At 38.0% G+C, this 71,427-nt stretch overlaps 5 protein-coding genes and 2 long non-coding RNA genes across 9 annotated transcripts; 4 read left to right on the top strand and 3 right to left on the bottom strand.

Annotated features, from left to right (window-relative positions):
- Positions 1-7,468: 7,468 nt before the first annotated feature.
- Positions 7,469-11,139, top strand: LOC114291958 (uncharacterized). 2 transcript variants are annotated; one of them, XM_082897987.1, is made up of 5 exons: positions 7,469-7,701; positions 9,396-9,599; positions 9,696-9,785; positions 9,861-9,965; positions 10,576-11,139. In XM_082897987.1, exons 1-5 carry the CDS (start codon positions 7,501-7,503, stop codon positions 11,020-11,022), a joined length of 1,047 nt encoding a protein of 348 aa, XP_082754113.1. In that variant the 5' UTR covers positions 7,469-7,500; the 3' UTR covers positions 11,023-11,139. The 2 variants fall into 2 exon arrangements, with proteins under 2 accessions (XP_082754113.1, XP_082754114.1); XM_082897988.1 differs by lacking the exon at positions 9,861-9,965.
- Positions 11,140-43,290: 32,151 nt separating this feature from the next.
- Positions 43,291-44,361, bottom strand: LOC114282242 (uncharacterized). The gene is made up of 2 exons (XR_003636174.2): positions 44,245-44,361; positions 43,291-43,539 (listed from the first exon to the last, which is right to left on the bottom strand). It is a non-coding gene; the product is annotated as an uncharacterized LOC114282242 (long non-coding RNA).
- A 303-nt stretch (positions 44,362-44,664) lies between these two features.
- On the bottom strand, positions 44,665-47,830 carry LOC145804289 (uncharacterized). Its single transcript, XR_014345920.1, has 4 exons — positions 47,741-47,830; positions 47,456-47,530; positions 46,212-46,244; positions 44,665-45,283 (listed from the first exon to the last, which is right to left on the bottom strand). It is a non-coding gene; the product is annotated as an uncharacterized LOC145804289 (long non-coding RNA).
- A 50-nt stretch (positions 47,831-47,880) lies between these two features.
- On the bottom strand, positions 47,881-50,525 carry LOC114282221 (uncharacterized). The gene is made up of 8 exons (XM_082897338.1): positions 50,450-50,525; positions 50,291-50,347; positions 50,118-50,179; positions 49,666-49,743; positions 48,622-48,703; positions 48,333-48,403; positions 47,980-48,071; positions 47,881-47,890 (listed from the first exon to the last, which is right to left on the bottom strand). Exons 1-8 carry the CDS (start codon positions 50,523-50,525, stop codon positions 47,881-47,883), a joined length of 528 nt encoding a protein of 175 aa, XP_082753464.1.
- Positions 50,526-52,685: 2,160 nt separating this feature from the next.
- Positions 52,686-54,719, top strand: LOC114282243 (RING-H2 finger protein ATL54). Its single transcript, XM_028224883.2, has one exon. It carries the CDS (start codon positions 52,808-52,810, stop codon positions 53,948-53,950), a length of 1,143 nt encoding a protein of 380 aa, XP_028080684.2. The 5' UTR covers positions 52,686-52,807; the 3' UTR covers positions 53,951-54,719.
- Positions 54,720-60,236: 5,517 nt separating this feature from the next.
- LOC114282259 (pentatricopeptide repeat-containing protein At5g09450, mitochondrial) lies at positions 60,237-63,494 on the top strand. Of its 2 annotated transcripts, none has more exons than XM_082900056.1 (3): positions 60,237-60,414; positions 60,501-60,789; positions 62,281-63,494. In XM_082900056.1, the coding sequence occupies exons 1-3, from the start codon at positions 60,380-60,382 to the stop codon at positions 63,166-63,168; spliced, it is 1,212 nt and encodes a 403-aa protein (XP_082756182.1). In that variant the 5' UTR covers positions 60,237-60,379; the 3' UTR covers positions 63,169-63,494. The 2 variants fall into 2 exon arrangements, with proteins under 2 accessions (XP_082756182.1, XP_082756181.1); XM_082900055.1 differs by having other exon boundaries at positions 60,290-60,414; positions 60,486-60,789.
- Positions 63,495-64,850: 1,356 nt separating this feature from the next.
- LOC114282260 (pentatricopeptide repeat-containing protein At5g09450, mitochondrial) lies at positions 64,851-69,086 on the top strand. The gene is made up of 3 exons (XM_082900057.1): positions 64,851-65,312; positions 65,410-65,707; positions 67,979-69,086. Exons 1-3 carry the CDS (start codon positions 65,278-65,280, stop codon positions 68,819-68,821), a joined length of 1,176 nt encoding a protein of 391 aa, XP_082756183.1. The 5' UTR covers positions 64,851-65,277; the 3' UTR covers positions 68,822-69,086.
- The last annotated feature ends 2,341 nt before the right edge of the window (positions 69,087-71,427 follow it).

The raw sequence follows: 71,427 nt of genomic DNA, 5'->3' as shown, positions 1-71,427 counted from the left end.
TGGTGAACTTGAGATCAAAACACGTCACACGCAAAAGGAGGAATTGTGAACTCGAGATCCAAACGCGACTCATGCGAGAGGAGGAAAATGAACTTGAGATCCAAACACGTCTCACGTGGGAGGAGTAATAATGAACTTGGGATCCAAAAAGTCTCATGTGAGAGGTGGAAATTGAACTTGAGATCCAAACGCGTCTCACTCGAGAGGAGGAATTGTGAACTTGAGATCCCAACGCTTCACGCGAGAGGAGGAATAGTGAACTTGAGATCCAAACGCGTCTCATGGGAGAGGAGGAATTGTGAACTTGAGATCCAAACGCGTCTCACGGGAGAGGAGGAATAGTGAACTTGAGATCCCCACGCGTCTCACACGAGAGGAGGAAAGTGAACCTGAGATCCAAACGCGTGTCACGGTAGAGGAGGAAAGTGAACTTGAGATCCAAACACGTCTCACGCGAGAGGAGGAAAGTGAACTTGAGATCCAAACGCGTCTCAAGCGCGAAGAGCAAAGTGAACTTGAGATCCAAACGCGTCTCACGCAAGAGAAGGAATAGTGAACTTGAGAGCCAAACGCGTCTCACACAAGAGGAGAAAAGTGAACTTTAGATCCAAACGCATCTCACGCGAGAGGAGGAATAGTGAACTTGAGATCCCAGCGCGTCTCACGCGAGAGGAGGAATAGTAAACTTGAGATCGAAACGCGTCTTACGCGAGAGGAAGAAATCAAACTTGAGATCCAAACGCGTCTCACGCGAGACGAGAAATATTCAACGTGAGATCTAAATGCATCTCATGCGAGAGGAGGAAAATGAACTTGAGATCCAAACGCGTCTCAGGCGACAGGAGGAAAGTGAAATGAAGATCCAAACACGTCTCACGCGGGAGGAGGAGAGTGTACTTGAGATCCAAACACGTCTCACGTGAGAGAAGCAAAGTGAAATTGAGATCCAAACGCGTCTCATGCGAGAAGAGAAAAGTGAACTTGAGATCCCAACGCGTCTCACGCAAGAGGAGGAAAAGTGAACTTGAGATCCAAACGTGTCTCACGGGAGAGGAGAAAAGTGAACTTGAGATGCAAACACGCCTCACATGAGAGGAGGAAAGTGAACTTGAGATCCAAACGCATCTCACGCGAGAGGAGGAAAGTGAACATGAGATCCAAACGGGTCTCATGCGAGAGGTGGAATAGTGATCTTGAGATGCAAACGGGTCTGACGCGAGAGGAAAAATAGTGAACAAATCCAAACGCGTCTCCCGCGAGAGGAAAAAGGTGAACTTGAGATCCAAATGCGTCTCACGCGAGAGAAGGAGAGTGAACTTGAGATCCAAAGACGTCTCACGCGAGAGGAGGAATAGTGAACTTGAGATCCAAAAGCGTCTCACGTGAGAGGAGGAATTGTGAACTTGAGTTCTAAAAGCGTCTCATGCGAGACAAGGAAAATGAACTTGAGATCCAAACACGTCTCACGAAAAAGGAGGAAATTGAACTTGAGATCCAAACGCGTCTCACGCGAGAGGAGGAATAGTGAACTTGAGATCCAAAAGCGTCTCACACGAGAGGAGGCATAGTGAACTTGAGATCCAAACTTGTCTCACGTAAGAGGAGGAATAGTGAACTTGAGATCCAAATGCGTCTCACGTTAGAAGAGGAAAGTGAACTTAAGATCCAAACGCGTCTCGCACGAGAGGAGGAATAGTGAACTTGAGATCCAAACACGTGTCATGCGAGAAGAGGAATAGTGAACTTGAGATCCAAACACGTCTCACGGGAGAGGAGGAAAGTTAAATTGATATCCGAACGCGTCTCACTCCAGAGGAAGAATAGTGAACTTGAGATCCTAACGCGTGTCACGCGAGAAGAGAAAAGTGAACTAGACACCCAAACGCATCTCACGCTGGAGGAGGAAAGTGAACTTGAGATCCAAACGCATCTCACGCGAGAGAAGGAATAGTGAACTTGAGATCCTAACACGTCTCACGGGAGAGGAGTAAAGTTAACATGAGATCTAATTGCGTCTCACGAGAGAGGAGAAAGAGTGAACAAATAGAAACGCGTCTCATGCGAGAGAAGAAATGTGAACTTGAGATCCAAAAGCGTCTCACACGAGAGGAGGAAAGTGAACTTGAGATCCAAACACATCTCACACGAGAGGAGGAATAGTGAACTTGAGATCAAAACGTGTCTCACGCGAGAGGAGGAATTGTGAACTTGACATCTAAACGCGTCTCACGCAAGAGGTGTAATAATGAACTTGAGCTCCAAACAAGTCACATGTGAGAGGAGGAAATTGAACTTGAGATCCAAACGTGTCTCATGCGAGAGGAGGAACAGTGAACTTAAGACTCAAACACGTGTCACGCGAGAGGAGGAATAGTGAACTTGAGATCCAAACACATCTCACGGGAGAGGAGGAAGGTTAACTTAATATCCAAACGCGTCTCAGTCTAGAAGAGGAATAGTGAACTTGAGATTCTAACGCGTCTCACGCTAGAGGAGGAAAGGGAATTAGAGACCCAAACACGTCTCATGCTAGAAAAAGAAAGTGAACTTGAGATCCAAACGCATCTCACGCGAGAGCAAGAATAGTGAACTTGAGATCCTAATGCGTTTCACGCAAGGGAAGGAAAGTTAACATGAGATCCAAATGCGTCTTATGCGAGAGGAGAAATACTGAACAAATCGAAACGCGTCTCATGCGAGAGAAGGAAGGTGAACTTGAGATCCAAACGTGTTTCACGCGAGAGGAGGAAAGTGAACTTGAGATCCAAACGCGTCTCACACAAGAGGAGAAATAGTGAACTTGAGATCCAAAAGTGTCTCACGCGAGAGGAGGAATTGTGAACTTGAGATCTAAACGCATCTCATGCGAGACGAGGAAAGTGAACTTGAGATCCAAACACGTCTCACTTAAAAGAAGGAAATTAAACTTTAGATCCAAACACGTCTCACTCGAGAGGAGGAATTGTGAACTTAAGATCCCAACGCTTAACGCGAGAGGAGGAATAGTAAACTCACTACAGGAAAAATGGGCTACAGCAACGTTTCTTTTATGGCGTTTTGGGAAACGCCGTTATAGATGGCTAAAAAATGGCGTTTGTTGCTCATTGATGGTCCTTCTTCACCTGGCAATAACATTGATGTCTACTTGCGCTTGTTAGTGGATGAACTGATTGAATTGTGGGAAAATGGTGTTCAGACGTACGATGCAGAAACTAATCAAATGTTCCAATTGCACGCGGTCTTACTGTGGACAATAAATGATTTTCTTGCATATGCAAATTTGTCTGGATGGAGCACGAAAGGTGCTTTAGCTTGTCCTTGTTGTAACATACGTACTCGACATCGGTATTTGAAGAATGGAAGGAAAATTTGTTACATGGGGCATCGCCGCTGGTTGAATGCGAGTCACAAATTTCGAAAAGATGGTGCGTCTTTTGATGGGAACTTCTAAATTTGAACCATGTCCAACTCGGTTATCAGGGGCTAATGTGTTACGACAGCTAGGGCCTAAGCATCAACCAATTAACAGACAAAAAAGAACTAGGAAAGGAAAGGAAAAAGAGGACAACGAGGAGGATCATAATTGGAGGAAGAGGAGTATTTTCTTTGAGCTTCCATATTGGGAGCATAATTTGATTCACCACAATCTTGATGTAATGCACATTGAGAAGAACGTGTGTGATAATGTATTGTGGACGATATTAAATGTTGATGGGAAAGGAAAGAATAATTTAAATGCTCGTCGAGACTTGCAAGATATGGGAATTCAAAAGACATTACATCCTAAAAAAGGGGTTGGGAACAGGTATTATTTGCCGCCTGCATGTTTTGCTATGAACAATAGAGAGAGAGGTTTGTTTTGTACACTCCTGAAGAATATCAAAGTTCCAGATGGGTATGCATCCAATATTTCTCGTCGTGTTAACCTCAAACAACATAGCATATCTGGACTGAAAAGTCATGACAACCATATATTGATGCAACAAATACTTCCAATAGCAGTGAGAAATTTGTTACCAAAAAAAGTTGTTGAACTATTGATTGAGTTAAGCAATTTCTTCAGGTAGTTGTGCTCCAAAACTCTAGAGCCAGATGGGTTAGATCGTCTTCAATCCCAAATTGCATTTACACTTTGTCATCTTGAGAGAATTTTTCCTCCATCCTTTTTCGATATAATGGAGCACTTGCCTATTCACCTAGCAGAGGAGGCCAAGATTGCTGGTCCAGTGTAATATCACTGGATGTACTTCATAGAAAGGTGTGCAATTCTACTCCAATTTAAGGTTGTAGTCATTTGTTTGTTTGTAATTGAAAGTCATGTGTGCATTTGTTTGTTTATAGGTATCTTATGACACTTAAGTCATATATGCGTAATCGAAGTCATCCAGAAGGTTTAATTGCAGAGGGATACTTAGTTGAAGAGTGTATGACCTTTTGCTCAAGGTACTTGGATGATGTCGAGTCAAAATTGAATCGACCAATAAGGAATTACGATGTTAGCGACAATCCTGGGATATTACTGGGTCATGCTTTAGGAAAAGGAAAAGGAAAAGGGTTTGCGCTTGATAACACATCATGGGTACAAGCTCATCGGTATGTGTTATTTAACACTACTGCGGTTGTCCCATATCGAGAGTAAGATACAATCTTTGTTCCAAATTTTATTGATACCATTAATAAGTATCTTGCATTTTATAAGTACTTTAAATGTATAGGGAGCATCATGATTTTATTAAGCGGTCACATCGTCGTCTCAAAGATTTTGATGTGGATCGCCGTCACAATGATGAGTTTCCCAGATGGTTTAATTCTCATGTAAGTACTAATAACTTACATGTTTTTTATTTTCAATTTTCATGTTTTCAATTTTTAATTCTCTGTTACTTGATGTTTAATTTTGTTGACTTTGTAAAAATAGGTTGAAGAGCTTCTAGCTATTGAAAATGTTGTGTTGTCAGATGAGATTAAAACTTTGGCATTGGGACCTAGTAAAAAGGCCACGAGATTCAATGGGTATATAATTACTGGTACTAGGAATCATACGAGAAGTCCTGAGTGGAGAAGAAAAACTCAAAATAGTGGGGTTATAATGAAAACAAAGACTTGTAGCTACGCAAGTACCAGAGACATGAATCCTGTGGAAGGTGAAGTAGCATACTATAGATATGTGACAGATATTATTGAATTGTATTACTCATACGACCGTAGATATGTGATATTCATGTGCGACTGGATTGACAACAACAAAGGACTGAAGCAGGATGGGTTTGGTTTCACACTTGTTAATTTCAATCATTTGTTATATACAAATAAACAAAATAGTGATGAGCCATTCATCCTAGCATCTTAGGCACAACAAGTTTTCTATGTTAATGATCCCGTTGAAGCTGATTGGGATGTTGTAGTCAAGATGAAACCTAGAGACTTGTATGAGGTATATGGAGAACAACCAATTAATGATGGAGAACATCACAATGAAGTGGAAGGATTTGGCGACCAAGAGTTAGATGCAACTTCGTTTGCTTGTGAAGAGGACATAAATTGGGTTAGACAAGGTGAAGTTGGAACAACTATTGATGAAACTATTGGACCTCTTGGGATATCAACACAGACACAATCTGAAAATGATGAAGAAATGATATGATATTGTAATTTTGTTTCATATTCGTTGTTACATTTGTGCTTTTAGCATGGATATTCATGTTAATGAAACCTTTGCTTTTAAAATGCGTCATTTGTTTTTTTACTATTTTGGAAAATCTTAATGTAGTAGATTCTTTTGTGCCAAAAATGGTGTTGAACTGGTTAAAATTACAATATCATATTCTGTTAGATATTAAAATTCTATTGTTTTTGTATTCACTATTGTATCTATTGTACTTTGTAGTCATTGCTAACCCATAAAATTCTACACGTATGCCTGTGGTCTTCTGTTAACTAGCATGACAAATTGACGATGCTCTAGGCAGAGGCAACATTCAGCCTCTGCAAATTCTGAAAGTTCTTATAGTGGGAGTGCAGATGAGAGTTCTTATAGTGGGAGTTCAGATGAGAGTTCAGAGGAGAGTACACGCATCATACCTGATCCACCCATGTCATGGTATCCTCCAGGTAGCTTGCCTAGTGCATCATCGAGTATTGGTTCAACACATGATACTACTGCTGGTATGAATTATTTTATTCAAATGAATTACTCCATTATATTTCTTTGTTAATGTTCTTTTTTCTTTTGATGTTTTACATTTCTTTTTTTTAAACTAAGTGACACTACTCCATTTGCAAAAGGGGAACTCTACCCCAAATATTTAATTACCAAGTATGTTAGGGGTCCTCTAGGGAAACCATAAAGGCTTCTATGTTATGAACTAACAGCAAGATATAGTCCAATCTAATTAGAGGTTGTAATGATCATTCTACAGAAAAAAAAGCTTAAAGATGGCAATATTAGATGAAAAATGATATATATAGTCCGACTAAAGTTCATTTCAAGATTGACATAACATTCTAACTAAAGTTCATTTCAGTATTTATTTATTTCTTTTGTTCTTTTTCTTTGAATGCATACCAAATTGCAATGGAAGCCCCCATACACATAAGAGTGTTAAACTACTACTACAAAAGAGCAGACATGCTATATTTAAAGGATAGGAAACATTTGCAGGAAGGGGGAAAAAAAAAACAACAGATGGCAGTGCACCATCTGATAGTCACAACCAACTTAATTAGTACATACTTGGCTGCCTCAGTTTGCCTCATTTTCCTCATCTGGCTACCAAAATATGAGAGAGACCCGTGTGTTTGTTTCAAGCCTCTCTTAATAACATGGTGAGAGAGATCTAGAATAAATTAGGGGTTACATATTTATATATTCTCACACAGCATCATTACTTCTTCTTTAGTGTAAAGTTGACATTAAAACTCAATATAGAAAAGGTAGAAAGAAAAGTAGCAAAATTGCAAGGAAAATATTGAATCATTAAAAATATGACCAATTAAAGTGTGTTAGAATGACTTTAGATTAATTATACCGGACAAGGGGTACCTGCTGTGCGGGCAAAACAGCATAGTTTTGATGCCTCAGTTTGCCTCATTTTTTTTTTTTTTTTTTTTGAGGAGTTGTAAAGTTTCTTTAACAGCCTAGTTTCGTGGTTTGAAACAAAAAAAAGATAAAACCTTACAAATCTTCAAGACCTCAGAGACTTTTTGTGTGTGTTTGTGATTGTGTAGGTGTGTGTTGTTCAAAAGACAAAAATTGTACTACTGTGTGCTGGAAGTAGTAGTTGTGACCGTTGGAGCATATTAATCTGTCACACTGTGACAATCCTCATCATGGCATATCAACAATGCTTCCATTGTCATGTGCATTATGCACAGATAGCAGAAAACTATAATTTTATTTATTTTCAATTACTTTGACAATTTTTATCATTCTTTCTAGTATCTTCTAACTTAATATTGATATTTGGATGAGTAGGTCATAGTTCGAGAGGCCCAACACTCATGCATGGTAGTGATTGGAACCCAAGTGGTGGCATTTTACATATTGTGCCTAATGAGTTGAACCAAGTGGTTGACGGGTATACACCCTTAGCTTCTCGTTTGGGTGTTTTAGCTCGAGATGGGAACCTTATGCCCCTCACTTATAGAACTTGGAGCCATGTACCGAAGGAAAACAAAGAGAGAATTTGGAGAGAAGTAAAGGTAAAAGAATTATTGCATTTTACATATCAATTTTAACTGAATATTAACTCATTTTACATATTAATATTGTTTGCCTTGTCTAGTAGATCCTTGTCAATATTAATTCCTTGAGTTTTGAACATATATGAGGATAATTAGTTTAAAGCATGCTTTAGGATGAGATAATTTGTCTGGGTTTGATAACGTGCCTACCGTATATGAGGATAACATTAGTGCTTTAGGATGCTTTAGATCCTTGTCTTCAATTTTTTTATTATTTGTTTTTTTCCCTTCTTTTTATAAAAAAAGAAATGCACTAATGTTAAATTTTCAAATAAGCACAGCTCCAACAAGATCTGGGTGCAAGCTTTTTGTTTCTAGAATCAAGCTCAATTAGTCAGGAGACCGTATAATTTAGGAAGTACCACTTAATTATGAGAAATCAACAACGAAATCAAAAATCTTCTGATTAGAAAGAATATCATGGACGTGACTGTACTTTTACCATTCAATTTATTAATTGTCTCTTAAAAGTTTATGCTTCTAATATGATACTGAAAAATGTACATTGTGCAAATGGAAGTTGATTATTTTTACATTTATTTTTTAATTAATCTATTTACAATAAGAGAGCCTGCAAATCTTGTACTTCATTCGAAAGGCTTATGCCTAACTTATCTACATTTCTTACTTTGGATTCTTAAACATGTATATGAACCAACTAGAGTGGAAGTTTTACCTAAAATTTGTTCACTCCTTATATTGGCGATGTAACACTGAACAATAAGACCTCCAAATGAATGTCCAAGCAACACTGGTGGCAACGTTACTTCTTTCCTGATGAAGTCAGCAACATCTACTGCGTGTGTCTACTGCAGTAAAGAGTACATAAGAAGTGGATTCCATCAAAAATGAAATAAGGCAAGAAGATCCTAAAATGAGGTAATAGAAGGAGTGGAGAGCTAAATACCTGAAGTGAACCTGCAACTGGACCAGCAGGTGCATCACTTTCACCCTGATTATGTAGAGAAGTATGCCAAACGAGGATTAAAATTTAAGTTCAATGGATAAGGATACTTTAAAACAGGAAAAGTATCAAAACTGTTACGTAACCAAAATATTAGCTATGTAGGATCAATAATCAAAATACATATATGAATCTGTAACTTTGATTTTCAGCATACACAATATAAAACTGTCAAAATCATATTTACAGACCTTCCTCCCAAAGGTGTCCTTTATTTTGGCTAGGAAAGTCCTAAGTTTTAAATCACAAAAAAAAAAAAAAAATCAAATATTACAGTGAAGCTCATACATGCCTAAAAGCAACACGCGTTTAGAAAAGGGAAAGCACTCCTAGCAACTAACACAAAATATAATCTATTAAGTAGATCTAATTAAGACCATAGATAGGCTAACAAAAAACACAAACTGACCAAATGGAACACTGCTAAGGCTATCTCTTATTCATTCCTCCTGTTAAAAAACACTTCTGAAATATAGAGTTTCAGTCTCCATGGTCCTCGAAACATATCGAATTATGGGAATGATACAGTGTAATTTCATAAAGTAATTGTGTCCTGATCTCTTGATTCTTGTCTTTTAAATGTCTACAAGCCTGTGATCTTAAAAACAACTTCTGAAATATAGAGTTTCAGTCTTCAGTCATCTGGCATGGCATAATATATAGTCACAAAGTTGCCAATTATTTGCAGGTCAATACAGATGCCGATGAGTCAATGAAGAAATTTGTTTTGGCATCTGTTAGAAAAAAATGGAGAGAGTGGAAGGCTAGAGTTAAACAAATGGGGTATACGCCATTCGACAACGATGCTGATAGGTTAACTCATCGACCCGAAAGAGTACATGAGCATCAATGGCGAAGCTTAGTCTATTATTGGGGCACTCGGAAGGCACAGGTATTATTTAAATTGTTTATTGATCTCTATCGTAATCTCATAAGATGAGTTTGTTAAATTAATAAATTATCTTGTGTTTGTGTTCATATGTAACAGAAAAAAAGTACAAAAAACAAAGAAATTCGGAAGAAGAAGACATTAAATCACATAACTGGCAGAAAACCATTCTCAGTTGTTCGAGTAGAGGTATATAGTTTCTTTATATTTCAAATTGAAATTGTATATTTTGATTTTGTTACTTAATTTTAAGTGTAATTGTAGGAAACTAATAAGAAGAATGGAGTTCTTGCAACTCGCTTAGAGGTGTGGATGGCTGGGTACTCGAAGGATAACAAACCAAGTAATGATAAAGTTGCTGAGGTCATGGTATGTAGCACCATAATTATAATAATGCATTTTGCAGAACATTGACAGCTATGATTAGTTTGAGAAATCATTTCAAGTGCTCACTCTAGAGACTAAGTGGAGCACTGGATTCAAGATGTTTATGATATCAACCCAAGTAATTTTGAACTCTTATTGAATTAAAGACATAAATCTACTACTAACATATATATAAGGTAGTTGGTAATTATTTTTGGTTGGTGTATTTATTGATGAGGATGATAATTTGTGCTTTGCAATTGTTTAAATTTTACTGGTAGTTTGTTTGGTTTTAATCAGTAAATCACAAGTAACAATCCACTTACTCCAAACCAATCGGGCAAATATCACAATTCTATAGAAGACTATATATACCTTTCCACATAGGCACACAAGTGTGAGTTGAATCATAGAGACTATGAATAGATTTGATGTAGAAACTACCTGATGAATAAAGTAGAAATCTAAACTTGAAGAGAGACAAAGTAGATAGTTAAATTTGATAGAGAGTTACCTTTAACAGTGCCTGCAAATTGGAAGTGTGAATTAACTAATTATGTCTTGCTCGTAGGCTGAATTTTATTGGTGGCTAATTACTAATTAACAATTGTAGACACAAATGAAGGATCTTGGGGCGCAATCCAATGCTACAGATGAAGAAATTATCACACAAGTTCTAGGGCCTGAGCGACCTGGTCGTGTTCGAACATACGGATTGGGTCCTTCTCCGACAGATGTCTTTGGAGGCGGATATAGGCAATCGCAAGAACAAACTCGTATCATCCAAATGCAAGTCCAAGAGCAACTTAACCAATATAAAGCACAAATGGAGATGCAAATGAAAGAGATGATGGATGCTATGCTTAATCAACAGAAAGTACAAATGGAGATGCAAGGCACAATCCAAGCTCAACAAGCACGAATAGAGCAATTGGAGTCTCAACAGGCCATGGGTGGGCCTGTTGCACCAGCTGCTACACATGTGCATTCACAACAACAATCCCATGCATACACCTCATCGTTTAATTGCCATCGTTCATCCGAGGAAGTGAGTAAATAGTTAATTATGAAATTTTCATATGGCATTTTATTCATGTTATTTGCTCTTATCAAATGCAGGTTCACATATCAAAGAAAGAAAAGAAGATGAAGAAGAAGAGGAAGTAGATATGACAAACTCTTCAGGTTTTGGTTCATATTCTGTTATGTTATGACAAACTCTTCAGGTTTTGGTTCATTTTATTCATGGTTTTGGTTCATATTCTGTTATGCTATGAAAGCTGGTCCAGTCTTCAGGTAGAAACCCGTTAACCAATTTATGAATGTGTTTTAGTTTTTTCTATCCTAAAAAATATTTTCCACTTCCTCTATTAACTTTATTTTTGACAGATTTTTGTCCTATAATCCTGTTGTTTGACAGATTTTTCTTGAATTGTTTGAAACAATTCTACTTGGTGGTTTTGTTCTCTTTAGTGTTCCCTTGGTGCAGCTTGCCTGTGCAAGTAGCTTTGAAACACTGCCTACAAATTGTTTTTGGTTTCATTTGGTGGTTGGGTTGTTTTACTAGTGTCAACTTATCGTTTTCAATTTAGTTTAAATAATCTAGCCCACCTGTGAATGTGTGCATTTGGTCAGTGATTATTGAAAGTATTTGTTGTGGATTTAAACACATTGGTGTTTCCACTGATTTATTGGATGATTATACCAAGTCAATTGTCAGCAATATGCTTTGGCATTGTGCATATTGTTTTCTTGAAAATTGTATTTGGATTTTCAATTTTGGTGGGGTTTTGTGGAAGGGGAAAAAAAGAAAAGGGAAACAAAATGTGAATAAGATTTAGCTTACATGTTATTTACATTTCCCTTCAATTTCCTTGTGTCACGTTTCTTATTAGTTGTACATGATATTGGTGGCTAGTCCGAATTGTTTAACCCTGTTGGTTATATCCTCTGTTAATGGTACTTGTAATAAACATTTTAAGTCTTTGTTGTGTACTTAATGTTATTAATAAATGCATTAGAAAATGCTAATTTGTGAGGGTCAGGAAATTAAAAGGAGAGATTTAGAATGTGGGAAGTCCGTGGATATTAAATGGATTTTGAGGCAAGGTGCTCTTATCAAGTTAACAGTCACACCTAGAGCGTGGCAGGGCCGTGGCTTGCTGGGCAATGTTTGTCATTCCACTTTTGCAGTGCTCCCTTTTTTGTTTAGATTATCCATTAAACCTTTCATACTGTCATTTCTAGCTGCATTTTGTGTGAAAATATTAGTATTTGCTGGTTGATTCTCACAATTATCACTCATATGTTCTCTTTAACATTTCTGTTATGAGATATAAGGTACATTTTGTCCTAGCAGATACTATTATTCCAAAATCTAGCTCCCTTATCCCTTCCAAATTTGAGAAAAGGCACTTGCAAGATGAGTATATTTTGATGAGAATGTTATTGTGAAAAATTACTTCTGTTGCAGCCTCTAGAGGTTGAGTCTTTTAATGTTTGTTGGAATAGATGGTTTCTGCCCATGAGGAGCAAGCTCAATGGGGGATGTTCAAACAAATTGTAGGCTAATGATTCTTATAATTATTTTCTACATTATTAATCCTTAAGTTTAGGTCAAAGCAACCTTAAGTGGAACAGTTGACAGAACATAGATTTTACTGTCAATTTAACTATCAATTAAGTGTTAATTTATGTGAATTATTTGCAGATGTCATTTCCGAATCCCATGATCATTTACATGGTGCTTTGATGAATAGTGATACTTCGGTTAGGCTAGCCAGAAGACAATGCCCCAGTAGATGTGTTCTGAACATTCACTCTCCTCTTTGCTAGTCCATAGGGGTAAAAGGATGGTGGATATTACTATTTTGGTTTCATTATTGTTGTTACTACAATTTTACTACTACTATTTTGGTTCTGTTTTGATTACCGAGAAACCAGATGATGTATATTTTTGCCTAAATGAACTAGATGACAGCCCTGTTGATGCTATTCTTATGTTGCTGGTGATCTTTTGATGTTCCTGTTATAGACTTGCTGCTACCGCGGTCTTATTGATGCTTTACTACTACTGTTGCTGTATATACATGTTGTGTTGCAGTTGATGTTAGTAGTAGTTTCTAAGGGATGTGCCTCATTTCAGTGCTCCTTTTCTTTTTCTTTTTCTTTTTTTTTTTTTTTTTTTTTTGTCATACAAGAAACGATTCAAATGGAACCAAGAATAGCTTCATTTTAATAAAATATTCCCTAATTTCAATTAATGGAAGAAAAAAAATATTCCCTACAGAGCTAACAAGAAAAAAAAAACCAACATATCATTCAAAATGGTATTTTATTTCATATTTTTGCATCAGCAGCAGGCCCCCTCACCCAAAAAAAAAAAAAAAAAGGTGGCCTTTTTGAAAAAACGCCACTAAATGATATCATTGTGACGTCACACGTTAATTTGGGACAGAGGGTGAGACGGTCGTCAAAGATTTTGTGGCGTTTTAAGAAACGCCATTGTAGACACCCCATTTTTGACCGACATAAGACTCAGTCGTCACTGATTGAGCGCTTGGTGATTTTGCATATTGTGCTAGTTCTGAAGTTTTAGAGTCTCGGCTACGAGCCTTGCCTCCGGACTTCGAGGCTCTTTTGTGCTTTGGCTCGGTTTGCGAACCGGGTCCCGTTTTCTCTGTTTTCTCTTCCCGAAGGGAGGGAGAGGTCTCGTAGACCACCTCTCAGTGGCCGTAGGCTACGTTTTGTGGTCGTAGGCCATTTTTCCAGTTTGGAGCCCAGTTTCCGATTTTTCGGAGCCGTCGGCCGTGTGCCTCGGTTCGGGATCGCTTAACCACCTCCGTTTGCTTCGGTTTTTGGCACACACCTTATTTCCTCCCTTTTTAGGGACACTGTGGTCCGAGAGACCAACTTCGTGGTCGAACACCACCTCCGATGCTTAATAGTCTGTTTTTGGGGCCCCGGGCCGCGCGTTTTGGCCCCCAAACCTTCGTTTTGCATCGGTTTGGGTTCATTTTTGGCAGAGACCTTATTTTCATTGTTAGGAAGGTTGTAGAAGGGTGGGAGGCCAGCAATTGTTCTGAAAACCAGCTTTATTCCTTCATCGCTCTTCATCGCCCGTTTTCTTCACTAGAAAGCTGACTTTTTCCATTCCCGGGCCACTTTTTCTGACTTTCCACCACACCTTTGTGTTGTACACACCTGGGAGGCCACCAATATGGATAGGCCAGCCATCAATTGTTCCTGACCCTTTTGAACCCTTCTAAAAAGTTGGTTTTTCTTTCTCCTGGGTTACATTTTCTGGGTTTTGACCATACAACTGTGTTGTACACACATGGGAGGCCATCTTTCTGGGGTAGCCGGCCAGCAACTTTGTTGACCCTTTTGACCCCTGGCTGGCCGGCCGGTCACCTGAACCTCTTGAACCTGGCCGGCCATTCTTCTCTCTCCTGGTACATTACAGCTGTGCCAGCTATTTTGCACCAGACCCCTGCCCGAGGGTCTGCCCTTTTGGGGGGGAAATTTGAATTCATTTTTCCCCCCTTTTCTTCACACCTCTCCCTCTATATAACCAGCACCCCTCCTCCATTTCTAAGGGTTGGAAACCAGCTGAGGCACCATTGATACATACACTCCTATATATATCCACTCCAAGCCTCCAAACACCTTGATTCTTGGCCATTTTACCCTACAACCCATAGCACCACACCACCATCATCCATTCCAGCTTCTTGGAAGTCATTTGCAGAGGTTGAAAGCTCATTTCCTTGGACCAAAGGCTGCTAGAAAGTTGGGCTACAAGGGTAAGCTCCTATTCTCCCAATTTTTGCACTATTTTGTTCTATATCTTAGCCCCTTTTGCTTACATTTTTGGGCTTCACCCTGAACTAAAAACAGTCTTATTTTGAGCTCATCTTCATATTTGATTAAGGACTTTTCTCTGTTTGAAATCTTTTACTTTCCCTTTGTGCTTTATCCCTCTTTTGGGGCTTATTTTGCATGATATATTAGCCCTATTTTTGAGCATTTTTGGGCTTTGAGCCAAACTGTGAAGTACCTTATTTTGAGCCCCTCTTCAACTTTGTTGAAGGGATCTTTACTGTTTGAGGCCATCTACTGCCCCTTTTCCTTTATCTCTCTTTTAGGGCTATTTTTGCATCATATTTTAGCCTTACTTGTGAGCATATTTGAGATTTTCCATAAACTGTAAAGTATATTGTTTTGAGCCTATCTTCAACTTTATTGAAGGGCTCTTTGCTGTTTGAGGCCTTTTTATGCCCTGTTTGTTCAATCTCTCTTTTAGGGCTGTTTTTGCATGATACATTAGCCTTATTTGTGAGCCATTTTAGATCTTGACCTAAACTGAAAAAAATCTTGTTTTGATATCATATTTATGTTTGATTAAGGTCTATTCTCTGTTTGGGGTCATCTTCCCCTATGCGTGCTTCATTCCTTCATGATTAAGGCTATGCATTAGAGCACTTGCATTGGCCATGGTTTGGCCTTTTAGACACTGAAATCCAGTGGATTTTTAGTGGCTTTGACGTATTTTTGAGGGCCAAAATTAGAGGGGGTGACCCCCTCTCTCCTTGTCTTGTTTGGGGATCTTTTAGGCCTTCCAAAGGGACTCTATTTTGCATGCATTGAAGTCACTTTCCAGGCCTCATTCTGAGAGTTTTGAGGTCTTCCTTGGCTCTGTCCGAGGCCCATTTCGCCATATTTTAGGTCTATGTTGCATGTGTAGACCAATCCCATTCAAGGCCCTTCAAAGAGGCCTTTCTTTGCATGTTCCCTAGACCAATTTTAGGATCAATTTGGTGAGTTTTAGGGCTGTCATATTTGATTTCCAGAGTTGGTTGTACCATGCTAAGTGTCCTTGATGCATGTGCTTAATTACCCCTTGTATGCCTTTCCAAAGAAGCCCCTCATTTTTGCACTTGTTGGCTGCATTTCAGTGATTATTTAGACATATTTTGGCATGTTTTATTCACTGATTTTTGCTGGTTTGGTGAGATTTTATATGCTTCATATGCATGACATGTAAACCATGTTTGCTAGTCAAAGTTGCATGCTATTTTAGTCCATCATGCTAGCATCTTTTGGTCATGCTTTGAACTAGAAACGTTCATGTTTTGGGACTGCCTTAGCTCTGTCTTTGTGCTTCATGGTCAAATAATGCATGCTTTGTATAGCCACAAGTCAATACATGTGCCTAGTTTTGAAGTTTCGGGGCTCATCTCATGCATCGGGTGCCATATATCCATGATTCGGGATCGTTTTACATCATATTTCAGTGCTAAAATTTACATGTTTGAATGCCATGTTGCATGTTTTGCCATGCCTTGTTAGAGTTACATGTTGTGCCTTAGGTTTGGTCCTCGATTTGCGTGCATGTGTGCACGTATTTCAGTGGTCTCATTTTCATCTTATGGCCACTGATGTGAGTGTGGCTGAGGTCCACCAATATGTTAGAGCATTGTGTATGTTAGAGCATTGTGTATGCCATGTTACATCGAGCATTGTGTATGTCATTTCATAGCATTGTGTATGCTAGGTTGCATGTTAGGATTGCATTCATGCATGTCATGCATATTGCATTGTGTTTGGGATAGGAGTTAGCCCAAGCACGGGAAACGAGGGACGTTTCGTACTCCGAGTGACGAAACGTGTCTCAATTCCCAATCGCCGACACCCCGGATTAACCATGATGGAGTCTCGGTCTTGTTATGTTTATATGTGCATTCATTTCATATTGAGTCGTGCAATTCGACTCCTCGACCATCATGCATCGAGATGCGTGATTGGTGGCACGAGGATCGAGGCATGCATACATATGTGCAAATACTTTGCCATGCCCCTTTCTTGCTCTCTGTTGCAGCAAATCAGAAACCGGCAATCTTTTAGAGCTTCGTGCAATATTCCGGGCTTAATTGCAAACAGAGGCTAATTGGGGCATTGTAAGGGATTTCCGCGCAAAGGCGACTCGAGCATGCATCATCCATCATTCGGAACAGAGCTGAGGCGGTCCATGGATTTGCGTGTCATTTAATGCTTTCCTAGATAACTTGTTAATTAATTAGAATTTTGTACTTATTCGGACTGTTGTATTTATTCGGACCCTCTGCGCGAGGGCAATATTGTAATAAGTGTGCGTGTGTGTGATGTATGTCTTCCAACCCCACGTCTTTCTCTCTTTTATTTACCAGCTTATGATGGTTAGATTAGGGCATGTTTCAATTAGCATACAGTATGATAGCATGTTTGCATTCATTCATCTGTATTGCATGTACCGGGCTCGGCGCATCATACTAACTGCATTGTATTTTCAATTCCAAGTTGAATACGTGTTAGCTGTAGCATTTCATATGCCATGTTTAGAATAGCTGAGCCTGCTATAGTTGCATTTTTGTATGTGTTGCATTAGGCATTTCCGTATAGTTAGGATCATGCATGGATTTCTAACCTAGCTTCTGTTTTGGCTTGGAGTACTCGGTAAGTTTTATGCTTTAGCATCCTTGCATGCGTGTGAGTGACTGCCATGATAGCATGCTTACCATGAGGCTATATGCTTATGTGATATACCTGCCTAAATGCCTGTGGGTGAAGGTTGAGTTATTTGGATTGGAACAAATCATTGACTATGAGTTTTAAGCCCACTAGATAGTGGCAAAATCATGTTTTCTTAAGCCCACCCGAGGGTGGCAAATCCACGTCTTAGCCTACTTGCGGGTAGCACCATCAAACCATCTTTCAAACAAACAAGCATGAAATGTTTTGTTCCAATTCAGGCGACCCAGTCTATACTTGTATGCTGTGCGCATCACATAGTAAATCTAGGCTAATAACCGGAATAAGAACTCATAATATTTTCAAAACTAGATATCATGGTTAGTAGAGGCCGATCTTTGATCGGGCGAGCAGGGGTGCTCACGAAGTGACCTTCCCCAATCGTACCCAAGTTCCCGAGCTGAGATAACTTTGGTGATGACGGATACGTGGCCTTAGGCAACGAGTTAGGGTTTCCTAAATTTCCCCAAAATAAAACATTTAGGTGACAACTCTGTATCTGGCAAAGCAGTCCATGTTTGGCACTTCTTTACAAAAAATCTGTTTTCAAAAACGATTTGCCGGATTTGGACTCTTTGGTTCAGATTAAGAACCGTGACATTGGAGTCCGAACTGTAGTGAGCCCAAAATGAACAGAACGGGACCTCATCCTCCCGGGGCATTCGGAGACGTCTACAGCCGTCTAATATTCTTAGCAACATTTTTTAAACGTTGGGTAGCTATTGCAGCGGCCGTATCAACAGTGAAAATTTTACATGTCGCTATAAGATATTACGGCGTTTTAAAGGCTTTTCGCGGCATTTTTAAAACTCCGCTAAAAAATGAATTTCCTGTAGTGAGTAGAGATCCAAACGCGTTTCCCATTAGAGGAGAAAAAGTGAACTTGAAATCCAAATGAGTCTCACACGAGAGGAGGAATAGTGAACTTGAGATCCAAACATGTGTCATGCGAGAGAAGGAATAGTGAACTTGAGATCGAAACACGTCTCATGGGAGAGGAAGAAAGTTAACTTGATATCCAAACACGTCTCACTCCCGAGGAGGAATAGTGAACTTGAGATCCTAACGTGTGTCACGCGAGGAGAGGAAAGTGAACTAGACACCCAAACGCGTCTCACGCTTGAGGAGGAAAGTGAACTTGAGATCCAAACGCATCTTACGCGAGAGGAGGAATAGTGAACTTGAGATCCTAACGCGTCTCACGTGAGAGGAGTAAAGTTAACATGAGATCCAATTGTGTCTCACGCAAGAGGAGAAATAGTGATCAAATCGAAACGTGTCTCACGCGAGAGGACAAAGGTGAACTTGAGATCCAAATGCGTCTCACGCGGGAGGAGGAAAGTGAACTTGAGATCCAAACGCGTCTCACACGAGAGGAGGAATAGTGAACTTGAGATCCAAACGCGTCTCACGCGAGAGGAGAAATTGTGAACTTGAGATCTAACGCGTCTCATACGAGACGAGAAAAGTGAACTTGAGATCCAAACACGTCTCATGCAGGAGGAGTAATAATGAACTTGAGATCCAAACACGTCTCACGTAAGAGGAGGAAATTGAACTTGAGATACAAACACGTCTCACTCGAGAAGAGGAATTGTGAACTTGAGATCCCAACGCTTCATGCGAAAGGATGAATAGTAAACTTTAGATCCAAACGAATTTCACGCTAGAGGAGATAGGAATGGCAACGGGCCGGGGCAGGGCCGGGGATGCCACTCTCCGTCCCCGATCCCCGAAGATAAAAAAATCCTTGTCCCCGGCCCTGATCCCCGATAGGGAACCCATCTCCTCCACCGTCCCTGGCCCCTAACGAGGATCGGGTTTCCCCGACTCCGAAAAATCCCCGATAGATCTGTTCTAACACACACAAGAACAACAATAAAAAAAATATAAGAGGGAGGGAGATGAGAGACGTGATTCTCAATTCTCAACAACAGATTCAAAAACCAGTTAAAAAAAAAAAAAAAAGATTCAAAAACATATCTACAACAGATTTGTTCATCAACAGACGCAATTCCCAATTCTCAATAACAGATCTACAACAGATTTGTTCATCAACAACACATTCGTGTATATGGATAGATTTGTTCATCAACAACAATCATCAAAAAATGTAATCTACATATGAACAACACTCATCAACAACTTAAAAAAAAAAAAAACATTTGTTTATCAACAATAGATTTGTTGATTATATACACATACGCACACATATATATAGAGAGAGAGAGAGAGAAAGAGATAGAGAGTTGTTCAGATCTGTGGCTTGACGGTTCACGGACCACGATCTGTTAGATCGGTGGGTTCAGCTTGGTGGCTTCACGTCGGTGGCTTCATAGTGGTGGATCTGGATGATGATGACGATAATGAGAGTGAGTGAGGGAGAGGGAGAGGGAGAGAGAGAGTAAGAGTAAGACGGAGGGAGATAAGAGACGTAGTGACTCTGAGAGTGAGTGAGGCATAGGGAGAGAGAGAGTAAGAGGGAGGGAGATGAGAGACCCAGTGAGTGTGAGAGGAGGGCTTGGTGAAATCCGAGTGAGTGAAGGAGGGAAAAGGAGAGAGAAAGTAAGAGGAAGGGAAATAAGAGACCCATCAGTGAGTATTAAATGAGGGTTTGGTTTATATATATAGAGAGGGGTAAAATGGTAATTTTATTTTGGAGACTAACGGGGACGGGGATGGGGACGGGCCGGGAACGGGGCTGGGACACTTATCCCTGTCCCCGGCCCGAAACTGATCGGAGATTGATTTTTAAATACCATTCCCGTCCCATTAGGGATATTTTTCGGGGAAAAACTGCCTAATTCAGGGTCGGGGGTCGGGTCCCCGTTGGGCCGGGTTCAAATTGCCATTCCTAAAAGGAGAAAAGTGAACTTGAGATCCAATCACGTCTGACGCGAGTGGAGGAAAGTGAACTTGAGATCCAAACGCATCACACGTAAGAGGAGGAATAGTGAACTTGAGAGCCAAACGCATCTCACACGAGAGGAGAAAAGTGAACTTGAGATCCAAACGCGTCTCACGTAAGACGAGGAATAGTGAACTTGAGATCCAAACGCGTCTCACATGAGAGGAGAAATAGTGAACTTGAGATCCAAACGCGTCTCACGCGAGAGGAGGAAAGTGAACTTGAGATCCAAACGCGTGTCACGCGAGAGGTGGAATAGTGAACTTGAGATCCAAACCCGTCTCACGCGAGAGGAGGAAAGTGAACTTGAGATCCAAATGCGTCTCACGCGAGAGGACGAATAGTGAACTGGAGATCCAAACGCGTCTCACGCGAGAGGAGGGATAGTGAACTTGAGATCCAAACGCATCTCACGCGAGAGGAGCAAAGTGAACTTGAGATCCAAAGACGTCTCACGCAATGGGAGAAAAGTGAACTTGAGATCAAAACACGTCTCACGCAAGAGGAGGAATAATTAATTTGAGATCCAAACGCGTCTCATGCGAGAGAAGGAATAGTGAACGTGACATCCAAACGCGTCTCTCGCGAGAGGAGCAAAGTGAACTTGAGATCAAAACGCATCTCACGCGAGAGGAGGAAGAGTGAACTTGAGATCCAAACGCGTCATATACGAGATGAGGAATAGTGAACTTGACATCCAAACGCGTCTCACATGAGAGAAGGAAAGTGAACTAGAGATCCAAACGGGTCTCACACGAGAGGAGGAATAGTGAACTTGACATCCAAACCCGTCTCACGGGAGAGAAGGAAAGAGAACTTGATATACAAACGCGTCTCACTCGAGAGGAGGAATAGTGAACTTGAGATCCTAACGCGTGTCACGCATGAGGAGGAAAGTGAACTAGGGACCCAAACGGGTCTCACGCGAGAGGAGAAAAGTGAACTTGAGAGCTAAACCCGTCTTGCAGGAGAGGACGAAAATGAACCTGAGATCCAAACGCGTCCCACGCGAGAGGAGGAATAGTGAACTTGAGATCCGAATGTGTCTCATGCAAAAGGAGGAAAGTGAACTTAACATCCAAACAAGTCTCACGCGAGAGGAGGACAGTGAACTTGAGATCCAAATGCGTCACACATGAGAGGCAGAAAGTGAACTTGAGATCCAAACAAGTCTCACATGAGAGGAGGGAAGTGAACTTGATATCCAAATGCTTGAGAGGATAAAAGTGAACTTGAGATCCAAACGCGTCCCACGCGAGAGAAGGGAAGTGAACTTGAGATCCAAACGCGTCTCACACTAGAGGAGGAAAGTGAACTTGAGATCCAAACGTGCCTCACGCGAGAGGAGGAAAGTGAACTTGAGATCCAAATGCATCTCACACGAGAGAAGGAAAGTTAACTTGAGATCCAAACGCGTCTCACTTGAGAGAAGGAATAGTGAACTTGATATCCAAACGCGTCTCACTCGAGAGAAGGAAAAGTGAACTTGAGATCCTAACACGTCTCACGCGTGAGGAGGAAAGAGAACAAGAGACCCAAACGGGTCTCACGCGAGAGGAGGAATGTGAACTAGAGATCCAAACCCGTCTTTCGTGAGAGGAGGAAAGTGAACTTGAGATCCAAAGGCGTCTCACACAAGAGGAGGAAAGTGAACTTGAGATCCAAATGTGTTTCACGTAAGAGGAGGAAATTAAACTTGAGATCCAAACGCATCTCACGCGAGAGGAGGAAATTGAACTTGAGGTCCAAACGCGTCTCACGAGAGTGGAGGGAAATGAACTTGAGATCCACACGCGTCTCACGGGAGAGATGGAGTAGTGAATTTGAGATCCTAACGCGTCTCACCCGAGAGGAGGAATAGTGAACTTGAGATCCAAACGCATCTCATGCGAGACGAGGGAAGTGAACTTGAGATCAAAACGGGTCTCACGCAAGAGGAAGAAAGTGAACTTGAGATCCAAACGCGTCTCACGCGAGAGGTGGAAAATGAACTTGAGATCGAAACGCGTCTCATGCGAGAGAAGAAAAGTGAACATGAGATTCAAACGCATCTGACGCGAGAGGAGCAAAGTGAACTTGAGATACAAACGCGACTCACGTGAGAGGAGGAATTGTGAGAATGAGATCCAAATGCATCTCACGCGAGAGGAGGCATAGTGAACTTGAGATCCAAACGCGTCTCACGCTAGGGGAGGAAAGTGAACTTGAGATCCAAACGTGTCTCACATGAGAGGAGGAATAGTAAACTTGAGATCAAATCACGTGCCATGCGAGGGGAGGAATAGTGAACTTGAGATCCAAACACGTCTCACGAGAGAGGAGGAAAGTTAACTTGATATCCAAACGCGTCTCACTCCAGAGGAGGAATAGTGAACTTGAGATCCTAACGCGTGTCACACGAGAGGAGGAAAGTGAACTAGACACCCAAACGCGTCTCACGCTTGAAGAGGAAAGTGAACTTGAGATCCGAACGCATCTCACGCGATAGGAGGAATAGTAAACTTGAGATCCTAACGCGCCTCACACGAGAGGAGTAAAGTTAACATGAGATCCAATTGCGTCTCACGCGAGAGGAGAAACAGTGAATAAATTAAAACGCGTCTCATGTGAGAGGAGAAAGGTGAACGTGAGATCCAAACGCGTCTCACGCGAGAGGAGGAAAGTGAACTTGAGATCCAAAAGCATCTCATGCAAGAAGAGGAATAGTGTACTTGAGATTCAAACGCGTCTCACGTGGGAGGGGGAATTGTGAACTTGACATCTAAACGCGTCTCACGGAGGAGGAGTAATAATGAACTTTAGATCCAAACACGTCATACGTGAGAGGAGGAAATTGAACTTGAGATCCAAACGCGTCTCACGCGAGATGAGGAATAGTGAACTTAAGACCCAAACACGTGTCACGCGAGAGGAGGAATAGCGAACTTGAGATCCAAACACGTCTCACATGAGAGGAGGAAAGTTAACTTGATATCCAAATGCATCTTACTCCAGAGGAGGAATAGTGAACTTGAGATTCTAACACGTGTGTATACGCGCCCGCGGGCCCCATGCTACAGTTCGGACTCGATTTGTGTCACGGTTCTAAATCTGAACCAAAGAGTCCAAATCTGGCAAATCGTTTTGAGAAAACAGATTTTTAGAAAAGAAGTGCCAAACATGAACTGCATTGCCAGATACGGAGTCGCCACCTAAATATTTTTCATGGGGGAATTTAGGAAACCCTGACTCGGTGCCAAAGGCCACGTGTCCGTCATCACCAAAGTTGCCTCGGCTCAGGAGCTTGGGTACGATTGGGGAAGGTCAGCTATGAGCACCCCCTCTCGCCCGATCCGAAGATCGGCCTCTACTAACCGTGATATCCGATTTTGAAAACGTTATGTGTTCTTATTCCGGTTATTAGCCTAGAATTACTATGTTATGCGCGCAGCAATCAAGTATAGACCAAATCGCCTAAATTGGAACAAAACATTTCATGCTTGTTTTGAAAATGGTTTGCTACTCGTAAGTAGGCTAAAAATGTAGATTCCGCCACCCCCAAGTGGGTTTTAGAAAAGATGGTTTTGCCACTATCTAGTGGGCTTAAAATTCACAGTTTTAATGCATTATTCCAATTTAGGTAATTCGACCTCCATCCACAGGCACTCAAGCAGTTATATCACATAAGCAGCTAGCCTCATGGTAAGTATGTTGTCATGGCAACACTCACACACATGCAAGATGCTAAAGCATAAAAGCTTACCTAGTACTCCGAGCCAAGACAAGAACATGTTAGTAAACAATGCATGATCCAAGTCCATGTTAAATGGCTAGTGTAGCGCATACAGAATGCAATCTAGAATGGGCTCGGCTAATCTAAGGATGACATGTGAAAATGCACGGATGGCACGTTTTCAAGTTTAATTCGAAATACTTTATGCAGTTAGCATGATGCACTGAGCTCGGTGCATGCAAGACTAATGAATGATGCACGCATGCGTAGCATAAGGTATGCTAAAGTAAACATGTCCTAATACTAACCATCAAAAGCAGGTAAGTAAAAGGGAGAAAGAAGTGGGGGTTGGAAGACATGCACACACACACCCACACTTATTACAAATTTGCCCTTGCTCGGAGGGACCAAAAGAATAATACAATTTAACTAACTGACTAGCTAATTAAATATTACAACCAATCAAATTAACTAAGCAAATTAATTAATCTAATTTAAGCAGTAAATGGCCTCGGGATGAAGGTCCGATGCGATGCGCGCCCGGTTCAGCTCAGAAACCCACTGCCATGCATAAGCTGCCTCTGTTTTCCCTGCTCCGCCCCTCTGAAGACTGCCAAAGTCTTAGAGTTGCTTCTATGGACACTGGGAAACACTATCGGCTGAGGGCAACGATCACCAACCATGGAGAATGGGCATCGGCTGCCTTTCAATATATCGGCCACAAATTGATGGCCGGTCGGCACTAAACACTGCCGGTCGGCCAAGAATTCCTACAGAACCTACAATTGATGCAGCAGAGGGCAAGGCATAGCATGGCAATGCATTTCAAGCCAATGTATGCACCACCACATCCCTTATCATGTTTATGACTCAAAGGGGTATGGTTCTCGATTCTCGGACCATCAATCACGCATTTCCATGCATGATGGCCCAAGAAACCAAGTTGTGCATTTTGATTTCAAATGACATGCAAACCAAATAAACACATAGAGCCCAACCTCTATCATACTCAATTCAAGAGGCAAAGCATGCATGCTCCATGCAATGTAACCTAGGTATGGAGGCTAAGAATGCAACATGAGCATGTGGACGAGCATGCAAATAACTCAAACATGTAACAAGCATGCAACAACATGGCGAGATGGACTTACACTAACATGGGTAGCTCTCAAGCATGCCAAAATTAGTGGCCAAAATGATGCAACAAAGGCATGAAAACACACACACAAGTATGCATCAACAAGGGCCTAAACATGGAGCATAAGCCATCAACTCTTCAAAGCATGAAAGGGATAGAAAATGCAAGTATATAAGCACATCACGAGGTCTGAAATAACATACCAAGCGATTCCAAACCACTGAAACAAAGCAAGGATGGCATGCTAGAGGGGCCAAAGCTTAAGGCATACAAGAGGGATTGCATGGTAGCTATACAAAGCAAGACATGAACGACTCAAATGACCTAAAACAGTCCCTTAGCACATCAAAATATGCATGTAAGCTTCACAAAGCTCAGCCCAAACACATGAGCATGGTAGTTTAAATGCTATGCATATATCGAGGCAAATCATGGCATTACAAGGCATGTATGCTAAGCAAGCATGGTGTACCAAAACCAAGTAAAAACAGAGCTATATTATGACATAATAAGCAAAAAAATCAGTTAGGACATGGCCAACATGAACCTAAATTAGATGCTCACACAAGAGGCTAAAATGGCCCTTTTCAAGGACAACAGGGAGAGGGGGTGGCCCTCTCCTTCTTGGGACCTCAAGGCACCATCCTCACCACTGAAATCCCTCAAGATTTCAGTGGTGAGGAAGCCCAAACACAATGGTCTCAGAGCTCACCAAAATGGCACAAAACAAGGGCCAAACAAGCCTAAAGAGGGGTCAAACAACCCTAAAGCTTAGAGTACTCTTAAACAACTATTTAGAGGGCCCAAAAACAGAACTTTTATGTGTTATACACCAAGTCTAAAAACAGTTTCAAAATAGTCAAAAAGAGTATGCAAGAATGGGGTAAAAAGGGACAAAAGTCTTACCCTTGTAGACCTTCTTCAAAAATGGTGGACCAGTTGCTTCTTTGAGCTCAAATCAGTCCAAAACCTCCAAGAACAACCTTCAAGGGCTTCAGCTCCAAGAGGATGGTGTAACACTATGTGTTTGTGTGTAAAACTATGAACAAACACACCTAGAACACTCAAGAAAGGGAGAGATATAGAGATAAGGTATGAACAAACCCTAACCCTAGAACTCAAAGCTCTGGAAATTTTGCCTAGAATGTCTAAAATCTTTTTTTCTCCTTCTCCCCTCCTTTTTTTTTCTATGAGAGAGAGCATGATTGATATAAATATATATTAATCTGCAGCTCCTCAGAACACCCACGTCTAGGCATGGGCTGAGGTATGGCCTTGAATGACAGCTGCCAGCTGTCTGCAGAGATATCTGTTGAAAACCATACTTGGCCGGCCGGCCATCAAATTGGCCGACCGGCATTCAAAATAGCCGATCGGCCATCACATTTGGCCGACGGCAACAAAACACAGCCGGTGGCCTTTAGCCATGGCCGGTGGAGTGTGGTGATGGCCCAAAAGCCATTCCCTACCCTCCAAAGCAAAAACACAAGTGTTTGGTGCAAAACCAAACACAAAACAGTCGAGTCGATGGATCTTGAGGCAAGGCGCGTAGCCGAGGCCTCTGGGAACTCAAGACGAACACAAACAAGGATGATCACCGAGTGTTCAAGCGGTGATGTCCAAGTCTTGAGGACGGTAAAAAATGGGGTGTCTACAACGTGTCACGCGAGAGAAGGAAAATGAACTAGACACCCAAATGCGTCTCACGCTAGAAGAGGAAAGTGAACTTGAGATCCAAACGCATCTCACGTGAGAGCAGAAATAGTGAACTAGAGATCTTAATGCGTCTCACGCGAGAGGAGAAAAGTTAACATGAGATCCAAATGCGTCTCACGCTAGAGGAGAAATAGTGAACAAATCGAAACGCGTCTCACGCGAGAGGAGAAAGGTGAACTTGAGATCCAAACACGTTTCACGTGAGAGGGGGAAAGTGAACTTGAGATCCAAACGCATCTCACGCGAAAGAATGAATAATGAACTTGAGATCCAAATGCGTCTCACGCGAGAAGAGGAATTGTGAACTTGAGATCTAAACGCGTCTCATGCGAGACGAGGAAAGTGAACTTGAGATCCAAATGCGTCTCACGCAGGAGGAGTAATGATAAACTTGAGATCCAAACACATCTCACATGAGAGGAGGAAATTGAACTTGAGATCCAAACACGTCCCACTCGAAAGGACGAACTGTGAACTTGAGATCCCAACGCTTCACGCGAGAGTAGGAATAGTAAACTTGAGATCCAAACACGTTTCACGCTAGAGGAGGAAAGTGAACTTAAGATCCAATCACCTCTCACGCGAGTGGAGGAAAGTGAACTTGAGACCCAAACGCGTCTCAACCGCGAGTAGCAAAGTGAACTTGACATCCAAACGCGTCTCACGTAAGAGGAGGAATAGTGAACTTGAGATCCAAACGCGTCTCACGGGAGAGGAGGAATAGTGAACTTGAGATCCAAATGCGTCTCATACGAAAGGAGGAATAGTGAACTTGAGATCCAAATGCGTCTCACGCGAGAGGAGGAAAGTGAACTTGAGATCCAAACGCGTGTCACGCGAGAGGAGTAAGGCTCCGTTTTTTTTTTGGGAGATAGAATGGAGGGGATTGATAGTGAGGGGATTAATAGTGATGGGATTGTTAGTGAGGGGATTGATAGTGAGGGGATTAATAGTGAGGGGATTGATAGTGAGGGGATTAATAATGAGGAATTGTTAAATTATTTTTATATAAAATAATAAAACAAATAAAAATATATAAAAAATTAAACATTATATTTAAAAAAAAATTCTCAATATATAAAAAATAAAAAAAATTTTAATCCTCTCACTATTTTCTAATACCATCTCTACCTCCTCCTTACCAATCCCCCTTCCAAGGGTATTAGTAATACCAAGGGACTAATAGTCCCAAGGCTATCTCTCCAAACAAACAAGGGCATTAGTAATACCTTGGTATTACTAGTCCCAATACCCTTCCTACAGCTCAAAACAAACGAGGCCTAATAGCGAACTTGAGATCTAAACCCGTCTCACGCAAGAGGAGGAAAGTGAACTTGAGATCCAAACGCGTTTCATGGGAGAAGAGGAATAGTGAACTTGAGATCCAAACGTGTCTCACGCAAGAGGAGGAATAGTGAACTTGAGATCCAAACGCGTTTCACGCGAGAGGAGCAAAGTGAACTTGAGATCCAAAGACGTCTCACGCGAGAGGAGAAAAGTGAACTTGAGATCCAAACGCGTCTCACGCGAGAAGAGGAATAGTGAATATTAGATCCAAACGCATCTCACGCAAGAGGAGGAATAGTGAATGTGACATCCAAACACGCCTTTTTCGAGAGGAGGAAAGTGAACTTGAGATCAAAGCGTGTCTCACGCGAAAGGAGGAAGAGTGAACTTGAGATCCAAACGCGTGTCACGTGACAGAAGGAAAGTGAACTTGAGATCCAAACATGTCTCACGCGAGATGAGGAATAGTGAACTTGAAATCCAAATGCGTCTCACATGAGAGGAAGGAAATGAACTAGAGATCTAAACGCATCTCACGCGAGAGTAGGAATAGTGAACTTGACATCCAAACTCGTCTCACGGGAGAGGAGGAAATAGAACTTGATATCCAAATGCGACTCACTCGATAGGAGGAATAGTGAACTTGAGATCCTAACGCGTGTCACGCGTGAGGAGGAAAGTGAACTAGAGACCCAAACGGGTCTCACGTGAGAGGATAAAAGTGAACTTGAGATCCAAACCCGTCTCACGGGAGAGGAGGAAAATGAACCTGAGATCCAAACGTGTCTCACGCGAGAGGAGGAATAGTGAACTTAAGATTCGAACGCATCTCACACGAGTGGAGGAAAGTGAACTTGACATCCAAACGGGTCTCACGCGAGAGGAGGAAAGTGAACTTGAGATCTAGATGCGTCACACGCGAGAGGCGGAAAGTGAACTTAAGATCCAAACGCGTCTCACATGAGAGGAGGGAAGTGAACTTGATATCCAAACGCGTCTCACGCGAGAGGTGGAATATTGAAGTTGAGATCCTAATGGGTTTCACACGAGAGGAAGAAAATGAACTTAAGTTCCAAATGCGTCCCACGCGAGAGGAGGGAATTGAACTTGAGATCCAAATGCGTCTCACACTAGAAGAGGATAGTGAACTTGAGATCCAAACGCGCCTCACGCGAGAGGACGAAAGTGAACTTGAGATCCAAATGTGTCTCACGCGATAGGAGGAAGGTTAACTTGAGATCCAAACGCATCTCACTCGAGAGGAGGAATGGTGAACTAGATATCCAAACGCGTCTCACGCGAGAGAAGGAAAAGTGAACTTGAGATCCTAACGCGTCTCTTGCGTGAAGAGGAAAGAGAACTAGAGACCCAAACGGGTCTCACGCGATAGGAGGAATGTGAACTTGAGATCCAAACCCGTCTCTCGTTAAAGGAGGAAAATGAACTTGAGATCCAAAAGAGGTCTCACACGAGAGGAGGAATAGTGAACATGAGATCCAAATGCATCGAACATGAGAGGAGAAAAGTGAACTTGAGATCCAAATGTGTCTCACGCGAGAGGAGGAAATTAAACTTGATATCCAAATGCGTCTCACGCAGGAGGAGGAAATTGAAGTTGAGGTCTAAATGCGTCTCACGAGAGAGGAGGGAAGTGAACTTGAGATCCACACGCGTCTCACGCAAGTGGTGGAATAGTGAATTTGAGATCCTAACGTGTCTCGCTCGAGAGGAGGAAACTGAACTTGAGATCCAAACGCGTCTCACACAAGAGGAGGAAAGTGAACTTAAGATGCAAACACGTCACACGCAAGAGGTGGAAAATGAACTTGAGATCCAAACGCGTCTCACGTAAGAGGAGAAAACTGAACTTGAGATTCAAACGCGTCTAACGCGAGAGGAGCAAAGTGAACTTCAGATCCAAACGCGACTCCTGGGAGAGGAAGAATAGTGAACATGAGACCCAAACGCGTCTCACGTGAGAGGAGGAATAGTGAACTTGAGATCCAAACGCGTCTCATGCTAAAGGAGGAAAGTGAACTATATATCCAAACGCGTCTTACGCAAAAGGAGGAATAGTGAACTTAAGATCTAAGCCCATCTCACGGGAGAGGAGGAAAGTGAAATTTATATCCAAATGCGTCTCACACGAGAGGAGGAATAGTGAACTTCAGTTCCATATGCGTCTCAGGCGAGAGGAGGAAAGTGAACTTGAGATCTAAACGCGTCTCATGTGAGAGGGGGAATAGCGAACTTGGGATCGAAACCCGCCTCACGGGAGAGAAGGAAAGTGAAATTGATATCCAAACACATCTCACACGAGAGAAGAAATAGTGAACTTGAGTTCCATGCGCGTCTCACGCGAGAGAAGGAAAGTGAACTTGAGATCCTAACGCGTCTCATGCGAGAAGAGAAAAGTGAACTTAAGATCCCATCACGTCCCACGTGAGAGCAGGAATAGTTAACTTGAGATCCAAACGCGTCTCACATAACTGGAGAAAAGTGAACTTGAGATCTAAACGCGTCTCACGCGAGACGAGGAATACTGAACGTGAGATCCAAGCGCATCTCAACCAAGAGGGGGAAAGTGAACTTGAGATCCAAACGCGTCTCAGGCGACAGGAGGAAAGTGAACTTGAGATCCAAATGCGTCTCATGCCAAAGAAGGAAAGTGAACATCAGATCCAAACCCGTCTCACTCGAGAGAAGGAATTGTGAACTTGAGATCCTAACGTGTTTCACGCGTGAGGAGGAAAGTGAACTAGAGACCTAAACAGGTCTCACGCAAGAGGAGAAAAGTGAACTTGAGATCCAAACCCATCTCACGGGAGAGGAGGAAAATGAACTTGAGATCCAAACGCATCTCACACGAGAGGAGGAATAGTGAACTAGAGATCCAAACGCATCTCACGCGAGAGGAGGGAAGTGAAGTTGACATCCAAACGGATCTCACATGAGAGGAAGAAAAGGAACTTGAGATTCAAACGCGTCACACGTGAGAGGAGGAAAGTGAACTTGAGATCCAAACCCGTCTCACATGAGAGGAGAGAAGTGAACTTGATACCCAAATGCGTCTCACGCGAGAGGTGGAATATTGAATTTGAGATCCTAACAGGTCTCACTCGAGAGGATGAAAGTGAACTTGAGATCCAAATGTGTCTTACGCGAGAGGAGGGAAGTGAACTTGAGATCCAAATGCGTCTCATACTAGAGGAGGAATGTGAACTCGAGATCCAAACGCGCCCCACGCGAGAGGAGGAAAGTGAACTTGAGATCCAAACGCGTCTCATGCGAGAGAAGGAAAGTTAACTTGAGATCCAAACGCGTCTCACTCGAGAGGAGGAATAGTGAACTTGATATCCGAACGCGTCTCACACGAGAGGAGGAAAAGTGAACTTGAGATCCTAACACGTCTCACGCGTGAGGAGGAAAGAGAACTAGAGACCCAAACGGGTCTCACGCGAGAGGTGGAAAGTGAACTTGAGATCAAAACCCATCTCTCGTGAGAGGAGGAAAGTGACCTTGAGATCCAAATGCGTCTCACAGGAGAGGAGGAATAGTGAACATGAGATCCAAACGTGTCTCACATGAGAGGAGAAAATTAAACTGGAGATCCAAACGCATCCCATGCGAGAGGAGGAAATTGAACTTGAGATCCAAACGCGTCTCACGAGAGAGGAGGGAAGTGAACTTGAGATCCACACGCGTCTCACACGAGAGGTGGAATAGTTAATTTGAGATCCTAACACATCTCACTCGAGAGGAGGAAAGTGAACTTGAGATCCAAATGCGTCTCACGCGAGATGAGGGAAGTGAACTTAAGATCCAAATGTGTCTCACGCGAGAGGAGAAAATTAAACTTGAGATCCAAACGCGTCTCACGCGAGAGGAGGAAATTGAACTTGAGATCCAAACGCGTCTCACAAGAGAGGAGGGAAGTGAACTTGAGATCCACGCGCGTCTCACGCGAGAGGTGTAATAGTGAATTTGAGATCCTAACGCGTCTCACTCGAGAGGAAGAATGTGAACTTGAGATCCAAACGCGTCTCACGCGAGACGAGAAATATTGAACATGAGATCCAAATGTGTCTCAAGCGAGAGGGGAAATTGAACTTTAGATCCAAACGAGTCTCAGGCGACAGGAGGAAAGTGAACTTGAGATCAAAACGCGTCTCATGCGAGAGAAGGAAAGTGAATTGGAGATCCAAACGCGTCTTTTGTGAGAAGAGAAAAGTGAACTTGAGATCCCATCACGTCTCACGTGAGAGGAGAAATAATTAACTTGAGTTCCAAACGTGTCACACGTGAGAGAAGAAAAGTGCACTTGAGATCCAAATGCGTCTCATGCGAGAGGAGAAAAGTGAACTTGAGATCTAAACGTATCTCAACCGTGAGTAGCAAAGTAAACTTGAGATACAAACGCGTCTCACGCAAGAGGAGGAATAGTGATCTTGAGAGGCAAATGCGTCTCACGCGACAAGAGAAAGGTGAACTTGAGATCCAAACGCGTGTCACGCGAGAGAAGGAAAGTGAACATGACATCCAAACACGTCTCACGTGTGATGAGGAATAGTGAACTTGAGATCCAAACGCGTCTCACGCGAGAGGAGGAAAGCGAACAAGAGATTAAAACGCGTCTCACGCGAGAGGAGGAATAGTGAACTTAAGATCCAAACCCGTCTCACGGGAGAGGAGGAAAGTGAACTTGATATCCAAATGCGTCTCACTCGAGAGGAGGAATTGTGAACTTGAGATCCTAACGTGTGTCATGCGTGAGGAGGAAACTAAAGTTGAGACCCAAACGGGTCTCACGTGAGAGGAGAAAAGTGAACTTGAGATCCAAACCCCTCTCATAAGAGAGGAGGAAAATGAACTTAAGATCCAAATGAGTCTCACGCGAGAGGAGGAAAGTGAACTTGACATCCAAACGGGTCTCACGTGATAGGAGGAAAGTGAACTTGAGATCCAAACACGTCACACGCGAGAGAAGTAAAGTGAAATTGAGATCCAAACCCGTCTCACGTGAGAGGAGGGAAGTGAACTTGATATCCAAACGCGTCTCACGCGAGAGGTGGAATATTGAATTTGAGATCCTAACGGGTCTCACTCGAGAGGATGAAAGTGAACTTGAGATCCAAACGCGTCTCACGCGAGAGGAGGAAAGTGAACTTGAGATCCATACGCGTCTCACACTAGAAGAGAAAAGTGAAATTGAGATCCAAACGAGCCTCACGCAAGAGGAGGAAAGTGAACTTGAGATCCAAACGCGTCTCACGCGAGAGAAGGAAAGTTAACTTGAGATTCAAACGCTCCTCACTCGAGAGGAGGAATAGTGAACTTGATATCCAAATGCGTCTCACTCGAGACGAGGAAAAGTGAACTTTAGATCGTAACGCGTCTCACGCGTGAGGAGGAAAGAGAACTATAGACCCAAACGGGTCTCACGCGAGAGGAGGAAAGTGAACTTGAGATCCAAACCCGTCTCTCGTGAGAGAAGGAAAGTGAACTTGAGATCCAAATGCGTCTCACATGAGTGGAGGAATAGTGAACATGAGATCCAAACGCATCTCACGCGAGAGGAGGAAAGTTAACTTGAGATCCAAATGTGTCTCACGCGAGAGGAGAAAATTAAACTTTAGATCAAAACGCATCTCACGCAAGAGGAAGAAATTGAACTTGACATCCAAACGCATCTCACGAGAGAGGAGGGAAGTGAACGTTAGATCCACACGCGTCACACACGAGAGGTGGTATAGTGAATTTGAAATCCTAACGCATCTCACTCGAGAGGAGAAAGTGGACTTGAGATCCAAACACGTCTCACGTGAGACGAGGAAAGTGAACTTGAGATCCAAAAACATCACACGCGAGAGGTGGAAAGCGAGCTTGAGATCTAAACGCGTCTCACGCGAGTGGAGGAAAGTGAACTTGAGATCCAAACGCATCTGACGCTAGAGAAGCAAAGTGAACTTGAGATCCAAACGCGACTCGCGCGAGAGGAGGAATAGTGAACATGTGATCCAAATGCGTCTCACGGGAGAAGAAGAATAGTGAACATGAGATCCAAACGCGTCTCATGCTAGAGGAGGAAAGTGAACTTGAGATCGAAACACATCTCACGCGAGAGGAGGAATAGTGAACTTGAGATCCAATCCCGTCTCACGGGAGAGGAGGAAAGTGAAATTTATATCCAATCTCACTCGAGAGGAGGAAAGTGGACTTGAGATCCAAACGCGTCTCACGCAAGAGGTGGAAAGTGAACTTGAGATCCAAACGCGTCTCATGCTAGAGGAGGAAAGTGAACTTGAGATCCAAACGGATCTCATGCTAGAGGAGGAAAGTGAACTTGAAATCCAAATGCGTCTCATGTGAGAGGAGGAATAGTGAACTTAAGATCCAAACTCATCTCACGGGAGAGAAGAAAAGTGAAATTGATATCCAAACGCGTCTCACTCGAGAGGAGGAATAGTGAACTTGAGATCCTAACGCGTCTCATGCGTGAGGAGGAAAGTGAACTAGAGACCCAAACGGGTCTCACGCGATAGGAGGAAAGTGAACTTGAGTTCCAAACCCGTCTCACAGCAGAGGAAGAAAGTGAACTTGACATCTAAACGCGTCTCACGCGAGAGGATGAATAGTGAACTTGAGATGCAAACGCGTCTCACACGAGAAGAGGTATGTGAAGCCCCTGAAAATTGTATTCTCTTTAAAAAATCCTAATGTTTGAATTATTTTCTTAAAGCCCCTCAGTTCCTTGAATTATTTCAAATCTTGTCGATTAGCATTTTTTTTAAAACGGGAATATCCTAGCTGAATTAGGTTCCTTAGCCTAATTTAAATTAATTCTACATAAGTAAGGTTCCAATACATGAGTTTAATTCCAAGCCCTCACTCTTTATTTTAATTCAAGAATTACCCCAAAAACTAGTATATGTACTTTATACTATAGGTACCATCAATCAAATTGAGATCTATATATATATATATATACACATTGAGAGATGTGTCCCTAGTACCTAAATTGAATAAAAAAAAGCCCCATCACCTTTCCCAATGGCTGGCCACCCTAGGAAGATGTGAGAAGCCTATTTTCAAGAATTGTAATCATGGTATTCTAGAAACCCTAACCCCTAGTACCCCTAGACCTAGGGTTTTGTTTCCAATACTAGTTTCATTTCAACTAGGGACCAACTAGATATTGTCTAATCCTATGATTAAGGTCCCTAATCACTCCTATTCCATTAGACTCCAAGTAAATCCTAACTTTTCCATCCAATTCCAACTAGTGGGCTTTTATGTCTTTTTACAACAAAATTTGCCTATAAATACCACCACCCCCTAGCATGGCAAACACAAACAACACACTCACACACACATTCGGCCTAAAGGAGAGAAAAGAGAGCAAGAGAGAAGCCTTGAGAGGAAGAAGAAGGAAGAAGAGAGCCTTCTTATTCAAAGCTTAGCAAGTAAGCCACAACACAATCTTCTCTTTCATTTTCCTTTTTCAAATACATGTTCTTAAGGGTTCTAAATAATGTTTTCAGATGTGTTATTGATGAGTTACTTGTGTTAAAAATGATAAGAGTTGAGCCTTGATTCTACCTCTCTTATATTTTCCCTCATTTCAGTACAAAACTATCTTTTTCATACCAATCTCTCAAACTTTCCAAAGGCACACCCTCAAGCAAATTTGCTGAGTTTAATATATGTTATTTAGCATGTTTTCATCATAAAAGAAACAAAACTTTTCCCTTAGTGGATCCATTTTCTCACGAATCTTCTTGTTTTGGGTATTGTGCCTTAGAATCTGTTTTCGCAGCCAACTTTCAAAAATTCTAGAAAAATGTAGAAAATTATTCTGGACCTCTATTTTATTTTAAAATCTTCCTTAAGGAGTTATCTTTCAACTAAAATTGGTTTCATTGAAAAACAGTAAGCGGTTTGCAAGAAAATCAAATTTTCGTAACGGTCGATGAATTTGGACAGCGCTGGAGTGTTTTCTAAATAACCTTAAATCTAGAAAAGCTATCCCATTTCCAAAATATGTTCTGGAAACTAGATTAAATTCTATACGAACCATAGGAAGGCCGAGTCCGGTGAAAAATCTAAAATAGTCCTTTCGTTCTAATCCTTATATGATATTGAATCTGGAAATTCTGTTGTGCTATGCTCTTGTGTTCATGAAAATGCTTATTAGCTTATGATCATATCTTGGCATGATATTATATGTGTTATGGTTATGTTCTTTATCTTCTTCATCTTAATGATGCATGTTTATGTGGATATTATTATCTTGTTAAGTTAGTCTAACCTTGATTTAAAACATTTAACTCAACGAAAAACGTAATTGGGATGGTATTGGGTTTTCGATCACTTGAGTAATGAAAAGATGATAATAAGTGATGTATGAATTGTTGGGATGCGTTCCCTATTTGGAAGATAAAGTCTTGCGCAAGTGGTTTTCGGAACCCTTGAATGGAGCGGTTGTATTCGGACCCTAGGTGGTTTGGTGTGAGGAGGGATTTGGGCAAGGCCCATTATTACAGTCTCTTTTGAGGCCCTGCGGTTGGCGCTACGCGGTATATAACCGTTGGTAGGCATCCGAGGTTAGTTCTGCAACAAAACAGCAAAAGAGGGGGCATACCGAATAATCCGCGTCCGATTCTTGTGGTTGGGAGAACGAAATCTCTTTAGGGGATTTCTAGTTTACTAACATCTAACTTGTAACCCTTTATTTATTTAGTTAAGTACTATGCTTTACTACTTGATGTTATATTTGTGATTGTGTATTGGACTGGGGAAAAAGGGACGGGGTGTGTGTGTGTTTACTGGGCATTCAAAGCTCACGGCGTATCATGCCCGTTGCCGAAGAGGAACTTATAGCTGGAGACGACGAGCCTGAAACCTTCGAAGACTTTTGGCTATCTTAGGAAAGTTAGAAATTTGCTTTTGATATTTTGTAAAACTCATATGAAGATTTAAATTTTCTTTTTGGGATGTAATGTAATAGAACAAGCTTTGAAATTAAGGATATTCGTGGTTGTTATGTACTTATATTCTAATATTTATATGTATACACCATATCGCTGCTTATGAGACCTTGTGTCAATACCTGGTAAGATCTGTCAAAAGGGAAGTGCGCTGCCTAAGAAAGCCAGACTTAAAAGGGAGGCTAATTTGACTCCTCTGGCGATCTGGGATCTTACTTGGTTATTGACCATAGGACTCATTGGTGACTCTCCCTTGACTGCAACCAATAGTGTAGATTTGGGGCATCACAAGGTATGTGAACTTGAGATCCAAACGCGTCTCATGTGAGAGGAGGAAGTTGAACTTGAGATCCAAACGCGTCTTATGTGAGAGAAGAGAAGTGAACTTGAGATCTAAACACGTCTCACGCGAGAGGTGGAATAGTGAATTTGAGATCCTAACGCATCTCACTCTAGAGTACGAAAGTGAACTTGAGATCCAAACGCGTCTCATGCAAGACGAGGGTAGTGAACATGAGATCTAAATGCGTCTTACATGAGAGGAGGAAAGTGAACTTGAGATCCAAATGCGTCTCACTCGAGAGGACAAAAGTGAACTTGAGATCCAAACGCAACTTACGTGAGAGAAGGAAAGTGAACTTGAGATCCAGACACGTCTTACGTGAGAGGAGCAAAATGAACTTGAGATCCAAACGTGACTCACGCGAGAGGAGAAATAGTGAACATGAGATCCAAACGCGTTTCACGCGAGAGGAGAAAAGTGAACTTGAGATCCGAACGCGTCTTACCTGGGAAAAAGAATAGTGAACTAGAGATCCAAACACGTCTTACGGGAGATGAGGAAAGTGAACTTGTGATCCAAACGTGTCTCATGCAAGAGGAGGAAAGAGAACTTAAGATCCAAACGCATCTCACACGAGAGGAGGAATAGTGAACTTGAGTTCCATGCACGTCTCGGGCGAGAAGAGAAAAGTGAACTTGAGATCCAAACGCGTCTCTCGCGAGAGGAGAAAAGTAAACTTGAGATTCGAACACGTCTCATGTGAGAGGCGGGAAGTGAACTTGAGATCCAAACGCGTCTCACGTGAGACTAGGGAAGTGAACTTGAGATCCAAACGTGTCTCACGCGAGAGAAGGAAAATAAACTTCAGATCCAAATGCGTCTCACGCGAGAGAAGAAAAGTGAACTGAAGATCCAAATGCATCTCACGCGAGAGGAGGAAAGTGAACTTGAGATCCAAACGCGTCTGACGCGAGAGGAGCAAAGTGAACACGAGATCCAAACGTGACTCGTACGAGAGGAGGAATAGTGAACATGAGATCCAAACGTGTCTCACGTGAGAGGAGATAAGTGAACTTGAGATCCAAACGCGTTTCATGCGATAGGAGGAATAGTGAACTTAAGATCCAAAAGCGTCTCACACAAGAGGAGGAGTAATGAACTTGAGATCCAAACACGTCTCACGCGAATGGATGAAAGTGAACTTGAGATACAAAGTTGTCTCACACACGAGGAGGAATAGTGAACTTGGGATGTAAACGCGTCTCATGCAAGCAGAGGAATAGTGAACTTGAGATCCAACCGCGTCTCATGCGACGGGAGAAAAGTGAACTTGAGATCCAAACACGTCTCATGCTACAAGACAAAAGTGAACTTGAGATCCAAACGCGTCTCATGCCACAAGACAAAAGTGAACTTGAGATCCAAACTCGTCTCATGCCACAAGACAAAAGTGAACTTGAGATCCAAACGCGTCTCACTCGTTAGGAGGAATAGTGAACTTGAGATAAAAACACGTATCACGCTAGAGCAGAAGAGTGAACTTGAGATCCAAACACGCAAGTGAGGAATAGTGAACTTGAGATCCAAACGCGTATCACGCGAGAGCAGAAAAGTGAACTTGAAATCCAAACGCGTCTCACACGAGAGGAGGAAAGTGAACATGAGATCCAAACGCATGTCACGCGAGAGGAGAAAGGTGAACTTGAGATTCAAACGCGTCTCACGCGAGAGGAAGAATTGTGACCTTGAGATCTAAACGCGTCTCACGTAAGAGAAGGAAAGTGAACTTGAGATCCAAACGCGTCTCACGGGGGAGAAGGAATAGTGAACTTGAGATCCAAACACGTCTCACATGGGAGGAAGAAAATGAACTTGAGATCCAAACGCGTCTCACGCGAGAGGAGGAATAGTGAACTTGAGATCCTAACGCGTCTCACGTGAGAGGAGGAAAGTGAACTTGAGATCCAAACGAGTCTCACGCGAGAAGAGGAGGGGGAACTTGAGATCCCAACGCATGTCATGCGAGAGGAGGAAAGTGAACATGAGATCCAAACGTGTGTCACGTGAGAGGAGAAAGGTGAACTTGAGATCCAAACGCGTCTCATGCGAGAGGAGGAATTGTGAACTTGAGATCCGAATGCGTCTCACGCGAGAGAAGGATAGTGAACTTGACATCCAAAAGAATCTCATGCGAGATGAGAAAAGTGAACTTGAGATCCAAACGCGTCTCACTCGTGGGGAGGAATAGTGAACTTGAGATAAAAAAACATATCACGCGAGAGGAGAAGAGTGAACTTGAGATCCGAACGCGTCTCACATTAGAAAAGGAATAGTGAACTTAAGATCCAAACGCGTCTCACGCGAGAGGAGGAAAGTGAACATGAGATCCAAACGCGTGTCATGCGAGAAGAGAACGGTGAACTTGAGATCCAAACACGTCTTACGCAAGAGAGGAATTGTGAACTTGATATCCAAACGCGTCTCACGCGAGAGAAGGAAAGTGAACTTGAGATTCAAATGCGTCTCACAGGGAAGGAGGAATAGTGAACTTGAGATCCAAACACGTCTCACGTGAGAGGAGGAAAGTGAACTTGAGATCCAAACGCGTCTCACACGAGAAGAGGAATAGTGAAATTGAGATCCTAATGCGACTCACGCGAGAGGAGGAAAGTGAACTTTAGATCTGAATGAGTCTCACACGAGAGGAGGAAAGTGAACTTGAGATCCAAACGTGTATGACGTGTGAGGAGAAAAGTGAACTTGAGATCCAAACTCGTCTTACGCGAGAGGAGGAATAGTGAACTTGAGATCCAAACGCGTCTCACGCGTGAGGAGGAATAATGAACTTGAGATCCAAACCCCTCATATATTGTTTCATTGACTTCATCGCCATCATTCGAATCACTAATATTCTCATTTAATGGCACAGACACTAGTAAATCTTCCCCATGAAAAATCCATCTGGTGTAGCTTGGAAGAAACCCATTGACCATTAAATGTTCCCCTAAAAGGTCTTTCTTTACTAGTTTGACATTCCGACACCGTTTGCATGGACATGTGACTTCATTTGATAGAGGATTATCTTGGCATGCAAGTTTAAGAAATTCCTTAACCCCTTATATATATACTAGATGCAACCTATGCTGATTTATCCAACTTTTATCCATCTAATTTCGTCTTACACTACAAATGTCACTGCCAAATCAACAAAGTTCAAAATTATCATTTCATTTTAATTTTTCTTAACCTCAATTAAGTACCTTATAATGCTTGCGACATGACATTGTTTAACTCTAACTCTTCTCTAATAGGTTGGTTCATCATACTTTCCCATTCAGGAATGCACAGTCTATATTGTAAAAAGTAGCTCATACCGCTCTATCCATCTCTAAGAAAATGTCAGCAGCATCTCCCCATGGTTCTCCAAGTACACGACATAGACTGGGTGTACTGCTACACCTTGTCTAGTATGCACCCGGAGAACATGAGGAACTACTACCCAAAATCTATACGAGATGGACTACATTTAAGCAATAGAACTACTAATTACAACATAGACTTGTGCTCCTGAACTGGATAATCCAAGAAAAGCTTCATCAAAGATGACTAGGCATCTCTAATGAAGATTCTTGGATGGGTCTATGGCTATTTATGCTTGCATGGATAATTACTTACTAAATTAAAAACTGTCATATTTTTGTATCTCCGTGGTGCAATCTAAATCAGAACTATCCAGCATACTAGAAGCATTTCTAGCATGAAGCATATTAATGAAGAAACTAAAAGTTTCTACAATTCTCTTGATAGATTATGATATAGAGCTTTATCAAAGATGACTGTGTGCACTAAAAAAATCAATTTATGTCCCTTAGTACAAGTAAAAAAATCAACTCCATCACATATATCAAGAAAGAATCAATATGAAAAATGCCAAGGTTAGAGATGAAATATGCATAATTGATACAAAACTCCTATAGTATTTGTTTTTACAAGGCAAGTAGTGAACTATACAGGTATATCACTATCAATTCAAAAACCTAAATATAAATCATGTTCTCGCAATCACCAATTAAACGGGATCTATTGAAGTGTTCTCTAGGGGGTGTATGGTAGTTTAATTAATGGTTAACAAATATTTGAAACCTAAATGTCATAGTGAACTTGTTGGGTTCCACCATATGTTTACATCATCTTAATGTCATAGTTACTGTTTACATCACCAAAACTTTATGTTTCTTGCATTATAAACCTAAAAATCCTTTTGCCTCGTCTTTAAAATACGTAGAAAACCATTCCCAATAACCATATCCACCAAGCTTTAACACATAAATATCGCCTTAAATCAGCCTTATTACTGTTGTTCTACATTAAGTTTGGTATCGTAGCTACTAGGTGAATGTTGTTCTCTTTTTGTAACGGTAAAGACATCAACCTCCCACTGACACAACATTATAAATTTAAAATTAGAAATTTATTTAATGAAGAAGTCTAATATAACTTGTGACAGTTGCAATGATCTGTTAAACTAATTATTAGCTTCTACAGATGGGGCATATTGCATTTAATACATTGCTAGAAACAACATATAATGCACTCTTAATATCATTGCAAAGAGAACATTACATTTCTTCCCTTGGATAAGCCGTCTGACTGTTGCTATGCTAATTTGCATCTATTTATAAATTAGAACATAGTCATGTGCAGATATGAAAACATGCTCAAGAGGATCACTTGAAGAATAAGAAGAACACACACACACACACACATATATATATATCCACCAAATCCAAAACAGTGAACTCAAAACAATGAGAACACACACACACACACACACACATACATATTAAAAAGAAACGGCCGATTGAGCGAGATCTGTAACAAAAAGAAGTGGCCGATTGAGCGAGATCTACAACAAAACAGAGCCACAACAAACTTACAGATCTTCTAAAAAAAAAAAAAAAAAAAAAAAGTCCCTAAACGAGCTTCAAAATCTGGATTGACCAAAGGAGACCAAAATCGAAACTCACAAAATCGAAAGAGAGGAGAACCAAAATTGGAAGATAAGCGCAAATTTGGTGACCAAAATCTACAACAAGTTTTGAAATCCACAGATCTGAAATCGATTGAGAGTGTTTGAAATCGAGCGAGAAAGAGTGTTTGAAATCGAGTGAGTTTGTTTGAGCGAGAGAGTGAGTTTGTTTGATAGAATGGGTTTTTGAGTTTCAAAGCTTCAAATCAAGGGTTTTTGAGTTTTGGAAGAGAGAGTGAGTGAGCTGTGGAAGAGTGAGAGTAAGAGTGAGAGTGCGAGACGGTTTGAAAAGGACAGAGTTTTGAACGGTGTGAACTAATTGACCCAAAACAGTGTCGTGTAACCGAGATCCAGAGACAACGTTTTTTGAAAATGTTGTGTATAATTAATCCGTCATGGCATTTTCCTAAACGCCACAAAAGAAGCGTTGCTATATCCCTTTTTTCCTGTAGTGACTATCACCACCACCAATATCTCGACCACCACCCACCACTGCCTCAACTAGGTTGGTGCCACCATCACCATTCCACCACCACTACCACCACCACTACTGTCATCAACCACCACCACTAATACAGTATACATTAGTTTCAAGAAACCCAAATGCAACAAAAAAATCCCTAACAAATTGAACAATATAAGAGAATATTTCATAATGTGTATGAGAGAGAGAGAGAGAGAGAGAGAGAGAGCACTTAATGTTCAACATGTAGATCAAACTTGAACAATATAAGACAACCAGTCACACAAGTACATGGACAAGGAATCACGACTGACAAAACAATCACCCCATACTTAGGTTTGAAACAATAAAAAAAAAATTAACAGTGTAAATATATATATGATCGACAATGCTTCTTATTAAACATTCATGATGATTCTTCCACCAAGGGCATGCCGAAAATGGTCTTTACAAAACATTTGAATCAACACTTGGTCGAAGTCGTCCTGTAAATATCAGATCAACTATCAACATAGATAATCGAAAATTTTAGACCATTATGCAAATGCTTAAAATGGAAGAAGCTCAACATGCCCAGGAAATGGGGGATACACAAGGTTTCAGATGCACTGATTAAGCCTAAAGCAGAGCACTATTGTCGCTTAATTACTTTCTCATACAAAATCTACAAAATCATCTATGAGAATCCAATATGTAAGATAATTAGGAAGTTGGCACAAGAAACGTGCACTTTTAGAAGAATGCAATCCCAGATTAAGAATCATATTCCAATCATGGTTGTTAGAATCTTACTATTCATGATTTGATTCGTATCCTTCACTACAAGTTTCGAGCAAAACGATTCAATTGGTGCAATTGAATCTTAAATTGAGTGAATCTTACAATTCAATTGTGATTCACTACGATAAAGCGACTATTCTATGTGCATAATGTATGAAATGACATCGTTTTCGCAATATAAAAAGAGATCCAATAATTATATTGATATATTTGATCTTATATGTTATATCTAATTTAATTATATTGATATTTATTACATTTTAAACACAATTGTGTCTTTTACATGTATATACATACATAAAATTATATATTATGCTATATAAACTGAATTTTACAATTCACTATTTCATGAAAACGATTATCGATACAATTCACAACTTGACAACAATGTCAATGATTCCAATTCATACCTCATCAAGGTCCTGGGCCGGTCATCCAACCTCTCAATACCTTCTTGTATAGTACCATCAATTATTAACCTATTGGCATTTCTCGACACAAAAGAATCCACTATCTCCTTGAGACCCTGCAGAAAGAAAAGTAAAGCCACATCAATTTTGACTGAAGTGTTTACATGTGTTTACATTCTCCAGAATTGTAAAGCTAATGTAAAGCTAACGAAATATTATGTTTTCAAAGATATAATCAAAAAGAGAATCAAAAGAAATGACGAACTATTTATTGTCAAATAATTATCTTGTCTAATGAAAATTGAGTAACAAACAATATTTAAAGAGTAAGAAAGAAACCATTAGGCTTGGAGGTTCAGAAGAATTGAGATAACTACGGGGCTTTCCAGAAAGCTTGAGTTGTTCTTGTAGGAAAAAAAAAAACAAAACAAAACAAAACAAAAAAACCATGAAATATTATAAAGAGCATCTATTTAGAAACTGGCCAGATGGAGAACCAAATCTCAATCATGAAGAAAATGTAAACACTGACACAAATTTTGAGGAAATTTATATGGAGATATGCCTAGTGAAAGACAGAGAACTTGGTCCACACCACAAAATAGACGTATGTTCTAGATTAATGATACAAAAATGATATTGCCATAGTTGTGGGTAAATTGATGTAAATTTGTTTAAAGACTACATAAAATTACATTAAAAGATAGCCACTATGCCCTCCTATCACTAAAAAGTATCCAAAATACAAATTTGTCGAGCTGCATGGAGTACCCACTTGGAAAAATTCTATGAAAAGTCAATTCAACTAAGAGGTTGGTGTAAATTTAACTCTTTTTTTCCTGAAAATGTAAATATATATTCATAAAAAGACCCAAATGGCCGCAACCTTTGTACAACAAAAATAAACCAAAGGAACCAAAAACAGTGTAAATTTAAAACTTGCATAAGCAATTGTGCAAACGTGAAGAACTTCCAGCATTTTTACTTTTCTTCCATCAACAAAGTTGCATAGGTACAACACACCAAGATTTGCAAGGTCCTGTTGCCAAATTATGTAAGAACATCCTCAGGCATACAAAAAAGAAAAGAACAAAAGATAAAAAAATAAAAACAATTAATAATCAATGCAATGGAAAATCATTGGGAAAAAAAAAAGGGAACCATAAGCATTGTTCGAGTTGTTTTAAGGTAATTTATGATCTCTAGACCCAACTATCTGATAGTTGGCTAAGAAATCAAAGAATCCACGGGAAGGTTTTGAAGCCCTAAACAGAAACAGTGCTCTATGTCTAGCACAGACTTTGTTGTCCCCAACTCAATCAATACCAAGCACTCTTACTTTTCGAGGACTAAATTGCACCAATTTAATTTGCTGCCACTCAGTTCCTTATTTATTTTCTTCCACCTCTTTATTTGTTCTATTACCTTTACTAAAGACAATCAACTCATCCAAAAAGGAAACACACATCTGCAAATAAATGTCTGCGCATGCGCAAGGAATAAAAATGATGGTCTCCTATTCAGAACAATGAATTAACATACAATAACAACATGAAATAATCGAAAGCATAATACTTGCCATATGCCATACTCCATCTGCGAATTTTTTTTCTTTATAGTTCTGTTTTAATGCCAAATTACAACATGTGCCAACCAACAATACCAATTTATAATTTCCAATTCCTACATATTTAATTATATCAATGGCTACAAAATATGGACACACACAAGGAATGCGGACACGATCACTGGGAGAGGGGATTTTAGATGCATTTATATTAAAAACAAAGTTGTTTCGATATCATCACACCTTTTATGAATTATGGTTTGGGCCTGTTTTGCATCATCTTTTAAACTATATTTTATTCTAAAAAGTAAAAAATGAAAATGACACAGAAAACATGATTGAAAAAATTGTTTCAATGAAAACATGGCAACAGTTGTGTTAAAGCTTCCCACTGTTTTACCTGTTTGTCTTCCAGTGAATATATCTTTCCATCCTACAAAAAAAATTAAATACATAAATAAGCAAATGAATGAATCAACAAGAAAGGAGTTCATATAATTTTTTTAAAATAACACACATGAAAACTTCCATGCCAAAATGTTTTACTAAAGCAATAAGACAACTTTGATACCAACTTCCAAACCAACGAAACCGTTCAAAATTACGCCAAGTTTGGTAAGTTGAAAAAAAGCTAAAAAGTCAAAAAGTTACTCAAAAAGTTAAAAAGTTATCACTATTTACCAAAAGTCAAAAAGTACGGCTGCACAACTCATAATCCTAATTTTCCCCTACACACTAATTTATACAATTTTTTAATACACATTTTTCCATAAAAAGTCAAAAAGTTAACCCAAACAATCATATTTTTTTCCTCAACTTTTTAGTCCAAAAAGTCAAAAAGTGCACTTATTTAGGACATCCCAAACAACCCCTACTTTGATTTAGTTGCTAAAAATTCATTCAGTATGTCAAGCTTAGTACTTCTAAACATGACAACGGTTGTTTCAATGAAAATTTTGAAAATTCAGAGTATTGCTTAGGTTTGCAATTCAAAGCAAACAGCTCTTCCAATGGAGTCATCAAAGGGTTATTTAGTGTTCCCCTAGATCCCAACATAAAACGGTGAGTAGTTCTACAGCCCTGATGTCAAATGAAGCTACGAATCAAATTTCTTGTTAGAAAATCCAATCCACACCAGCTAGAAAGCAACTATTCAATAAACATGGTTCACATTGTCGTAGTTAATTTTAGCCAATCATTACACTTAGCAGAATCAATAAAAAATTTCAGCACTGTTTCTAGGATCTAATTTTGTGCTGCAATTCAACTATAAGATGAGTTTATGTAGTTAATGTTATCTGAGAAGACAACCTTCTTCGAACATATCGAAAAAGAAACTTGTAACAATCAAAGAATACGATCATTTTTAAAGATGACATAATTCGACTAACATAATTTTCTCTAAGTTTCAATTGTTTATTCAATGTAAAAACCTTAGCTTTTATGAATTCATTCCTTTCAGTAAAATGTCTTACCCCTCTTTTAGCCTTCTCTTAATCAAATATCTTTATATTTAATGCAATTGTTTGTGGATGTTAAATGAGATGGTATAAAACTCACCAAAAACTAGAAACCTTATCCTGTAACAGCTATACTAAAATCACATAAGGTTTAAAATTTAAAAAAATTTGAGACAAAACTCACCAAGCTAGAAACAATTCTCTGTAGTGCGTCCAAGTCAAAGCCAATTTGAGAAAGATCACCACGAACATCAGTAACCTGTTACACAAGTTAGAACTTCTTTTTATGCTATTACTGGATCTTTTTTAAATCATAATCAGATTCATTGATTTGCCTCCTTATAATTCATCAAAGCTAACCCAAATTATTTCTCCCAGTCCCACTCAAAAAGTCAAAAGTCACATTTCAAATACTCTATTCTATGCTCTGCAGTATATCCTAAGGGAAATAACCCGTTTCTGAATGTACCTCATTCTTAATTAACTTTGATATTTCCACTTGCTCGTCGAGTTTTCCATCCAAGTTCTCAATTCACTGTGTCAAGTGCCTCTTTGTTGCCTGATCCAATATATATTAAATAACAATAAGGAAAAAACTGGATATGAACTCTATAAATGTCTATGAAATATAAGGATGTAAAATAGAAAAAACATACTCAAACTCAAACTCAAAAAAAAAAAAAAAAAAAAAGGAAATTGATGAGAAACTGAAACACACTCTCCAGATGTTTTGTCAAGTTTGAGACAGCATTTGCCATATTACGCTTTGTTACATACATAAGATCTGAGAAGGTAAGACCCTAAAAATGTATTAATTGAAAATTAGTTTCTTGCAAAAAAAAAATGCAAATTAATCACAGTATTGAAAAATAAAATATGTTGACAATGTGGTCCCCTTTTTGACAATGGCAATTACATTATAAAAAAAATTAAAAAATTAAAAAATAAGGGGAAAAAGAAAAATGCAACTAAAGAAATATTTAGCATATGAGGGAACAACCAAAGCTACAACTACAGATGCAATAATGGGAAACTTGGGTATCGTTAACCAATTGCCATACCTTCCACCACATGCATCCATAACACAATGCACCCACGGCAACAGCTGGCACTATAAGAGAGGTCATGTTACCTGGATAGAGATAGATAAAGGAGATGTAAAATCAACCAAAAATGCACCTCATCAGAAAACCAAAATGCAGTGTGTCAATATCCGCAAGGCAGATATACAAAACTTTGGTGACTTTGTAGATAATGAAATGAAAGAAAATATCATTATCTATCATATGAAAAAGACAAGCCAAAATAGAGTATTTTAACAAGATGTTCAAGTATTAGGAGAAGATATACCGATTTGGCCAGAATTTCCATTCAGCACAGTTATCTGTCTTGTTGAGGCCAGTTGCCGGACCTCCATCGCTAACCGATGCACCTTTATGATAATCATGCAAAAAAAGGAAGCCAAGAAAAATATATCTCAGTTACCACGAAAAAATGTCAAATTAGAGAAACATACCTCATATGCTTGAGATCTAATTCTGTCATGGCAACACTAGGAACATGATTTAAAATAGCAGTGATCTTTCAGTATTTTCCCCATTAAAATAACTTCCTGGTCCAAACAGTTAACACAGGATTTTCATGTTTCTATATGTTAACTAGTACGGGTCTGCCGCTTAATCCTACTCCAAAGCAGGTCTCTGTTTGAATTCCAATGCAAGGCACATGAGCTGAAGTCATGCCTCAATAAAAGTTCAGGGTAAATTTTATTTTATCCAACTAATGTTTTCATCAAGTACTATATTGAACAGACCTTAAAAGTCTTCTTTTTATGCAGTTTTCAATTGTTGAAAGAGTTACAAATACAAAAATGTTCACAAAAAATAGGCAACTTTATAAAATAACTTATTTGTAAAGAGTAATCGAAATTACTCCATCAAAAGTGTCCCGCCTCCTTACTTTTGCAACATATTCACCTTTGAACTTTTGTGAGAATGGAATAAGGAGGGGAGGGGAGGTGGAAGAGAGAGGGGTGAGCTGTATAACTTTTAATATACAGCCCGTAGTACTTTTAAATTTTCGCCATTTTTTCTCTAGATATATAATAAAATATAATAGTCCTCAAAAGTGTAGTGAAACCATTTAAATCTATTATTGATGTTGAGAAAGCTAAAGTAGTTGTTTGTTAGAAAGAAAGATTAGGCATTGGAAAAATATATTTCAAATGTTAACCAATGACTAGAAAACAAAATGATTTGACATATATATACACACACAATCTTTTTACATATATATAAATAAATAAATTGAAAAAATCGATGTAAATTTTACGGGAAAACAAACCAACCGAACCGGAACCTTGGTAAGACTTCTATTTTCCATGGATAAACTTACTTGAGAAGCGATGGCATGAGAAACATAAGAGTCGGACTCTGATGATTCCCCATTTTTTTCCATACCTTTCACCAGGGACTGCCAATAAAACACAATGAAACTATGTCCACAGGATAACCCAATTCACTAAATCCTAGTAATAAATTCCATACAAAAATAAGATAACCAATAAATCAAATTCCCTATAGCTTACAACCAAACAAATTTTTAGTTTTTCAAAAAAGTGGTTTTGAAAACAAACCGAATTCAATCATTAAAAAAAAAAAACACAAACCTAGATAGATATTTGTAGTAACATTGATTTTGTCTAAAACCTGGGATACATTCTACTTTCTATTTTATGCATTTTCTATCATGTAGTTTTGTGTTACGTAGCAACAATGGTAATAATCAACTGCCTAAACAAGGTGATTTGAGCTAAATTTGAGCAATACAACAAAAGATCAAATTACCTGAATTTCGCCCAATATATCAAAAAATTTACCCTTTTTAACCAGGATCGTACTAGTGTACCCTGCAAAGTATAAACAGATCGATATCAAAAGACAAGAGTGAGCTTAGTACCGAAATCGATTAAGCGAGTTTTGTGTGTATGTGTGTGTATCTGTGTGTGTAGATAGATTACTTGCTCCGACCAAGATCAAGATCTTGGAGAGGCCCATGCTAGTTTGCATCGCCAGCACTGGTGATCTCACCCCAACCCAACCCTAGCTAGGTCTTTTTCTCACTCCTCCGATGACACTACTGAATTCTCAAAGTGATTTTTATTCACTTTATACTCTACTTGGAACGGCGTTGTACTTTAGCAAAATGGCGGTGGTAGTGATTTGCTTAAATACTAGTTCTAGACGAGCCCACATCATCGTATTATTATTATTATTATTATTATTATTATTATTATTATTATTATTATTATTATTATTATTATAGTTGGGTACAACATAAATGACTAGGTTTAATTTTGATATTTCTAATTACACTATGAGTCAAAGGAACTTTATAGGTAGTAAAAATAAATAAATAATATTATAATGATTATATTTATATATGATATTAAATTTATTATATAATGTGTCATTACTGTATTGATAACAAACATAAATGATGGATCTCATTCAACTAATACAATTATGGCAGATGAGATAATAAATATAATATAATATATAAATATAATTATTATAACATTAATTACTAAAAATAATAAAATAACAATAATAATAAAAATAACAACAATGATTCATCCCACTAAAAATATCACCATTAATAGCACTAGTGCATTAAAAAAGTAAAAAAAAAAAAAAAAAAAAAAAAAAAAAAAAAAAAAAAACTACAACTCTAAGACCAAAATATCACATCATTAATAACGGGACCCACTGCCACCTAATTAGTGAGAGCACTAATTAGTGCTCCCAAGCATTTTTTTAAAAATAATCATGCTCATTACTCTTATTTTTTGCCCTTTTCTCGTTTTAGTACTAGCTAGACTAATAATAACAATTTAATACGTTGAAATCAATGCATTCATTACGCTAGATTGCGAATATATCCGGAATAAATGCAGAGTAGCCAACTCATTAAAATTTAAATATAACTTTAATTGAATTTACAAGATGAAACTCATTTAGCCTCCGTTTGGGAAGTGGGTTGGTTTTTTGACTTTTTGGTTTTTTTGGCTATTTTAGCCTGGGCTAAAAAGCTTGGTTTGGGAAGGACTTTTTGGCTTTTTGACTTTTTTGACTTTTTTTGTGAGAGAAGAGTGTAATGATTATGGGTTGGATGTGATGTTTTGTTTTTTGTGGCTAAAATAGCCTATTTTGTCTTTTGTGGCTAAAATAGCCAAAAAAGCCCCAAACTCTTCTTGCCAAACGAACCCTTAAATTTGTTTATAAAGTTGGATTAATTTAAACAAGTTTTAAATAGGTGTAATTGACATTATCATTTAGGATTGAATTTATCACCTCTACCTGCACTTAGGAGTTGTTTGGAATGATATAAATAAATATAATTTTTTATTTTTACAAAAAAATATGTAGAAAAGTAAAAAAGTGATATGATTAAAAAAAATAAAAAGATAAAATCAAAAGTGCTAATATAGATCATATCTTAGTATAAATTTCATTACAAATTCTGGTTTCGTTTGGAAAGTAAGTTGACTTTTTAACTTTTTAGCTTCCTCGTTTTGGAATGGAATTTTTAACTATTTTAAAAGAAAAATAAAATGATTAAAAATTAATATAATAATTTTTTTTAATCTTTTTATAATTATTTTAGTCCCAACCCATCCAAACCTACCATGCCAAACGGTTACTCTAGATATTTTGAGACTAAAAATTGTGGGTTCATTCAGTTTGACCTGGTTTGGAATTGTTGGGCCAGAGATAGGGCCCAATTTGTCCCAACTTGATTCTGAATTTTTAAATCGGTGAGGATGCTCATAATTCTCACTTTGTATTCAGCCCAATAGTTCTTATTTTGGAGATGAACCGAAACCCTCTTTTACGTAAACAATTACTTGGTTTTTTTTTTTTTTTTTGATCATGTAAACAATTACTTGTTTGTTACTAACAATTTATATTCTTTTGGTGCTAACATAACATGTGAAGGTTTTTTTTTAGATCGGCAACTTGTAAAGTTGCAAGTTGTGAAAACTTGAAAAAAAAAAACACTGATCTCTTAATTGTCAAAAAATCAGTTGTTTATTTAAATTATTTAAATTATTTTATCTCATAAGTTATATATAAAAATTATAACAAACAGTCTAACACAAATTCTTCTATTACAAACTTACAAACAATCCAATAAATTGATCAAACCAAATCATATACCTTTGTGAGAGGTGTTGTAAATGGAAGCCTGACTAACTTTTTTCGCAACTTGTTAATGTTATATAGTGGCATCCATTAACCGATCACAAAACAAGTTAGATGGGCCGGGGAGGGTCGGGCAATCCAAGTCTGCTATAATCGAACTTGATTCCAGAACAAAAGCAAACAGAAAGAACAGAACAAAACCTCCCTCATCTCCATTATCGCCCCCACCAACCTAATCAGCACACACAGTCTCTCTCTCTCTTCACCAGCTTCTCATCTCTCTCCCCCCCCCCCCCCCCCCCAAATCCATCCAAGGCCTCTCTCTGTCAATCATGGCCTATAATCATAGAAAGTTATCCTTAGATTCACCACCCAGTACAGGCATACCACCAATCTGTTCACAATTTTATTGCGACCCTTTACAAAACAAGAATGGTACCTGCCCAGACAAATGCATACCTATGTGTCGCTCCATCTGTCGCCACTCTCTATCACCACCACCGCCACCAGCAGACCCTCCCTGCCCCACACTTTCTTGCCCTCCAAACACCCCCAAAAAATTTCCTCTCAAATCCATCATTCCTCTTTCCATTCTCGCCGCCATTTTCCTCCTCCTCTGTTTCCATATAATCTACAAACACTACAAGAATAGGCAAAGGAACAGAACAATATCATCACCACCACCACCACCACAACAACAACGACTAGAGACCCATTATGATTTTCTTGATCATGGACCAGTGTTGGATCATCCGATTTGGTACATCCGAACCATTGGTTTGAACCCAGCCATCATCCACTCAATTCCAGTTTGTAAGTATAACAGAGTCAATGGAATTGTTGAAGGAACAGAGTGCTCTGTTTGCTTGAATGAGTTTCAAGAAGATGAGACTCTTAGATTATTGCCCAAATGTAACCATGCTTTTCACATACACTGTATTGATATCTGGCTCAGATCACACACCAATTGTCCCCTTTGTCGAGCCAGTATTGTCACTAACCCGGCCAGATTGCCAACGCAATTGCCGGAGCAGAGTGTTCAGAATTCGATTGTTTGGGAGGAAACCCAGGTTGTGATTCCAGAGGGTAGTGGTGAATTGAGGAGAGAAACAGAGGAAGGAGGTGAATTAGGGGTTGAAAGTGGAGAAAAGAGACATGAAATTGTGAAGCAAGAGGTGGGTGATGAGATTCGACCAACGAGGAGATCTGTGTCTGTAGATTTTTCGTCGGCTTCAGTATTCAGTGCTGCTATGGGTAATGCACAATCTGGAGAATATGATGGCAATGCAAATTCCCAAGTTGTGAAAGTGAAGGAATTTGATATGGGTAATGTTGCAAAGAATGTTGAGGTCAATCAAAGGTTGATGAGATCAATGGGTGATAACTCAATTGGGAGATCTTTGCAAAAAGGTCCTGCTTTGATGAAGAGATCAGTGTCCTGTTGTGAGAAGGCTTCGTTGAACCCGCACGGGTAGCCCAGTGGTAAAAGGGGCATTGTCTTGGGATGAACCGTAAATCCGGACATCTTAGATTCGATTACTATTGCACATAGTTTGCCAATAATTTCAGGTATCCGGAGGTGACTCTACTTTTGGAGAGGTTTCTCATAAAAAAAGAGGCAAATTTTATGAGGGTCATACTTACATTTTGTTGCTCATGTCATTTTGGTCCATATATCCTCTCTCAATTGGCTCAATTTTGATAATATTAGTTAGGATTTTGGATTTTAAAAAATGGTTACTCAGTTAGTTGAGATTTGCTGACTGAGTAGAGTAAGTTTATAATTTTGTCTTTAAAAAGCATGATACATTCTAGTTCAAAGACGTACTTTTAGAGTCCAAATTGAGTCGATCGAAATTATAAAAATTAAAATGACACAAAGGCCAAAGTATAAGAATTATTATTATAATTTGCCCAAAGAGAAAAGGGTCACTTCTTCCTTCATGAAGCTTTTCATACTGTTTTGGAATTAATTTTTTAGGTGAGATATCTAAAAATATAGATGTCTCAAGAACTCTCAACAAGACTCAAGAGTTTCAATAGGTTATTTTGTATACATTAATGTGCTGTAATAAAGTCTCAACACAAGAAAAGTGAGGCTGATCCAAAAATGGTAAAGCCATGGATGGTTTTGTTTGTGTTTGTGCAGTTTCAGGTTCCAAAAGAGGACCAAGAAACTGTAATTAACATATTTGTTCTGATACAATAATGATGATGATAATATTACCATGTTGAGTTTAGTAAGTTTTCCTGCGGTTTTGTACGTAGTGTCGTATGAAACTTGCTTTGATATGTGAAATACAAGGTGGATTGGGAATATTCTTTAAGAATTTGAATATGAAGTTTGTACATACAGTTGACAACCCAAAAATTAAATACAAAATTGAACACAAAATGTACATAAATGGATAAAATTTGTTTGTGAGGCTCACTTCTTAAAAATCCTATCTACTTATTTGTTTTCTATGTTTGTGTTTGGTTTTATGTTTTGTTTACTGTAGTTGTTAGTTGTCCTATAAGATTGTCACATACTCCATTCAAGAGGAAATTTGCTTAGTATTGTCTTTACTAAAATTGTAGTCAAAAAATCACAAAAAGATAAAATAGGCTAAAATAGCTAATAAGACAAAATATCACATCAAACCCATTATCATTCCACTTTTTCTCTCACAAACATCACATCCAACCACAAAAAAATCCAATTATCTTCCCAAACACAAACATTTTAGCCTACTAAAATAGTCAAAAACTAAAATAGCCTACTAAAATAGCCACTTCCCAAACGAGGCCTTTGTGTGTTATAATAAGAGGTGTGTTTTTGCATCTATATCACGTTTGGGAATTTTATCGAGCACTTGGCATGTTTATGAAAAAAGTGTGTTTCTAAACCTAAAAGTTTGGCATTCGATGAAATATGTGAAAGAAAATACTAGCTAAAAGTTCAGATGACGCAAATGCAAGTGGAGAGAGATAGATAGGAGAAGGTGACCACAAATCATGTTTGTTGTATTTTTCCATACTTTGGTCTAATGATTCTTTTTTCTTTTTTTTTTAAGTCACATTTTTAAACATTTGAATCAAATATCTGTCATCCTCAATGCTATTTTTTTCCCTTTAACCCATCTATCTAACATCTAACACATAAAGTAATTGATAACAATATCACATAATCATAGATTGCAAATTCATAAATTAAATCAGAAAAGTAGAATAAAATGAAAGGGTACTTACGTGTAGGTCCTAATAACTGAACTTATTATCTAATAGGTCTTATGAGAAAAATTTATCATAAAAAAAGTCACTAAGTAGACTTATTGTCTAATAGATCCTATGAAAAAAAATTGTCATAAAAAAAGTCACTAATTGTAAGTTTTAGTAACAATTAATAAAAATTATAATAAAAAAAAGTCACTAATTGTCAATTTTTAACGATATATATAAAAAATTGTCACAAAAAAATTATTTTTAGTGACAATTTTATCAAGACTTATTTTTTATGGGACTTGATAGGAATTAAGTCCAATTATTAGGACCTATTGGTAGTTTATCCTAAAATAAATGATAAGGTTATAAGTACAAGTAATATTAAGGGAGACTTATTTATAAGTTTTTTTTTCAGGCACTTATAGTAGGCTAAGTCCTGTGTAATTTCTTATAGAGTTTCAAGTCCTATTTAGATAGGAATGTATTCCACAAGATCCTACATAAACGTAACGTGACGTGACACTTACATAAACGTAATGTAACATGACACCTATATAAACGTAACGTAATGTGACACCTACATAAACGTAACGTAACGTGTCACGTTACGTTTCGCAAACTTAATGAGTTTTTATTTTTTTAATTTGAATGTGAAAATATTGCTGGTTTATGTTGGTGTCACATTACGTTTCATATAAATAAATTGAATGTTGCCATAAATAATAGGTGTCACGTTACGTTACGTTTATATAGATATGATCTATGGTAACATACAATTAGGTGTCACGTTACATTACGTTTATGCCGATATGATTTATGGTAATATTCAATTTCCTATATATGGTGTTACTATTATTTATGATATTAACAACTAATATTGAGGGTAAATGTGTCAATAAATATCCTAGGACTTATGAGAACATAAATTTTTTAGTAGGACCATATGTAGTATAAGTCTCCCTAATAGGACTTATAAATAATTTTCCATGATGTTTGTTAATGATCCTAATCATGGTTCTATCCATCAAGTTATATATAAATAAAATAGTGAAAATATTTGATGAAGAATATATTTTTTAATGCCAACTTTGTTAGTTTAAAATGTCAACCTATTGACTTAAAATAAAAAATAAAAAAATAAAAAAATAAAATAAAAAACTTTTGGTTGAATTCTTAAAAGTGACATAGGAAAAAGACAAATAAAAGAGAAACTAATTTATGTTAAATAAAAGGGAAAATTAGTCTAAGGTCCCTCTCCCACTTTTAATAATGGAAGAAATCCACAATATTATTTTATGATATCTAAGGTCTTTGAGAATATGAGTTGTATTTTGAGTTTGTGTGTTTTAGAATTATGATTTGAGTGTAGAAAATTTGTTTGGTTATGGTTTTTGAATAAAGTGTGGAATTGAGTGTAGAATTGAGTTTTGAAAGTTTGATTAACCAAACTCTTTTTAAAATTCAATTAAAAAAATTTATTATTAACAAAAAATAACATTAATCAATTTTTTAATTGAAAATACTACAAAGGAAATAATTTTTTTTCAAAATAAATATTCAAAAAATTTAAATTATAAATATTTAAATAATTTAAATAATCTAAAAAATTTAATAAGTAAAAAATTAAAATAAATATTCAAAAATTTTAATTCGTAAAAATTTAAATAATTTAAATATTTAAAAAATTAAAATAATTTAAAATTTTAATATTTTAAATTTAAAAACAACTCTACACTCAAATCGTAACCAAACACATAAAACAAAACTCAATTAAAAAATTATTTTTAAAACTCATAACCAAAAACATAACTCGAAACTCCATACTACTTTCACAACTCTACACTCAAATCGTAACCAAATACATAACAAAAAAATTAAAATATTTAAAAATATTTTTATAAAATAGAGTTTGAATTTATTTTTATAAAATATTTTAAAATTTAAAAAATTAAAATCGTAATATTTAAAAATATTCAAAAAATTAAAAAAATTAAAAAAATTGTAACATATTTAAATATTAAAATATTTAAAATCTTAACAAAATTAAAATATTTTTAAAATATTGATTTGAATGGAGTTTTGAAAAGAGTTTTGAATTATGTGTTTGGTTATGAGTTTTGAAAAGTAATGATTATGTTTTGAATTGAGTTTTGAGAAATGAGTGTAGAATTATAATTTGAAAACCCTAAACAAACACCACACTCAAAAGTGAGTGTGGAATTAGATTTTGAAAACTCCACCAAACGAAGGCTAAGTTTGGTCTCTCTCTTCTCACTCTCTGCTTCCTCTCTCGCTCTCTCGCTCTCCTACATCAATGGCAGCTGGGTTGGTATCCAACGGCCAGTCAACCGATTGGTCATCTGCTGATCGATCATTGATGAAATTACAACACACTCATTTAATCGCATCGACGATGGACAGCTTGAAACAATGCTTCTTCTCTTTCTCAGGTACCCCAAATTCCGTTTCAAACTGTTGAAGCTCTATTGAAACAAGTATTTATCCGGTGAAGATAACAATAGTGAGTCTAAATAGGTTTCTTTGTTTAAGAAGAGCACACAAAAGATAACAATAGAAGATTTGTCCGATGATGTGATTCGAGAGGCTGCCAAGAAGACAGAAGACTTCTCAAGTCGAGAGATAGCGAAACTAATAGCCAGTGTTCAAGCAGCCGTGTATGGACGCCCGGACTGTGTATTGGATTCCGAGCTATTCAAGGAAATAGTTGACAACAAGGTTGCAGAGCATCAAGAGCGAATAAAATTGGCATCTGAAGGCGGCCAATCAGTATAGCTGGGGAGTGAGTTTGTCAGGTTTTTTACTTGCAGGATAGAGGTTTTTTTGTTGGGTCCCCAATTTTGTTTTCCGTCACTACATTTTGTGTATTGAAGTTTCATCATGAAAAAACTTGATTCTATATTTGTGATTCCTTTGAAGAGGAACTAAATCATATGCCTTCGTCAAACCAGAGAATTTCTCTGGACTAACTCAGAGAAAATTCAATTCAAACTAGAGAATTTCTCTAGACCAATTTAGAGAAAATTCAGTTCAAACCAGAGAATTTCTTTGGACCAACCCAGAGAAAATTTAGTTCAAACCAGAGAATTTCTCCGAACCAACCCAGAGAAAATTCAGTTCAAACCAGAGAATTTCTGGACCAACCCAGAGAAAATTCAGACCAACCTAGAGAAAATTTAGTTCAAACCAGAGAATTTCTCTAGACCAACCTAGAGAAAATTCAGTTCAAACCAAAAAAAATTCAGTCTAAACCAAAGAATTTCTCTGGACCATGTAAACAAATCCATAGTGGTAACGCTGCAAATTCAAACAGGTGAAGAAATTAATTTGGGAAGCAATGCCCATAGCAATCTTGTGGATTTTATGGAAAACAAGGAATGAGCTGGTTTTGTTAAATTAAGCATCTGGTGTGGTGCGAGGTGAAGAAATTAGTTAGAAGTTCTTATGTTTGCATTTTGGATAAAATCAAAGGCATTGATTTTAACATTTAAGAATGGGTACTCTGTTATGAATTTCTATGCATTCACTTTGTCATGTCTGATTATAAGATTGATCACCTTCTACACTGTTGATGTGTGTTCATTCAAAGTGCAAATGAAGGCAAATGGTGTGTCATTTTGAGGGCTGCTGATATTGTCGGTTTTTTTTTTTTTTTTTTTTTTTATGTTAGTCCATAGATCCAGAGAAATTTGAATGTTCAAAGTCTTGAATCCAGAAAAATTCTTTGGAAGCCCTGGAAAAAATTTCTCTGGGCTGGAATTTCTCTGGACTGAAATTTCTCTGGTTCAATGTTGAGGGACTTTAGACATTATGAAAATATTAAATGTACTTTTTACTATAAAATTTTAATATCAGGAACCCTAAAAAAAAGCCCATAAATAAAATCAAATTATAAACATTTTCAGGCATGGCTATAAAGCATGAACAGGGCTACAGTTAATTACTTATAAACTCGTTTGGGATTTTCGTTAAATAAATTAATTAATTAAATACTTTAAACCTTTATTAAATTTTAAGATTGATTCAAATTTATTTTTTAACAAAAATCAAATAAACTTTGAATGATAAAAGTTTAACTTGTCTTTATTTTAAATACACATTTAACATGAATTTTTATTTGAACATCATAAAATTTTTTGGTACATATTTTTTCGTTTTAGCATCAATTATCAAAACAAAAATTATATTTGAATATATTAATCAAGGAACAAAATTTCATATTTAATATCTGAAAATTCATTTTTGTTTATTAGTTAATATATAAATAATTAATTTTTATTCGATAATTAATATAAGGGTAAATTACACTAACTTCCTTTGAGATTTAAAAAAAATATATAACAAGTTTTAAAATATTAATATAATTAGACTAACTTCAATTTTAATGAGGTTAAATAAATCAAAATTAATATAAGTGGCATGAAAACACTACGATAAATAATTTAAATGTATATTTTAATATAAAAAAGATGATAATATTATTTTTTATTTATAAGATACAATTAATGAATTTATGATGATAACATAACCAAATGATATATGAATTAAAATCTTAATAATTTTATCAAACTTCTGTGAAGTTTTTGTATTTTTCTGAGACCCGAGGGGAGGCGAGTGTAATTTACTCTTAGTATAACAAACGAAACGAAATCGGGCTTGAACTTGATCGAACACCTGCTACAATGGCGGCTCGCTCGATCTTCCTCGCTCTCACTCGGTATGCATACTCCAAAATCTCTCTCCCTCTCTCTCTCTCTCTCTCTCTCTCTCTAAGCTGAGTGAACATAGGTCCTTTTTTTGCAGAAATTGTAGAGGCCAAAGGACTCTCTCCAGATCTCTCTCCTCATCAAACGCATCGAGAAACGAAGTTGTTGTCGAAGAGTCTCATACTTCTCAGGATGAAGAACATCAAGATGGAAATGGCGAAGACGATGATCTCAAGAGCAGAATATTCAGGCTCAGACTCCCCAAACGCAGCGCCTCCAACGTCCTCCAAAAATGGGTCTCCGAAGGCCGCAAAATTACCACCTCTGACCTCCGACGCATCTCCGGTGACCTCCGCAAGTCTCGGCGCTACAAGCACGCCCTCGAGGTCTCTTTCTCTCTCCCGCAATTTAAATTTCTGTTTGGTTGCTGAGAAAATGAAGAGAGAACATAAAAAAGATATTATTTTTCCCCCTCTTTGCTGTCTCCAATTGGAAGACTGGGTCTCTTTGTTTTGACCTGTATATTGCTTTGTGCATTTGAATTTTGGTTTCTTGATCAACTATGATTGAAGGTGTGATGAGAGAATTAACAATTTTGTAGACAAAAAATTGTGCTAGGGTTTGAGTTTCATTGTGTTTTGGTTGAGGTAGAGACGACAATTTCTGGGGTTATTAAGAATTGATGAGATGGGAGAGTGCAAAAAGAATGCTACTAATCTCTATCAATGAACACAATGATGATTAGTTTTAGTTACTGAATGCTAAAGGGAAGGGATGCTCCAAAGGAAAAGTAGATGACTGGAATTTGGTCAGGGTGAAGAATTTGGTCAGGGAAGGGATGCTCCAAAGGAAAAGTAGATGTCGAGGATGAACTTATAACACTGTGCAATACACCTTAGCTGGGGAGGCATATTTTGGATTGGAGCGGGACAAACCCGTCAGACTGGCTTTTGGGGTGGGCTATAACAGACTACACCTCTAGATGAGGGTTGGGCTGCGTGTCTGATATTGTATCAGAGTCGAGGTTGTTGCCAGCTTTGAGGTGGGATGTTGGCATCCCACATCGGTTGTGGATGATATCCAGAATAGACTAGTAAGATGCTGCAGAACACCTCAACTGGGGAGGCACCTTTTGGGTTGGAGCCCAATGGGACAAACCTGTGAGGCCGACTGTTATGTTGGGCCCTGGGCTGTGCGTCTAACAGGTTGGATTTGCTCAAACAGAAAACTCACCTAATTAGGCAAAATGGGGAACGTGCCTTGTAATCCATTAACTTGACGACAGGCATGTTGTTAGTATTTTTGAAGATTGTTATTTTATTTTGTTTTATGGAGAGGCTCATCTTTTTCTCTCTAAAGGTTCTATCACACATGCTTAGGAGAAAGGTCTAATTTTTCTTATTTGACCTTTCATTTTTTTCCCTTTTTTCTCCATTGTAAATTACATCTTAGAAAGCAATGAAAACCTTTCTCTGCTTTCTCTATTTGTGTATGCTGAATGCAGTGTAAAAGAAAGTTTTAAAGGTCAAAATGAGCATGTTGGGAATTGAAATGAACATAGGTAGGATGATGAAGACCAAGTGCTCAACTATTTATCCTGATTGATGTCTAAATTCACATTTAAAAGTGGCCTGTAAAAAGATACTGCAATCTGAAGAAACTTTTCGAACTATTTCTGTTTATTTCCCAGCAAATTTAGAACTCATGGATGTCTTAGTACTGTTCGCATTTACTGTTTGAATTGCTTAACAGTGCTTCATTTAATTATTTGCAATCAATTGAAGCATTTGTTTGACAACAAAATTTCTTACCACTTCTCGTTACGTATTTGTTAAAGAAGTGTTACATACTGTTGTGTAACTAGTATGAGCTTTCAGATATCAGAGTGGATGGTTAGTCACGGAGAGTTTGAATTATCGGACTCCGACTATGCAGTGCGCATTGACTTGATGACCAAAGTGTTTGGTGTTGATGCTGCCGAGCGATACTTTGAAGGTCTACCTCCCACTGCAAAAACTAGCGAAACCTACACCGCTCTGCTTCACTCTTATGCTGGGGCAAAACTTATTGAAAATGCTGAGGATCTTTATGAGAGAGCAAAAGAAGCTAACCTGTCTTTGAGTGCTGTCACATACAACGAGATAATGACATTGTACATGTCAGTTGGGCAGGTCGAGAAGGTTCCTTCTGTTATTGAAGAACTGAAACGACAAAACGTCGCCCCAGATTTGTTCACTTACAATCTGTGGATAAGTTCATGTGCCGCCACCATGGATATTGACAAAGTTAGAACGATTCTTGATGAAATGACTCGCAACTCTGGCTCTAATGAATGTTGGGTAAGATATGCAAACGTAGCAAACATATATATTACCTCGGGCAACCTCATGAATGTAGAGTCCAACTCTCTGGTTGAAAATGAAAAGGGTATTACACAGAGAGAATGGGTAACTTATGATTTTCTAATTATCCTCTATACCGGTTTGGGAGATAAAGATAAAGTTGATCAAATCTGGAAATCTTTGAGGATGACGAAACAGAAAATGACAAGTAGGAATTATGCGTGTATTCTTTCTTCGTATCTCATTCTTGGGCATTCAGGAGAGGCAGGAGAAGTTATTGACCAATGGAAACAATCTGCTTCCACAGAGTTTGACGTCTCTACCTGCAACAGGCTGTTAAAAGTGTTTTCAGATGCTGGGTTGATGGAAACAGGCAAAACGTTTCGCATGCTTCTGACTGAGAAGGGCTGCGATATCATATAGATGAGTCAAAGCAAGGGCAGGCCTGTGTTTCAGTTGATCCAAGAACGATGAGAAAATAATTTGGGCTTGCAGCTTGGAATTGCTGTTCCCTGCTTCTTGTATCCATGATCCTGGATTCTATAATTCAGGACTTAGATTTTGATTGTTTTCCGTTTTTGTTTTGTTGTTCGACTTCTTGTCTGCGCTTCTTTTAACAGCTAATGAGCTGTTATGTCATATCAAAAAGGATCTAGCTTCTTAGTGAAATCTATACTGATGCAGGAAAAAATGAGATTAATAGAATGCCTCACTGATTAGAATGAGGTATGTTTTTGTGTTAGTGTTCATTGATTTGCAGTATATGGATCCCTTTTCCGTATCCTTTCATGTGCTTTTCTCTCTTTCCTTTGTTACTGTAAACTCTGCCTAAAGTCGCCCCAAAGATTGGATGGACTTCTACTGCCCTAGGCCAATCTGGTTATCCACATGTTGGCCCGTTTGAAGTCACACCCAAGCCCACGAGCGACCCATTCCAAGTCACGCCCAAGTCCAACAAGTCTCGAATTGTTCGAGCCCAACTGGGCTTCCAAATTCTTTGGACTGGTGTAACTGTGGCCAGCCTAATATCTACCCATCAACTATTATAAAGAGGTTTTAAATACAAATTTCCCATAAATGGACTAACACTACACAATAAATTAAAAGAGTCATTGTTGAGACGTTCTATAATTACACCAATGAGTTATTGGAGTTTTGGCTATTAAAATTATATCCAATATACCTATTCTGTACAGAAAAAAAAAAATTAAAAATAACAAGAAAATTTCTCAAAATTCCTTTTCTATGCGAATCCACTAATATAGGTATAGGAAAAGCTTGAGCTAAAAGGCTTCGCCAAGTATTTATTATTTTGAAGAAATATTATTGGAATATTTGGAAGAACACTAAAGTATATATTTCACCGTATAAAATCCAATTTGGTACACACCAAAAAGGAAGAAAAAAAAAAATTAAAAATGAAGGAGACTAACAACTAGATTACAAATTCATTTTGAAGTTTCCTGTTATTCTCCTTCATTGAATTTGAAGTAATCTAGTTGTTAGGATTACAACTAGATTTAAGGAGAATAACAACTAGATTGCAAATTCAACTTAAATTGAAGTAATCAACAACAATATCACGTAATGATAATGATCATGGCCATGGTTCTATCCAATCAAGTGTGGTATATCTCAACCAGTACCAAGTACATATAGATGTGGTAAAATATATAAGAAATTAAATAAAATAATAAAATATATTTGATAAAGAATACTGTTTTTAATGGGAAAAAAAAAAAAACTAATCATAAACGGGTCTCAACTTTGTTTGTTTAAACAAAAATGTTTGGGATCCTTTTTGGGAATGAACCTTACACATCTAAAGTGATTGTAACCCTCTATGTACGTGTAGAGCTCACTCATATATATGTAAGATTTATACCTTAAGGCCATGTTTGTTTGGGCGGACTGGATTAGCATTCCCATGACTAATAGTCCTAGGGGTACAAATCCATTGGATTATGTATCCTATCTTAACTAATAGTCAAGTTTAAAATAATTAGTCCGTACTTTAATTGTTTAATCAAACATTGGATTAGTAATTTTATTGGACTATTAGTCCAATCCCAAGCTCATGTCCACCCAAACAAACATGACCTAAGTAGTCTAGATTTGTGTGTCTTGTGGAGATCGAGGCTTTAATCATTGCTCTTGTTTAAAATGTCAATCTATTGACTTTAAAAAAAAAAAAAAATTGTTGAATTATTAAAAATGACTTAAGAAGCTCCTTAATTTAATAGTGGTGTATTTAAAAAAAAAAAAAAAATTCTTTGTCGGAGTCTGTGCACTCATGAAAGTCAATCGGATTTTGATCCGAGCACTTTGATACCAATTCCCCCTCCCAAAAAAAAAAAAAAAAAAACAACAAACAACGGAAAAGATAAAATTAATTTATGTTAAACAAAGTTAAATTATAAGCATTTTCAGGCATGACTATAAAGTATGAATAGGGCAATGGTTAATTACTTAATTTACCTTTAATATAACAAACGAAACGAAAGCGGGCTTGAACTTGATCGAACACCTGCAATGGCGGCTCGCTCGATCTTCCTCGCTCTCACTAGGTGTGCATGCTCTCAAACCCTAAAAGTCTCTCTCTCTCTCTCTCTCTCTCTCTCTCTCTCTCTCGTGAGTGAAACTAGTTACTTTTTTTTTGTGCAGAAATTGCAGAGGCCAAAGGAGTCTCCCCAGATTTCTCTCCTCATCAAGCGCATGGAGAAGCGAAGTTATTGTGAAAGAGTCTCCTTCTTCTCTGAATAAAAAAGCTCAACATTATAATGGCGAACACGATGATCTCAAGAGCGGAATATCCAGTCTTTATTTACCCAGATTCGGCACCTCCAACATCCTCCAGAAATGGGTCTCCGAAGGCCGCAAACTTACCTCCTCCAATCTCTTCCGACGCTTCAGAGATCGCCTCCACAGGAGGGCGCCTTACCGCTACCAACACGCCTTCGAGGTCTCTTTCTATCTCTAGCAATTAAATTTCTGTTTGGTTGCTAAGAAAATGAAGAGAAAACATTTAAGGAAAAAAAAAAAGGAAGTACTTTTTTTCCCTCTTCTCCATGTTAAATACTAACAATTTTTTTGGTATCACATCTGTTATGGAATTCAATTGTAATAAATCAATTCAAAATGATAATCTAATTTCAATTTATAACTTCACATATAAGAATCAGAAATTGTTTCTACACATTGAACTGATAAAAATATTCATAAATCTCAAATAGCAACCTTCAAAAATAAAGTCCAAATAATGAGTTTTATATTCCAGTGTAGCATAAGCAAAGAATCTAAAAAGATTTGCTAAAACTTAAGTCCAAATAGCAAATTTTATAATTTGATCCACGCTAAAATGACACATGTATAGCAAACTTTCAATAAAAGAATATTACTGAATTAGTATTATAATTGGTAAACGTTTCGCCTTATCAGATTTCAATACTTTTTTTGAGTGGATGAATGAATATTTTGATACAAAATAGTAATCATCCTAGCTAGCCAAAAATAAAACATTAATCATTCAATTTAGAATGAGAGCCAACCATCAACACACATAGAGTGTATTAACATCTCATATGTTCTTAAACTTTTTTGGATAAATAAGTCATATTATAACCAAAAAAAGAAGAAGATATACAATGAAATTTAATACACATCTTTTTGTTGGGAGAGCAAACATAAACAAAAACAAACTACTCCCTCAAAAGAAACAAACTAAGCCTATAGAAGATAAACACAACATACACAACAGAGGATTCAAAATTTCCCTGTAGCACTCTTCAAGTAATGAAGTTTCGCTTTGAGAGTAAGATATTTTCAGTCCTTGGATTGAATCAATCTAATGATTCACATTTTATGTATCAAAAAAAAAAAAAAAAATCTAATGATCCACATTTTGACACATAGACAAATGTCCCATCCCCAATTCAAAAACACCCTTATTTTGTTATATAGATAGTTACTTACTATATTTAACGCGAAGGTACAACTTGAGTTGTACGCCAAAAGGGGCGGCTTGGGTAGTTTGTTAAGGGGACGACTTGGATGGTGCGTCAATGAGAGCAACTTAGATGGTCTGCATGGTGTAACCATCCCCACTATGATATAGGTATAATATAATATAGTAACTATATATTAGGGCTATTATATATATCCTATTATATTTATTATCATATTTAAGATTATCATACTTAGGTTTATCTTCTTCTATATAAAGGAGTCTTATATACATTATTATTTAATTATTCAACATAATATTAAATATACACATCATGTAATATTCTATTTATTTCTTTTAAATATTGTAATACTCCAATTGGAAGAACGGGTCTCTTTATTTTGACCTATATATTGCTTATGTATGTGTATTTTAGTTTCGTGGTCAACTATGATTGAAGGTGTGATAAGAGAATTGGTTAAATTTTGAGTTTCATTGTGTTTTAGTTTGAGGTAGATAGAAGACTGACCATCTCTAGCCCTTGACCAATTTTGTTTGATTTAATATGAACTACTTCAATACTTAAATCAAAATCTTTTTAAAACTTCCCTTTATATCCCAAATTTGATAGGAATTTTTTTTTTATCTCCAATGCTTCATCTTTTCTAATATTCATCAAAATGAGATCTGATGAGTTATCAATTTGATGAAAAAAATGACTCTTCTGATTTGATGAACATTTGATGAAATAATTGAAGATGATTTTTGAGTACTTTTTTATCAAATTTAAACCTTTCTCTGTTTTCTCTATTAGTGTATGCTGAATGCAGCGTAAAAGAAATATGTTCGATTCCTGCTGCCAACTTGCCAAACACGTTTTAAAGGTCAAAATGAGCATATGTTGGGGGTTGAAATGAACATAGGTGGCATCATAGAGACCAACTGCTTAACTATTTATTCTGATTGATGTCTAAATTCACATTTAAAAGTGGCCTCCTGTTAGATTTATCAAAAAAAAATAAAATAAAGTGGCCTCCTGTTAGAAGATACTGCTATCTGAAGAAACTTTTCCAACTATTTATTGTTATTTCTCAGCATGTTTAGATTAGAACTCATGGATGACTTATTAGTACTGTTAACATTGACTGTTTGAATTGCTTAACAGTGCTTCATTTCGTAATTTGCAATCAATTGAAGCATTTATTTGACAACAAAATTTCTTACCACTTCTCATTACGTATTTGTTAAAGAAGTGGTATATACTGTTGTGTAACTAGTATGAGCTTTCAGATATCAGAGTGGATGGTTAGTCATGAAGAGTTTGAATTATCGGACTCCGACTGTGAAGTCCACATTGCCTTGATGGCCAAAGTGGTTGGTTATGAGGTTACTGGGCAGTACTTACTAGGTCTACCTGACACTGGAAAAACTACAGAAACCTACAAGGCTCTGGTTCTCATTTATTATTGGGCTAGAAGACTTAAATATATTGACACGATTTGGGAGAGATGTAAAGGGATGGATGCCGGGATGGATGCCAATAGTAATAGGCTTCCTAAAGCTGTTGATAAAGCTATTCAAAAAATCAAACTACGAAACGGTGCCCTGAATTTGTTCACTTACAATCTGTGGATATGTTCATATGTATCAACCAATAACATTGACACAGTTAGAACGATTCTTGATGAAATGACTCACGACTCTGGCTCTAATAAATGCAAGGTAAGATATGCAAACCTAGCAAACATATGTATTACCTTGGGTAACTTAATGAATGCGGAGTCCTCCAACACTCATGAACCTATCTCTCTTGGCTGGGTAACTTATGATTTACCAATTATCTTGTATACCGGTTTGGGAGACAAACACAAAGTTGATAAAATCTGGAATTTGAGCATGTCAGCACAGGAAATAACATATAGGAATTACGGGTGTATTCTGTCTTCGTATCTCATGCTTGGTTATTTGAGAGAGGCCGGTGAAGTTATTGATCAATGGAAACAAGCTTCTGCCGCAGAGTTAGTCATCTCTGACTGCAACAGGCTGTTAAAAGCATTTTCAGACGTTGGGTTGATGGAAACAGCTGAAACATTTCACTCGCTTCTGACTGAGAAGGGCTGCAATATCATATAGATGAGTCAAAGCAAGGGCAGGCCCGTGTTTCAGGTGATCCGAGAACGATTATCTGAGAGAAAATAAGTTGGGCTTGCTGCTCAGAGTTGCTGTTCTCTGCTTCTTGTATCCATGATCCTGGATTTTAGTTTTATCAAACCCATGGCTCCATTTGATGTTTCCACAAACTTTTGTCTCACTTGGCATTGCATCTTACATGTTAAAATCAAGTTTGACAGTAGATTAATATCATATTGCCAATAAATAATGACCTTGTTTGTTTTAATTTATTTATTTTTCATTTTGCACAGGTTGTGTATATATAATTTGTAGTCGAGTCATTTCTTAAATATAAAGGGTTATTCTCATAAACCTGGTGGATAAGTATGGACCCAGAAAGAATAAGAGGGGCATCCTTCTACAATTGAAAGAAAACAATAGTATACCAATATTAGTTATTGATTATTTTCAAATTATATAATTTTGTCCTTGTAAATTTATTAAATAAATTTTAAATAGTCGGTCCTCTATACAAGTTTGCCTTCTATGTAACAAAAGAAATTAATTACTCATACTTATTGTCCATTACATCTTAATTAATCTGCAGTGATTAGAAGAAGAATCATAAATTCTTTAAGATTTTAATATTAATTCTATTATAGATATTGAACACAACTATAGATCATCATTTTAAAAAGTATATATATATTTTTTATGCTTGTTACATTTTGAAAGTCAACATGGATATGTATAAAATAAAATTTTAAAAATTATTCACCATGTTATTTTTTACATTTTATTATATATTTATTTGTATTTATAAATATTGGTAAGTGAAGTGGGGCCTAACCTAACTAATTCAAGTCGTGTATTTATCACATGATTTTATTCCTTCTTCAAAAGTAGACTAAAAGGACCCAACAATTGCACGTGTGGTTCGAGCTGGGATGTCTGTTTGGTAACTCTCTGCATTTTGTAAAAAATAAACCCAAAACAAAAACAAACTTCACCACCCAAACAGGCCGCATAATCCCCATATTGGCCTCATATCTTTAACCATCATATCTCAATTCTATACATTATCCATCTTATCTCAATCTCAATGCATTATCACATTGAAGATTGGAGAAATTATTTTAATTTTTACTGTGAATTTTTTGCACATAAAAATTTGTATTATATTCTATGTGTTTGTAATTATTTTTCTATTTTCATAATATATACCATCTACCTATGTCTTGGACTTAAGAATTTTCCGATGTTGTCAATGGTGATGAAGAAAAACTTCAAATATTGTTATAATGTCATTTTTTTAAAGATAGTATTTATCATTAATAGATGGTTATACTGGGTTATAACAAATTTGCCTTTAAATACAAAACTTGATCTAAGAATTTTCTGTATGCGTTTGTTTATGAATTTAAAATTTGATATTTTATTTATATATAACAATAGAATATCATCATAAGTTCAAAAAAAATCTTGAATGAAAAATCAAAACAAGAGAGAGGTAACTATAAAAAAATTGATTGAGATCGATGATTCGAATGGCAAAATTTTGATCTTGATATAGACCTCCAAGCATCTGATCTTGAAGTTGAGGCCTAACGCTTTGGATGCAAATGCAATGAATTTACAATTTTACATTTAAATATTTTGACAAAGGTAGGCTGAATTTGAAATTAATTATGTATTTCTTTATCCTAAACAGTTAATGTTGTGTGTCTTATATAATAGCAAATATATAATAGTATCAAAAAAAAAAAAAAAAAAAATTGGCAATGGCAAGGTCACTTTTTTGAAAATTAGGGTTGAGATTAGGGCTTGCAAACAATAATAATAGACATGTCCAGCCAATTACCGGCAACAATTTGGGGGACAAGGAACCTCTGTGCAAAGTTCCAATAGGCGACGTGGAACCACTCCCACCATTGCTTTCAGATTTTCCCTTTCTCACACACACACATAATAACTAATTAAAACAAATTCTACTCTTACATAGTTTCATTTATAAAAATTATAAATAAAAAAAAAAAACAAAGAAAAAGAAAAAGAACATGGATGATGTTTAACAGTAACTTATGAAATAGTAATTATTTAACCCTCAAAAGGGTGTGGATATCTGTTCGGATATGTGTATTTGCACTTTTTTAACAAAGAAAATTAGTATAAATGCAATTAAAATTTTCTTTTTTAGGATTTAAGAAATTTAAATTATCTTTATCAATTTATTAAAAATAAATGATATATTGAAAGGAGTGAAGCCTTTTTCTTTTTTTTTTTTTTAATATAATTGTAAAACTTAATTATGAACCCCAATAAAAAAAAAATTTCTAGAACCGTCATTGCTTATAGAGAAATTGCATTCAAAGAAAAAGATGATTATGACCATCTTGACAATTGAGGCAAAATACGTTTTTCAGATAGAATATTATTAGACGGGTGATGCTATGGTACATTTAGGTGTATCATACATTTAGTTATGAACTTATATGATTTTATATCATAACTTATACCATATTAGTCATAACTATCACCATATTAACTCATAACTTAGTTATATTCAATTATTTACTTATACCATATTACTTCATAACCAGGTCATTAAAAGTGACCTGCTGAACAGG

Source organism: Camellia sinensis, chromosome 12 (genome assembly GCF_055761805.1).
Source record: "Camellia sinensis isolate YWXY chromosome 12, ASM5576180v1, whole genome shotgun sequence".
NCBI classification, from domain to species: Eukaryota; Viridiplantae; Streptophyta; class Magnoliopsida; order Ericales; family Theaceae; genus Camellia; species Camellia sinensis.
Note: the sequence above shows the minus strand (reverse complement) of the source record. Positions and strands in the feature narration are given on the sequence as shown.

What these genes read in the sequence shown, in the direction of transcription:
- LOC114291958 (XM_082897987.1), top strand. Translation starts at nt 7,501, where the DNA reads ATGCATGGTAGTGATTGGAACCCAAGTGGTGGCATTTTACATATTGTG. An exon ending in GAATTTGGAGAGAAGTAAAG is followed by an intron (nt 7,702 to 9,395) that starts GTAAAAGAATTA and finishes AATTATTTGCAG; the next exon opens with GTCAATACAGATGCCGATGA. An exon ending in TCTCAGTTGTTCGAGTAGAG is followed by an intron (nt 9,786 to 9,860) that starts GTATATAGTTTC and finishes GTGTAATTGTAG; the next exon opens with GAAACTAATAAGAAGAATGG.
- LOC114282221 (XM_082897338.1), bottom strand. Translation starts at nt 50,525, where the DNA reads ATGTGGGCTCGTCTAGAACTAGTATTTAAGCAAATCACTACCACCGCC. An exon ending in AAAGTACAACGCCGTTCCAA is followed by an intron (nt 50,348 to 50,449) that starts GTAGAGTATAAA and finishes TGAGATCACCAG; the next exon opens with TGCTGGCGATGCAAACTAGC. An exon ending in CTCATGCCATCGCTTCTCAA is followed by an intron (nt 48,704 to 49,665) that starts GTAAGTTTATCC and finishes ATTATCATAAAG; the next exon opens with GTGCATCGGTTAGCGATGGA.
- LOC114282243 (XM_028224883.2), top strand. Translation starts at nt 52,808, where the DNA reads ATGGCCTATAATCATAGAAAGTTATCCTTAGATTCACCACCCAGTACA.
- LOC114282259 (XM_082900055.1), top strand. Translation starts at nt 60,380, where the DNA reads ATGGCGGCTCGCTCGATCTTCCTCGCTCTCACTCG. An exon ending in ATCTTCCTCGCTCTCACTCG is followed by an intron (nt 60,415 to 60,485) that starts GTATGCATACTC and finishes GAGTGAACATAG; the next exon opens with GTCCTTTTTTTGCAGAAATT. An exon ending in GCTACAAGCACGCCCTCGAG is followed by an intron (nt 60,790 to 62,280) that starts GTCTCTTTCTCT and finishes ATGAGCTTTCAG; the next exon opens with ATATCAGAGTGGATGGTTAG.
- LOC114282260 (XM_082900057.1), top strand. Translation starts at nt 65,278, where the DNA reads ATGGCGGCTCGCTCGATCTTCCTCGCTCTCACTAG. An exon ending in ATCTTCCTCGCTCTCACTAG is followed by an intron (nt 65,313 to 65,409) that starts GTGTGCATGCTC and finishes TTTTTTGTGCAG; the next exon opens with AAATTGCAGAGGCCAAAGGA. An exon ending in GCTACCAACACGCCTTCGAG is followed by an intron (nt 65,708 to 67,978) that starts GTCTCTTTCTAT and finishes ATGAGCTTTCAG; the next exon opens with ATATCAGAGTGGATGGTTAG.